The sequence below is a fragment of the Miscanthus floridulus genome, chromosome 1 (assembly GCF_019320115.1).
Source record: "Miscanthus floridulus cultivar M001 chromosome 1, ASM1932011v1, whole genome shotgun sequence".
Classification (NCBI taxonomy): Eukaryota; Viridiplantae; Streptophyta; class Magnoliopsida; order Poales; family Poaceae; genus Miscanthus; species Miscanthus floridulus.
Genome location: NC_089580.1, coordinates 15,684,163 through 15,740,653, shown reverse-complemented (window position 1 = coordinate 15,740,653; position 56,491 = coordinate 15,684,163). Strand labels below are relative to the sequence as shown.

The window sequence follows — 56,491 nt, the reverse complement described above, 5'->3', positions numbered from 1 at the left end:
TTGTTTTAGCCGTCGGCATACACCAGTCCAATCTGCCCGTGCACTAGTTTAAATTTTAGCAAAAAAAAATGGAGCAGATTTTGCGTAAACAAAGATAATAAAGAAAACAAAATGCAAACACAGCTAGTAGAAGAAGCACCGCCAATAGGGACGGAGAGATCCACTGCATTTGAAATTTGAAAGAAAAACAAAACAAAGGAAGCAATGAAAACTGAACAGCACTTGCTTTTATTTTCTTTTGTCAATAAAATTTATTTATAGTAAAACTTTGTTGTCCTTTCGAAAAAAATAAAGAAAGCAGTATGGTAACGGAGAAACAGTTTTGGCAGAAAAGAAAACAACACGAAAAAAGAAGCAACCGCACCTGACAAGCCTTACCACATGTTACCACCGTGTGCTAACGGAGAAGCAACTTTGGCAAAAGAAAAAATAATAAGAAAAAAAATAAAGCAATCACACCTAACGTCGATGCTGTGGAATGCCACAAGGTTAAAGATGGTTAGTAGGTGTTTGGTTAGAGACATCAAGTGCGATGTGATGATCCTATTTTAGCCTGTGTTTGATTCAGGGGCAGATGTGTTGGATCCATCTCTAGAGCAACGGGAGATGCATGGATCTAGCCCAAAAAATTGAAGGGGCAGAGGCATCCATCTTTGTTCGTGTCACATTGCCACTCGTTTCCGTTGCGAGACGACGCACACATGGCCGTGGGTGCGGGGTAACATTGCATGGCTCTTGTAGGATGGGGCGGCCAGGGTGGGGCGGCTCTAGCGAGGTGGTGCGACAGGGATGGCTCTGTTAGGGCAGCACAGCGTAGCTAGGTCGGGGCGGGCCCAGTAGCAGTCGAATCAAGCAAGATGAGCGTTGTCCGCGTGTGGATCCATATGAGGATGATGAAGATATTGATGTGTGGATGACGCGTGGGGCCCACCACTCACGGCGATTAACGGTGCTGACCTTAGCATCCATCCACCGTCCTAATCCATTTACCAAACAAGAAATTAGGAGGGCTCTATCTCCTCGACCAAACATGAGATGTGATAATCCCATTCTAAAAATTTGGGATATATATAGAACCATCTCATTCCATGATGTCCCCAAGCCAAACACATGCTTAGGGTTACAGTGAATTTTCTCTACCATGAACCTCGATGCTTAGGGTTGCAGTGAATTTTCTCTACCATTAACCTCGATTTGAACCCTAAGCAGCATTTGTTTGGAGAGGAAGGGGCGCCGGAGGTGGATGGTTGTGAATGAAGGTGCAGGTGGTTGTTAGCATTCATGCATATGGTGAGGATTGGGAACAATGGTGGAACGACAACCACGACCAGAAAATTGAAGATGACCCAAGTGAGCAGTGCGTGAATACATAATTTGCCATCTTATGATGTGACACGATTTTCTATTTCGGTTTTGCATTTAGTGATTTTGATGATCCCACTGTCAGTGATATAGGTAACTGACACTACTCCAATAATTGCTTGATATTTCATCTAAATTTGAAAAAAAGAACCATACATGTTCGTTTCAAAAAGAATCCTCATGTGAGCATTATCTGTTCACTGCTGGTATCTAAATTTGAAAAAAGAAATCCATATATATTCCTCATTTCTGGCTCTTGCTGATGACCTTTTGAGACGCACAGCTGTTACTATGTTTTAGTTGTATTTCCTGGTCGAGCCACAAAAAAAATACCGTTATCTACGGAGATTATTCCTCCGAAATTCAGATTAAATACAACCATACGTTCCCAAGTGGTTCTGCCAATGCGTAGACGCGTAGTCTATCAGTACATGATTAAATACGCTTGCTATTGAGGTCAAACATCTACGGGCATTTATCCAGTAGGTAGGTGCTTGGGCCTTGGGGGCAGTCATCAGACACCAAATTCCTCTTGCTTTTCCCCGGTGACAAACTTTATCCTGATTACTTTTTAGATTACATTTGGCCGAAGCCGCTGCTCTCTGGTCCCATGGGGGTCTGCATTGGTTTGGCCTGATAAGCCGGGACTGTCTGTTCGGTAGCTGCCCTGACGAGGCTTTTAGGTAGGAAAAACAAGAGAGGCAGCGAGCGGCCGGATTTCATCAGCTTCCCTGTGGCTAGCATCATGCATGCATGATACCCCTTTCTTTTTGTTTTGTTAGATGCGGTTGGCGAGCTAGCTCCATTGGAGCGCATGGGGTTGACACTGGACGTGTCTGGAACGGCGGTGGCCGGTGGGGTCGCGTTTATGCCAGAAACCAAAATAACCTTAGCCGATCGAGGCCGTTTACGCGAGACGCCCGTCCGTCGCCCGGGAATCGGCACATCCTCATTTTCCAGTTACGCACCGGACCTAGTGTGCCACACGCTTTTGGAACCAAAACCTTGTGCCCTTTTTGGCCAGTCGGCAGTCGCGCAGCTTCATTTCATTTTGCCTCAGGATGGTTATTAGGAATGGTAGCTCTGAAGTTGTAGCGACCGGGGAATGTGGTTTCGAAGCTGATAGAGACATGGACGCCACTTTATTGATGCTGACAGTTTAACTTTGTTTGATGCGTGCGTTCAGGATTAGGAAGATCCGGCCACGGCAACGCCCTCCATCTAACCTGTTTGGTTTCTGAAAACGGTGTTTCTACCCTGGCACCTGAAAGTGAACCTATATAGGCTGTTGTAGCTACTAGCTAGCGAGTGATAATGTGCCACGTAACTAACCTTGGATGAAATTCTATCGGGTAGTGGGAGTGGAATTATGGATCAACTATATTTATATTCATATAAGAAGCTCGAACTGGCATGTATACTTTAAAGTGAGTATCCGTCTGCAAACAGTTTGAATCTCATGTAGATTTTTCTTATAAAGAATTAACATAGCATAGGGCTTGCACTTTCTTCTTCACTTTTTAACAATTCTTTTAAGAAAAAAATTGGATGCACAATGGCCTTGTGTCACATAGAACGACAATGACTTTGTCAGTTGGGGAGTTGGCCTCTATCTTCGACTCTCGGCCTGTTGGGTTACATACATCCCTGGCCGATGCGAAGAAAGTTGGACTCTATGTGACACGAGGCCCAGCCCGCTCGGTCTTTTATCAACTCTATGAAGGATACCCTGCAGATTGACACTTTGACAGCGAAAAATTTTATGACACAGATACACAACAGTTGACCAAAGTAGGTGCCACATTGTGAACATAAACCGATGGAAAGACCAACCTTTCAGTGCCAATATCAGGAACTAAGCATATAAGAGTTAACATTATATGAAATACAAAAAAATAATGTTTTGGTATCATAAATATTGCTACACTTTTCTATATATTTGGTCAAACTTAAAATAATTTGACTTGGGGACAGCTCTAGAAGTTGATCTGAATTTGAGGCGAAGGGATTAACTAATTACTCCAAATAAAATCTGCCATAAGTATCATGTGTTCTAGAATATAAGGTATCCTAAGAATTCTATGACATATATTCGTAAACCAAATAACACACATAACCCTTCCGAGTTACTATATATTTGGGTTATTAACAGAAACTAATGATAAGTATGTAGGTGAGTGTTGCCTTTTTAAATTACGTTTTGAGGGTTAGGTCATCTGAATCCTTTATCATTTGGGCAAATTTTGAACGCTTAGATACATGTAATTCAGGACGGAGTAGCTTTTACAAAAATGCGCCTCTATTTTCAATATTTTAGTTTGTTTTAAAATTGTCTTATAAATAATCTTTGAAGAGATAAATTTCTTCTTGGCTACTTGTTTGAATTTTCTCCATGATCGAACAAAACAAACCATCTTTATCTGACCTAAAGGGAGGGACGCTAATACAAGTTAGGTAATAAACAAATAAAATAGGATTATATCTATCCGCTGTGCTTGCCTGCCTGTCGCCCTGACCTGACCTATCAACAAAATCAAAGCCGCCGCCAACAAATCTTGAAGCGAACCTGAAGATGTGAATTATTGGACACAAGAATTCGCACCATTCACAATATTAAGGCCCGTGTGTTACCCGTGTGTTACAGGCGCCTACAAATCTTGAATTATTAGACACAACAATACGTCACGTCAAATTTCCAACACAAAGATCTTAATCGAGTTACACCTAATTCGCACCATTCACAATCGTCATATTCGTTTGCTTATAAGCCGTACTTTTTCAGCCAGCGAAAAATATTTTTCTCTCATAATAAATCAGCTAATAGTACTTTCAGCCATGACTTATCAGCCAAACGAACATGACAAATATTATAGACCCGCGTGTTACGGACGGCATATGCATGCGCATCGTTATCCATGATATACAGATATGGGATTAACCCAACATTATTTTAATTAAAAAATTAATTCTAAGACTCATAATAAATTCTAGGTATAGTAAAAAAGTAATCTTACACTACTATAAAATTGACATTAACTGTCGGCCTATTACTGTTGGTTTCTAATGGATTGTCAGTGATAATCTATCACTGCTGGTACGTGGTTTGAACCAACAGTGATGGAGTACCACTGCCGGTCGAAACATGAATCGATAGTGATAGGTTGCACGAAAAACTTCTTAACTTTCTCATATCATATTTAATGAAGACGAACTTTATACTAAAACTATAGTACTCGACTAGATCTACAACTTTATAGTTCATACGTTTCTAATTTGAGATCGTTTGGATGTCCAAATATGTATCACAAGATTTTATAGAGTTAATACTAAAGAATCCATATGGTGTATAGTAACAAATGAGTTATGCAATTTTGTAGTGTAGTGGTAGGGAAGGATCTAGAATGGAGAAATGACCAGAACAAAAATGTAGATCTCAGAAAGTTACGTAACTTTGTAGTTAAGAACCTTTTCATTTGAAATCATCTATCAAATGAAAATTATATTTGTATTTCTCACATTTGAAATTTGATTTTTTTCAAATAATCTCGGGAGAAATAATCAAAATCAAAGTTGCAGATCTTGAAAAGTTGTACAACTTTATAGACGACAACATTTTCATTTGAAATCATCTATCCAAGGAAAACCACGTTTGAATTTTCTCACATTTGAAATTTAAATTCTTCAAACAATCTTGGACAGAGAAATGACCAAAACCAAAGTTGTAGATCTTGAAAAGTTATAAAATTTTATAGTTGACAATTTTTCCATTTGAATTCGTTTAGGGTTCGAAATACTTATTTCAAAACTAGATAAACATAAAATGGGAAATAACCAATATCCCCGTGGACACAACTGTCTTATGGGTGGAATGTTAGGGGATGAACGCGCGAGCAAGTTGGTGGAGGGCTTCTTGGGATTAAAACAAAAAAAATTTACAATTTTTTAGCCCTTTTTGGTTTTATGCAAAACCTTATCGCCACTTTTCCATTACCGATTCCAGAAACTAGCAGTAATAGGCGTTTAGACCAAGCAGTAAAGGCCTAATCTGGGTAGTGTTATATAGAAAATTGACTAAGATTGGGGCAGTAAAGACCCCTGCTCTACTATGCTTCGCCGTCCACGATCACCCCACGCCGCTCCTGCTCCTGCTCCGCTGCTCCTGTCGCTTGCTCCACTGCCCACCCCACCTGACGGCGCGGGCACCGCCATGCCCACATTGTGGCCACTAGCTGGCAACTGAGGCTGTTGCGCGCGTGCTCGTGCCCGACGACAGGCTCCACCAGCGCAAGGAGAAGCACCGGGCCCGGGAGTGGAAGCCCTCCGGCCTCGCTTCCTGCTAGGCTATGGCGCCCCGATGCAAACGGCGGAGGAGGCCACACCGGGATATGATGCATATTTCAAGCGTATATTTCAAATGTTTCAGATGTTTTAGAGGTATGTTGCAAGTGTTTTATATGGATGTTGCAAAAGCAGATCGGGTTGTTGCAATGGTTGTACACGTATGTTGCAAACGTCTGTCCCCAATGTTTCATATATTTTCTAGACGTGTGTTGCAAGTGTGTTTATCTAGATGTTACATATGTTTCACACATATGTTGCAATTATTTTATCTGGATGTTGCGTATGTTTGCAATGTTTTTCAAGTGTTTTTTCAGGTTTTTCAGACGTATGTTTCAAAGTGTTTTATTTGTCTTTTTTTATGTTGCAAATGTTGCATCTGACTGTTTCAAAAATAGATCAGGTGTTGCACATGAGATGCGCGTGGGAAGCGGGAGGGGCGCGAGAAGTCCCTGTGCGCGTGACGTGGGCCCTGCATGGGTGCATGTGACGCAGGTGCGGTCGAGCGACGTCCGAGCAACATGGGTCCATGCGTGGATGCGTGGAAACGGATTGCAGCCGCGAGCGTCCGTCTATCCAAACTTTCAGGCACTAGCAGTGCCCTAAGAAATTTACTTCTTTTAACATTTGATATAAATATAGAGATAGATCAGGTTACTTTCAAAGTTTTAGTAAATTCTATGTGAATATGGAGCGTGATATATATTGAAACGTGAAACTAGCCCGCGAGAATCAAGACGTGGAACAAGAACACAAAGGTGCGTAGCCAACTGAAGTGCTCCATGTGGCCCACTGAAAGAGTGTTTCCTAGCTCCGATCCTCGGTGTCTGTACGCACAGAAATATTCCGGTTCCTTAGCAGCCGGTACGGCTTGACTATGCACGGTGCAACTAATTATGTATATTATAAATTTCTAGTTATCATGCGTCGTAGAAAAAAAAAGTCAGTGTCCAAATAAATAAATTATTTAGTCCGTCAGCCGCAATTGAACAGTGTTTAGCTGCCATATTATTTGTTCAGGGTCTATATATACCATGATGTTGCCTTTCACTCCGACCTTATCTGTTATATATATAATTATATGCATCTCTCGGCTCTAAACATGGCTTAGAAGATGTCATTACAAAGGAGAATTCATTGTAGCATATTGGCTTAAAAAAATCATTGTAGCATTTACGTGTGGCTACAGAAATTGAAAAGAACCATTGTCTTGTCCAGGAAGAATCGTTTTCTGTCCTTGCTAGGCTAAGAAAAAAGCGAAATATTTCTGAAAAGAAATAAATGGTGAAATGACATCATCTTACACGGCTGGCAACTGGCGAGTCCCGAGCCCATACATATGCACCACCTCGACCTCTGAAGGCAGTTTTTTTTTTCCCTTAACGGCACATGCTCTATTGCTGTGCACAGCAGGAGAGAGATAAATTGTCTTTCTCCTGCTGTGCACGAATCTCATAGTGAATGACGGTGCACAGTTGCAGAGCACATGCCCTTAGGGGCAAATTTTACTTTCTCCTTGATCTCTATATGAAGGGCTCCATGGATCCTCAACAATCAATCCATCCCTCGCTGCTTCATACATAGCCAACTAGGATCTCTCAACAGCACATTAGCTGATTGTACTTGTTGGCCTTGCCCCCCCGGCCAGTTCATTAGCAATGGAGTACTCCAAAGCCCTAGCGTCACTGTTCACCATGCTGGTGCTGGCACCTCTCCCCCTCCTCGTCAAGGCCACAGACCCAGACCCTCTGCAGGACTTCTGCGTCGCCGACCTCAGCGGCAAACTATCAGTGAACGGCTTCCCCTGCCAGCCGTCCTCGTCGGCCGGCGACGAGTTCCTCTTCTCGGACAAGATCGCCACGGGAGGCGACCCGCTGGCCAACCCGAACGGCTCCAACGTGACGGAGCTGGACGTGTCCGAGTGGCCCGGCGTGAACACGCTGGGCGTGTCCATGAACCGCGTCGACTTCGCGCCCGGCGGCACCAACCCGCCGCACGTCCACCCGCGCGCCACCGAGGTAGGGCTGGTCACCCGCGGCGAGCTCCTCGTGGGCATCGTCGGCAGCCTCGACTCCGGGAACAGGTACTACTCCAAGGCTTCCTTTGGGAGCAAGGGAAGGCATGCCCAGGGTAGGGCTGCCCCCGGCAGGGATTTTGGTGGACCAACCAATCCCTGCTATTTCCCTCCCCTGTCCCATGTTGCTCTTTGGTTTCCCTCCCCCGTCCCGATCCTTCCTACTGCGGATGTGCTGAGAGAAAAGAGCGATAGCAGCGGAGGTGCTCGCTCGGCCACGCGACGCGAGATGCTGAGTCGCGAGCGCAGCGCTTGCTCGCACGGCGAGGCAGGGGAGCGACGCCCGGACATCCAAGGTCGGGGAGCAGCGCCCAGGGAAACATCTGGGGTTGGGGCAGCGCCGGCCCCTCGCGTGCGCTTCCAAACGTTGGGGCTGAATCTCCCGTGCTTGAATTCCGCGTGGGGGGTACGCCCAGGAAAAAGGCCGGGTTGTCCCCGTGGTTTGGGATTCCCAAACGAGGCCCAAGGTGGTCCGCGCCGGGGAGACGTTCGTCATCCCGCGCGGGCTCATGCACTTCCAGTTCAACGTCGGCAAGGAGTACGCCACCATGGTCGTGTCGTTCAACAGCCAGAACCCGGGCATCATCTTCGTGCCCCTCACGCTGTTCGGGTCCTCTCCGCCAATCCCGACGCCCGTGCTCGCCAAGGCGCTCCGGGTGGACGCCAGTGTCGTGGATCTCATCAAGTCCAAGTTCGCCGGTGGGTACTGAGAGCCATCTGTCCAGTGCACTGCTGTGCACCGACAATAGCTTTGCGTTGGCGGATTGATCTCTCCATACGAAATGCATGCATAGGTGACGTCGTGACGATCAGCAACAATTTGATACGCCAGGGAAATAATATAATGTCGATGTGTTAGAGCACATATAATAAAGCTATGGTTAAGGTTCAGTCGTAATAAGAAAGATTATTGCCTTGATGTTCACTGCCTAGTCGAGGTTAAAATGTATTTGCTCATTTTCCATGTAATAATAACAATGAAACTATATTGTGTTCTTTTTCAGTGTGTTTCATTAAAAATTAGAAACGATGAGGAATCATATTGTGCTCATTTTTCAGTTGCTTACGGTGGAATTTGGCCTCCAATTCTGAGTTTAGAAAGTAAACTCAGCATAAGCGCAGTTATTATCTAGTCTAGTAATAAGATTTGTTCCATAAAGGAATATTACACACGTGGGTATGCTCAACGGTCAACCTCATTAGGTTTATGCTAAGGCCCTGTTTGACTACAAGAAATTTGACTATCTTTAATTGATGATGAGGAATCATCACAAAATACATATAATTTTGTCATATAAGCATAATAGCAATATTTTCCTGCGTCCTGATGATCATCCTGGAACCATTGTCATAAATGGTATTATGACGTTATATACAAAATTGTCATATAGAAAGTAACACGGTCATAACATTGCCAGGCTTCTTGAGAGGTTTCAACTTTGGCTTCTATGACTCCTTAGCCGAAATCCTGCCAAATACTAACTCAAGAAACAACTCCACGAGAGAAGCTCCATAGTGGAGAAATTGTTTTTTGTACTACGAGGATATAGGAATGTGGCTTCTTCGACTTCTCCGTCTCATTGAGCAAAGTTGGTTGCAAAGAAACCCGATCGAACGTAACCTAGAGTTTACACCATTTTATCAACTATATAGATGTCTAGATGAGCAAATAAAACTAAATAAACTCCTACAAGATCCATATTTTTGGCTTGGCCCTAAACGTGCTACGTCATGGCATGTTCCTATAGCGTCAGGGTAGGCACAACCGAGGTGTAGTGCGATGCCTAACCCTAATTAGAACCTCTGGGCGGCACAAAGCATGACCCGTTTAGGGAATCGACCCAACATGCCCTCAATCACCCCAACCCCCATAGAAATCACCCCGCACACTCCAAACTTAAGGAGTGACCAAACCATTCACATTTTAGTTAGTATTATTTGTTCGTCCTAGCAGTAATAAAAAGGTGAGGAAAGTCACCAATTATGCAGGTGTTTATAAGCATGCAGATTCTACCATTTATTTACATTTAGGAGTAGACCTTCTTTGTTTAGAATTGGGTTTTGAGTTGTTTTCTTACAAGAACTTTGTTTATCCAGAGTTGTTAAGTGGTTGTAATAAGTTGGTCTGATTCCTCTTCAATGAGGATGAAGTCGGATACTCTTTCCTTTATCTAAAAAAAGGAGTAGTAGACCAGAACTTCAAATTAGTGAAGTCATCATCGACGTCTTTTGCTATCAACAAACTTAACACATTAAAGAAATAGCCAACGTCAAACACTTTAATGTCTTTTAAATTCATTCGAGGTAAGTTCAAATCGTTTTTGTTTTACAACCACCAACACGTGTCACTCGTTTCTTTGGAAATTAACTAGCTGCTAAACAAATAATAAGTGCAGTTAAGCCTTTTAGAGCATACCACTTTATCTCTTTTTTTTTTTAACTTTGCAGGAGCTCTGCATACCATTTTCTACTCCGAAACTAGTAGCCTCGAGAAAATCCTTTCTCCTCTCCTCATCCTCCGTATTTTCGTTCGTTCCAAAATTGTCTCTTGCCAATATTCTATAGGTAGAAACGAAATTCTTCTTGGCTACCTGTTCGATCACATGTAGATTTTTCTTATAAAGAATTAACCTAGCATAGAGCTTGCACTTTCTTCTTCGCTTTGTCACATATTCGGCTTACCCCATATTCGACTTATTTGGCTTGTTTTTTCAGTCGGAACAGTGTTTTTCTCTCACAACAATTCAGCCAGAACAGTGTTTTTCAGCCAGTTTCAGACCAGCGAATGGGGCCGAACGATAGTGACTTTGTCAGTTGGGCTCTATCTTGGAACCTCGGCCTGTTGGATTACATACATGATACACCCCTGGCCGATGCGAAGAAAGTTGGACTCTACGTGACACAAGGCCCAGCCCACTCGGTCTTTTATCAAGGATACCTACCCTGGAGATTGACACTTTGACAACGAAAATTTTATGACACAGACACACAACAGTTGACCGAAGTAGGTGCCAGATTGTGAACATAAACCAATGGAAAGCCCAACCTTGAGGGCCAATATCAGAAACTAAGCACTAAGAGTTAACATTATATGAAGTACAAAATATAATGTTTTGTTATCATAAATACCGGTACCCTTTTCTATAAATTTAGTCAAACTTAAAATAATTTGATTTGGGATACCTCTAGAAGTTGATCTTAATTTGGGACTGAGGGATTAACTAATTACTCCAAATAAAGTCTACCTTAAGTATTACTTCCTATTTTCTAGAATATAAGATATCCTAAGAATTCTATGTCATATATTCATAAACCAAAGGATTAAGTCCACTTTTGACCCCTCAACTATTGGGTTTGTCTAATTTTGACCATCAACTATAAAATCGTCTAATGCTGGTACCCCAACTGTTAAAACCGTTCATTTTTAGCACCTGGGAGCAGGCAGGGCTATTTTGACCAACGTGGAGCGGGTTTGACTACGCCACGCTAACGTTGACAGTGCCACGCTGGCCCCTCTCTTTCCTCCCCCCGTTCCTGCGCGCGTGAAGGAGGCAACGGCAGCGGCGCACGAGCAGGGCAGCGATGAGCAGGCTATGGTGGCGGCGCGCGAGCAGGGCAGCTAAGCGAGCAGGCTACGATAGCGATGCACGAGCCGGGCGGTGGCGCTTGAGCAAGTTGCGGCAGCGGCGCCCGAGTAGCACGACAGCGCGTGAGTAGGGCAGCGACGCACAAGCATGGCAGCGGCGCACGAGCAGGCTATGACGGCGGCGCGCGAGCATGGCAGCGGCGCGCGAGCACGGCAGTGGCGCATGAGCACGGCAGTGGCGCACGAGCAGGCTACGACGATAGTGCGCGAGCAGGCTACGGCGGACGCCGCCTCCCTGTGCCCCGACCAAGCTCACCATGGCCATTGCCATGGCCGGTCGGTGCTCATAGGCCGCCACCAAGCCAAACGAGCGTGAAAGTGCATCTAGCCCTTTAGTGGGTTTTGGATGATTGAATGACAACGTGATTAAAGGTCTAACCCGTTTGCTAAGTGTGGATAGGTAATAGGTTATCTCACAGGTACGTAATGAAAGCCAAAATGATGTGTTGTTGTATAAACAATCTAGTTCAAGCACAAGACAACAATGTAAATGGAGTTCATACAAAAGCTTATTTATTGTGGGATTTCCATGTACTATGTAAAAGCAAGCCCGGTAAAAATTAGTTGATGAGACATGAGGGATTGCATATGGAATGGTCTCATATTTGAAGCTTGCTAAATTGAAATGAAAAAGATAACAATACAAATGAATAGATGATTCAACATAAGATGTGACTTGATGGCTTGAGATGATGAAGATAGCAAAGAAATGCTTTGAGGTACTAAGCAAGGGTGAAGGGCAAGCGACGGCTTGACGTCCGAAGAACCTAGCTAGGGTGAAGAAGAAAGTACTTGCATTTAGTTGAGGTACTAATCAAGCTATGATGGTCATATTGATGTGGAGGATCAAATCTATATTGGACAAAGTGTTGAAAGTGACTTGATGCATTTGGAGTTATTCATATTTAATGAATGGAATCAAGTCACGTGCTCAAGATGGCTATGCTCAAGTGAAAAAGATTAAAGTTGACATATTGGCACCCTCACTTGATGAAGATTAGAATACACGGCTTCGGTTGAAAGAGATCAACTCAAAAGGTTTAAATTCGTTATACTTTTAAATTTAAGTTAATAGGAATGCCGTACTATTAAGAGAGATACATCATGTTTATAGATAATGTTTCATAAGTGCTCAAGCCAACTCATGTGAGTTTTGAGTGTTTGAGAGACAAGAGCTAACCTGGTTTTTGCTAGTCCGGACGTGTCCGGTATTTGCCCAACAATGGTAATATTGTTGATCTCGGGTTGGTTCGTCAGGAGTTTCGACGTGAGTCGGGAGTTCCACCGGTCGGGAGTTCCGACAATGGTCGGGAGTTCCGACGTCTCACGCTTAACTGACTTGGAGAGTTCACTGTGGTGGTCATACCGGACGTGTCCGGTATTCATACCGGACGTGTCTGGTATGGACGGCCAGAGACCAACGGCTAGTTTTCATATGCCTTGAGGGTCGGGAGTTCCGATGGTCGGAAGTTCTAGCATGAGTTGGGAGTTTCGACACCTCACATACTTTAACTCAGTTACCGTAGTTTTCAAATGTGCAGAGGGTCGGGAGTTCCGACATGAGTCGGGAGTTCCGACGGTCGGAAGTTCTAGCATTTATCGGGAGTTCCGACGCCTCACAACGTCACTGTAACTCTGTTACCGTTGGCGTAGTGTAAGTCATACTGGACGTGTATGACAATGGTTATAAAATGACTAGTTTTTTCAAGGGGGCTATAAATACCCCCAAGCCTGCACCTTTAGAGGCTGCTGATTCTGCCGATACACATACACGTTTTTGAGCCTTGCCAACTCTCCCAAGCCCTCTCTTAGTGGGTGTGTGATCCAAATCACAAAATCCATTTATGGGTTAAGAGAGAATTTGAAAAAGAGAAAAACCACCACTTGAGCACTTGTGCATATTGTCTATTTCATGATTTGCATTTGTTACTCTTGGACTCTTCGGTCCTAGACGGTTAGGCATCGCTGGAGAGCACTCGAGAGATTGTGGTGTGCCTCAAAAAGTTTGTAACGGTCGATTCCGCTGCCTCGGAATCAACTAGTGGAAGGAGGAAAATGAGTTGGAAAAGACTCTGGCTAGAGTGACATTCGTGGTACCCTCTAGGGCTGACCTTCGCTGGGTCACCCGTAGCCCCCTCAACGGAGAGTAGGACTCGAACAAGTCCGAACTTCGGTAAAACAAATATCGTATCTCAATTTGCATTTCATTTGATATTTGTGTTGCTCCAGCTCTTGTGTAGGTTCTCTGTGTATATTATCATCTTTAGTAGGTACCTGCAGTTTGGCTTGAAGATAGAAATCGAAAGGAGCAAGTTTGGGGCTGCTCTGTAGAAATCGTGTATACCAGACACGTCCGGTATTTCCTACTTATGCTAAAAATATTTATTCTCTGTTCTAACTTTGTGTTGCAGGGTTGTAGCTTCTAGATATATTCTTTACACCTTGTTTACTCTGTGGCTAACTTGTGAGGGGTGGTATTACTCTTAATTTAGAGTTTCTATTTTGAAAACTCTCTTTTCTAATTGTTTCCGTATTTAAAGGTGTTAATTTTTAGAAACACCTATTCACCCCCTCTAGGTGGCATCCTAGGTCCTTTCAATTGGTATCAGAGCGAGGTTCTCACCTAAAGCTTCACCGCCGTGAGAAAAGGATATCGACGCCTATCGTGTTGGAGTCGATGCTTCTCCAAAATGATGGTTCAAACTTTCTACCTTGGTCAATTCATGTACTCAATGCTTTTAGGGATATTAGTCCTCTTGTTGAGCATATTGTGGATGCAAACATATCTCTTCCTATAGTTGATTGGAGCAACTACAGAAATTTGTCAAAAGAGGAAGAGATATGCGTGCAACTCAATGCTCAAGCTATTAATGTCATGTTGAGTACATTAAGTGCAGAGGTTCAAGATGAGGCAATCTTTAATGGACAACCACCTCCAGAGAGTGCTCATATCATTTGGACTAGACTTTTTGATTTATATGAAAAATCCAAATGTGATGATGCACTTGAGATCGAGTTAATGGAAAGTATGTCCATTGTGTCTTCATACAGCGAAGAAGCCTCACAAGACCTCAAGAGCACCGAGTCGGAGCAAGAAGTGCAAGCAGCACATGACCTGCACAACCGGATGCCTACCGGACGTGTTCGGTATGGCCGAGGCAGCAGAGCAGCAAGCAGCTGTTTGCAACGATGCTCAAGCCCGATGGCGACCAAGTGATGAGTCAACGTTAGTATCTCATGATACTCATTACTTGTGTCTCATGGCCAAGAAAAGCAAGAAGAAGAGTAACAAGAAAGATCAAAAAAAGGAGAAAGCACAAGTAGACGATCAAGATGAGAGTGATGTTGAAGTTGAAGACAACTACAACCTTGATCATCTCAACCGCAAAGACAAGTTCATCATCATGAAGATAGTTGAAAAGAATGATGAGCTTGAAAAAGAGATTGAGAAGCAAGAGCAATCACTTCAAAAACAAGAATTGTTTCTCATCTCCAAGATGGAAGAACTAAAGGCTTTAAGTGAAAGGTATGAAAAATTGTCAATTGAGCATGCTTTAGTTACTCCAATCGACAGGGTGGTGTTTGGAGGTAGAGCCTTCTTTAACTGTGAAACATACAAAATAGGATGAATTTGACTAGTAGCAGGTAACTGAAGCTTGTAGGCTAGTTTACCCACAGTTTGGAGCACCAGATATGGTCCGAAATACTTGTAACTCAGCTTCTGGTTGGTACGACAGGCAACAAATTGTTGGATGTAGGGTTGTAGTTTGACATACACCCAATCACCAACAGCGAAGGTTCTTTCTTGACGATTCTTGTCAGCTTGATGTTTCATGCGCTATTGGGCTCAAGCCAGATTGTGTTGGATATGCTGCAACATTGTATTACGGGACTAGAGCCAATCCTCCAAATCAGGAGTTGAATAAGCATCTGTGAGTGTAATGCCAAAGTGCTTGGGCGGGTACCCATATAAAGCCTTAAAGGGAGTGTGACCATGGGTAGAGTGGTATGTGGTATTATACCAGAACTCAGCTAAAGGAACCCACTAAGCCCATTTGTGAGGATAGGAGTGCACCATGCAACGAAGATAGGTTTCTAGGCACTAGTTCAAGCGTTCTGTTTGACCGTCGGTCTATGGATGATAGGCCAAGCTCATGTTGAGTGTAGTGTCAGTAAGTTTGAAGAGCTCTTACCATAGGGCACTAGTGAAGATGCGATCTCTATCTGAGATGATCATAGAGGGCATGCTGTGTAATTTGTAGACATTGGAAATGAAGGTTTGAGCAACAGAGAGGGCAGTGTATGGATGGCTGAGACATATAAAGTGGGCATATTTGGTTAGTTTGTCGACAACCACCAAGATAGTATCAAAGTGCTTGGACTTGGGTAGACCTTCTATAAAATCAAGGCTAATAGTGTGTCAAGTGTGTTGGGGGACAGACAATGGTTGCAATAAACCCGGTAAACGACAATGTTCAAGTTTAGCTTGGGCACATATCTCGCAAGTGTTGATGTAGTCAGTGACAGACTGCTTCAAATTGGGCTAGGCAAACAGGGCCCAAACCTTGTGATAAGTGGTAGTAATACCACTATGTCCTCCCAGACCACTAGAATGGAGTGCCAATAACACTGCCCGGTGTGCTTCTGTGTGATTGCCTAGCCAAATTCTATTTTTATACTTGATGAGACCATCAGATAGTGAGAAGCCTTTATCATTTGACCCAGTAATGCTGAGTTCTATGAGAAGTTGCTTGGTTTGATCGTCCTTGGTATAACCTTCCACTATGATCTCTAGCCATCTGGGTGTACTAGTAGATATGGCTGCAACTGTGCTAGGTTTAGCTTGCCGGGATAAGGCATCAGCAGCCTTGTTTTCTAACCTTTTCTTGTACAATATCTTGTGTTGCAGACCAAGAAGCTTGAGGAAGGCTTTGTGCTACATCCCTTCTTGTAGCTTTTGTTCTCCCAAGTGGATAAGACTTTTATGATCAGTGGCTATAGTAAACTCTTGGTGTTGCAGATAAGATTTCCATTTGGTAACTACCAAGATTACTGCCATGCATTCTTTTTCGTATGTAGATAGTCCTTGAGCTTTGGGTCTAAGTGCCTTGCTAATATAAGCCATAGGGTGGTTGTCCTAGAAAAGCACAGCACCAATGCCTGTGGAGGAAGCATCTGTCTCTATTGTAAATGGCTTGTTGAAATTTGGTAACACCAGGACAGGGACAGAGATCAAGGCATGCTTGAGAGCATCAAAACTCGCTTGCAGTTGGGGGGTCTAGTGAAAGAGAACATCCTTCTTGAGAAGATCAGTTAATGCTCTACTGATCAAGCCATAATTCTTGATAAATTTGTGGTAGTAACTTGATAACCCGAGGAAACCCCATAACTGCTTGAAATCTGTTAGAGTGGGCTAGTTGGCCACTCCTTCAATTTTCTTGGGGTCTATGGCCACTCCTTAGGCACTAATGATGTGTCCCAGATACTCCAAATTCTATTGGGCAAATGAGCACTTGGATCTCTTGAGTAAGAACTGGTGCTGCTGGAGGATATTGAAAACCTCTTGCAAATGTTCCAAGTGGGCTTTGAGAATTGGACTATAGATCAAGATGTCATCAACAAATACTAGTACACACTTGTGGAGCAGAGGCTTGAAAATGGTGTTCATTAGAGCTTGAAATGTTGCAGGAGCATTGGTGAGCCCAAAGGGCATAACCTAAAATTCCCAATGCCCACTATGGGTTTTAAATGATGTTTTTTCTTCATCAGCTAGTTGTAGTCTGATTTGGTGATAGCCAGAGCGTATATCCAACTTTGTGAACCAGGCTGCTCCATTGAGTTCATCCAAGAGTTCGTCAACAACTAGGAGGGAATACTTGTCCTTCATAGTGATGTTGTTCAGCTGCGTGTAATCCACACAGAAACGCCAGCTGCCATCTTTCTTCTTCACCAAAATAACTAGGGAGGCAAAGGGGCTATGACTAGGTTTAATAATTCCATTGGTTAGCATTTCCTAGATTTGGTGCTCAATTTCATCTTTCTGGGAAGGTGAATATCTATAAGGCTTTATGTTTACAGGTTTGACACCTGGAAGTAATGGGATGTGGTGATCAAATGCTCGTGGTGGTGGAAGGGAATTAGGTTCTTTGAAAAGGTGGGCATGGCTGTCAACTAGAGTCTAGATTGGTGCATGAATGGATTTAGTGGGTGGGTTGGGTTGGGTTTGACATAGATGAATCATTTGAGCTACTCCCCCTTTCCTGAGCAGACCCTTAAGTTTCCTTGCTTTCAGCTTGTGATAGCTAGACAATTTGTCCTTAACTCCCTTCAGACTGATTCTCTGCCCAGCATAAGTGAACCGCAACAATTTTCTCTTCTAGTGGATCCACATGGGACTAAATTTCACCAGCCAATCCATACCTAACACCATGTCATAGTAAGGTAATGGAAGAATTTTGACATTGGTGGAGAAAGTATGACCCTGTGTCCACCAAGTGAAGTTGAGGACCTGCTGCTAACTTAGAAGCTTTTCACCATTGGCCACTGTGACATGTATAGGAGGAGCTGATGTAAGAGCACACTGTAAGGTGTTAGCGGTCTTCTCACTGAGGAAAGAGCTAGAACTGCCTGAGTCAATCAGAATAAGAATTTCTTGACTATTAACCAGCCTAGTGATTTTGATTGTTTTCCTACCCTGCACACCCACCATTGCAGCTTGAGACAAGGAAAATACCTCGTCATCGCTGGATTCATCAGAGGTAGGCTCAGATTTGATGTCTTATGGGAAAATTTCCATGACTTCCTCTAAGACATGTAATGACACTTTCTCGGGCATGTATGATTCCTGCCCCATTTCTCTCCACACTTCATGCATAAGCCTTGGGCACGGCGCTAAGCTCTGAGCGTGGTCCATTTGTCTTCACATTTGGCTTTAGCTTCATCTGCTGCTGAATTGCCCAAAATGCTCGGCTGAGATATGATGGCTTGTTTGTTGAATTTGTTGTAGTCTTTGTGTGGGCATCGCGTGTAAGATTTGTCCTGACTATCCAACACCGTCGCCTGCATAAGTGCCAAAGAGAGTGCCAGATCAATAGTTCTAGGTTTGTGTAAAACTATAGCAGCTCTAATATATGGATTCAACCCTTGCAAAAATTTGCTAACAAAGAAGACATCATCTAGATGATTGTTGTACACTAACACCCTATGCATGGCTATATTAAATCTATCATAATATTCTTGCACATCAGCAGTTTGTTTGATGCTAAGCATTTCCTGCATGGAGTTATGGTACAAATCCTTGCCAAATTTAGTATCTACAGCAATACAGAGTTCCACCCAGTTATCAACATGATGTTTGGCTTCATAAGTTTGTAGCCACAACTGAGCAATGCCTTTGAAATGAAGGGTTGCAAAGGGAGCCCAACGATGAGCGGGAACATTGAACATATCAAAATACTTCTCAGCATTTTCCTTCCACACTTTAGGATGTGAACCATCAAACTTGGGAAACTCAGCCTTAGGTAAACAAAATTCACGCTGGGTATGGATAGGATAATAAGGAACCATGTCGAGTGATACAACGACATTAGAAGTGGAAGCGATAAACTGACCACTGGCCAAGGGTTGTGGAAGGACAGTGGCCTTTCCATCAAACCCCTGTGGTGGTGGATGAACGTCGTGGCCAACAACAGCCCACCCCTCTTCCTCGCGCTTCTGGGCCTGAGGCAGAGCATTGTTGGGAGTTGCTTCCAATGCCTCGACGCGCAACGTCAGCTCCTTGAGGTACTTGCTAAGGGCAGCGGTGACGTTGTTGATGTCTGGGTGCCAATGATTGAAGGTCTCCATGAGCTAGAGCATGGACTTCATCTGCGTGGCCAGCGTGTCCAACTTCTCCTCAGCGGTGGTCATGCGGGTAGTAAGGGTAGGTCCTCTCGCCAGCGGAATAGGTGGAGGTTGGGGAGGTGGTGGTGGAAGCTGACGAACTTGGTCGAGGATGGATTGAGGTGGTGGAATCGAATTCAATCAAACACCGGCTAGATCCAATCGCGATGAAACTGCACGGGATTTTATGAATCGAACAAGGATGAATCGGACTAGCTCTCTGATACCAAATGTCATGATCCGGTGGTAACTAAAAGGTTTTGCCGGTGTACTCGCATGGCGAGGAGCACGGCACCGCCGCCTCTGAAGCAGGACAACACGAGGAGGAAGAAGAGTTGGGGAATTTTAGGTTTATCGTTCGCTGTCCACCCATCCTCCTACATAGCGAGTTTAAGTTCAGAGCAACGAAAGAAATGGGCCAAGCCTAGTAGATACACCCTTGCGGCTCGCAGACCGACTTACAGGCCGGTACAGTTAGTGTAGCCAATATCTAAGCATAGCCGGAGGCCTGTTCGTGACACAGCGACCTTGCTGCGAACAACGGCGACCATGTGTGAGGAACACAGAGCGAGACAGAGAGGAAGAAAAGCGCCTGCAGATTCATCACATTGATGCGGGACTCGGCAATAGGTCGTGAATGGCGTCGAGGCTTCAGACGGCGACAACAGCGGCGGCGGGCGTCCCTCGTTCTCGGCGAGATCCGAAAGCAAGCGGCAGAGCACACTAGGGCAGAGCGGCGGCATGTATAGACGGAAAAACGGGCATGGCAGGAGATCCTCGGGCTTTATAGGGTGCCTTGGCGTGATCCCCACGCTAGAAATCCCGAGAAACCCGGGATTGGGCGGCGTCGGCATCGCCTCAGTGTCCTGCTCGAACACGACGTGATGTAGGAGAGGCCTGTCAGGTGGGTCCCGTTTGGCAGTGAGAGAGGGAGTGGGTACAGGCGGTCAGAGAGACAGAGAGGGAGGGGAGTCACCCACGCGGGCTTAGTCTTGGCTTGCTGCTGGGCCGCTGGTGGCGCGCTGGGCCTGCGGGGTGGAGGGGAAGGAAAGGCCGAGATGGGCCTGCGGCTGAAAAAAACTGAGAGAGGGAGGTGGGCTTCTCGGGCTGAAAACAAAGATAGAGGTTTTTTTCTTATTTCCTTTTTCTTTTATTTCAAAACCTTTTCAAAAGCAATTTGAATCTTTTTGAGTTTTGGGTCAAACCACTCATTACAACAAACCGTATGCACCAGCATATATGCACAAGATTATTGCTACATCCTATATTGATTTTTAATTTAATGGAAAATATTATTTTCCTATGTTCTCATGAGCACAAAAAATTATAATTAAATCATTTTTACGCTATTTTCAAAGAAGAAAATTTTAGGGTGTTACATGTGGTAGCATTTTTTATTAGCTGTGCATCCAAACATCCTCTAGATAATTGGTAGCTAATAGTTAGCTAGCTAATATTAGATATCAGCTATTCGCCAGCTAACTGTTAGCAGATAATGAATCCGAGTACCATGAAGCCCAAATGAGAGGAAAAATAGAAGAAACGGCATAGTAACCAGGGAGTCTGTAACGTCCAGTCCCGACATACATGGCCTAGGCTCACTCTTGCTATGAGTGGTCCCACCCGCGTAGCAACCCGCTTGAACTTTCATCCTCGCTTCGTTCAAAATAGTTAACCGAAGATTACTACGCATTCCTGGCCCTGGTATTTAAGTCGATCCGGCGAATTCAGAGTTTTCAGTATGGTACTAACTGGTTGTGCAGTGTTTTTCCGCGGCGTTACAGTAACCCGTGTGAACAGTACCCCGAATCTGGCCGAACCATTTTCGGGTGAACAGCGCTCGGTCTAAGTACCCGGAATCCGGATGCTACAGTACCGTCCGTTTTGCTACAGTAGCACCGGCCCATAACTGGCTTGGATTGGGCCCGCTTTGGCCCATTAGGATGTTACAGAGTCTCATGACCCCATCTCCATTCTCCAGTGATGATTTGACTCATGGGTAAAAGCATTTGTTATGGTCAAGTCCCGACCTCATAAAACTGTCCCATGAAACAATGTCATTAATCTGAAATTTAACATAGACCTAAATATTTTCTCTCTTTTGTGAACAACAATGTCATGTCAATGCTTCGTCACCGTACCACAATGCATTGTCGCCTCTTAAACCTACTCATTTATTGCCTTCCTCACCAACCTTCAGCCTGTTTGTTTGGCTGTGGTTTGTCGTAAACGATCTTAAATTTTTAGCCGGAATAATATTTTTCTCTCACACAAACCAGCCAGCAGTACTTCTTCACGAACCAGCAACATATGAACCAGCCAACCGAACAGGCTGCTTATCTCCCGCTCATCCACAACTAATTGATAACATTGCCGTGTAACATTACTATCCATTGCTACGGTGCTTGTCTTGCTCGTTTCTTGGGTATTGATGATCAAAATGCACCGTCGCATCTAGAATCTAATTTATCATTTATATCTTTCAATAGTTTAAATTTAAAGCTATCATCAAGAATGCCCATGTATAGCCATAAGGGAACCTTCTTCATGTATGATTTGCTTGCCACGATAAATATTTTGTTCTTTTTATTGCTTCATCCATTCTATAAGTCGTTTAAGCTTTTCTAGATTTCCAATCCTTATTATATATTTAGACATAGTATGTATCTAGATACATAGCAAAAATTATGTATATCGAAAAGCCAAAATAAACTATAATTTGAAACAGAGGAAGTATTTTAGATAGTCAGAGAGGTGAAGTGTGGTGGGCCGTGGGGGGTGGGTTTTTTTTTTGGCCGCCAGCACATGATCAAGGCATAGGCGCGTCATATGCACAATGCACTAGAGTTATGACATAGTAGGGGGAGCGAGAGCGGATGACACTAGCAACATCGCACCCAAATCAAGGGGATAGAGTGACCTCGAAAGATTGTACAATCGGAGTACATGATAGCTTCCGGAGACTATATGACTGATAACTGGCGGCCTCTCGGTTCTTGCACTCATGGAATACCTCTCGCTCTGTGAAGCTTTAGAGCAAACTCAGTTGCAAGAGGGAATTGAGGACCGCATGGTTCGGCATTGGATGTCGAACGATGACACTTATTCAGCGAGCTCCTCCTACAAGGCACTGCATTTGGGTGCAACTCAATCCAATGATCATAAACTGATCTAGAAGACTAGAATTCATGGAGTCCATTGCGGGTGAAGTTATTCCTATATGGCTGGCATTCAAACGCCACCATTGGACCGTCAATAGGAGATTGCGCCATGGTCTGGAAAACACGTCATAATTGCCTTCCATGCGACAAAGAATTGGAAACTAGTGAGTGCATATTCAATTTGTTCATTGCCTGTTTCTTCTCAGCCCAAGTTTGGTTCTCAATGTTATCTGTTCTCGACCAACAAACGAACCAAGGTAACTCCCTCCAGGACTGGTGGCGAACTCTGAGGAGCAATTGGACAGGCCCTTTCAGGAAAGGATTTGACTAAGCGCTTGTTTGGCACGGCTCCTCCCGAGGGGCTCCTCCGGAGGAGCCGGAGCCGTTTTGGAGGAGCCACAAATTGTGGCTCCTCCAAAACGGCTCCGGCTCCTCTGTTTTTTACTGAAAAACGGCTCCTCCAAGAAAATGTTTGGCAGGGCTCCTCTGGAGGAGCCGGAGCCGGAGCCGGAGAGGAGCCCTGCCAAACAAGCCCTAACTGTTTGCCTTGATCACTTGTTTTTTTTTTTTTTGGAAAGAACAGAACACGAGATTGTTCAATCTTGAGGTCACCTCTGTCACAGATCTGCTGGCTAGAATCAACTCCAAAGATCAGCTTTGGATCCAAGCGAGAGAGACAAAGCTAGAGTCCCTAGTCCATACGGCTAGGAGTTAGGTTGTGTAGTGTTGGTCTTTTTTTAAAAAACTAATAGGAGCTCTGCCTTTTAATTAAGAGATAAAAGAGAGTTCAAAATACACAATACATGCTAATTCTAAAGCTCAAAGGGATCTAGCAACACATTTCCCCAGAACTGATATGAGGGTATGAAAAAATTGAGCCTAAAGAACCAAGAGAAGAAAAACAGGGGCCACAACAACGAAAATCAAATGCTCGAATGAAACAGCCTCTTTCGTTGGTTGATGTCATCTTTGGCTCTCGGGGCCACCCGTAGAGCTGATTGAAAACTATTTTAAAACATCCTTGGGTTCCGTTCTTTCCATAGGTTCCATATTATCTAGATTGCCAATTTGCCATGCCACTGAAATGTCGTCACTGCTTTTTGAGACAAACTGGGCTGCTGTTTCAAAATAAAAATAAAGTAATCTTTGTCTTCGAAACAAACGGGCAAATGTGTAATTCATGGGAAAATTGGCTACGTACCATTGAAAGATGTCAAGTTTAGCAAAGTACCATTAAAAGATTGCTTCTTTGCTATGTAGTACTGAAAGGTGCAAAGTTATTGGTTTCTACCACTTCCGTTAACTTCAATAACATTGCCGTTGTATCTCCACTTCTCGAGTCATCTTCTTCGAAGCCTTTTCACGAAGAACACAGGCACACAGCCGGCGAGGATGGCGTCGAACTTGGGGCATACACGCGTGCATGGGGAGGGCCGCAGGCATGCCCGACACTCGCCGTTGCCAGCCCGCGCGGCGAAGGCTGCCAAGGCAGCGGGGCCCGTCTCGGGTGCGGCGAGCGGCGGCGCTCGGGGAAAAGCCCCAATGCTAAGCAGGTGGACGCGATTGAGAGGTCAGGAGGGTGCGCGGGTGTGTGTGCTCATTGGAGAGTCGAATCGGGCAGGGGAGTGGCGCAGTACGTTGAGCCGGACCTCGGCGGCGTTGGTGGCGTTCCCTGCGGGCGGGCCCAAGTTTCCGATCCTCACCATGGCGGCGGCGAAGCGGTAGCGAAGACCGTCATGTTGGCAGCGTACTCGCGAACGAGCGCAGCAGCCGTGGTGCCTGGTCCGAGCAGCCGTTGCCGTACAACGCCTGGTCCAAGCGCAGCAGCACGCGGCAGGCGAGCAGGTCCCGGAAGCAGCACGCGGCACCATCCACCTCAGCCTGCCGAGCTGCACGCCAACGTGGCACCGGGTCACGCTCGGCTTGCGCTGCGTGACGCGTGCGGCCTTGAGCGGAGACCAAGGCCGGTCGGTCAAGGTCTGAGTGGCCACCATGGATGGCGGTGCTGCTCCAGGTGGGGAAAAGCAGGAGAGATGGAGAGGAAGAGAGAGAGGGATCAGAGGTCGTGGGGCTCCGTGCCCGGCGTGGGTGGCAGTGGTGCAGGTGGGGCTGGGTCGTCGGCGAGGCAGCCTCGCTCCACGTCCAGGGTCCGAGGGAGAGGGAGATGATTTGGAGAGGGAAATGCTTCGAAGAAGATGACTTACGGAGAGACAACGGGAACGTTAGCGAAGTTAACGGAAGTGGTAAAACCAATAACTTTGTAATCTTTCGGTGTTATATAGCAAAGAAGAATTTTTTAATGGTACATAGCTAAACTTGACATCTTTTAATGGTACATAGCCAATTTTCCCGTAATTCATCTACTGGTACATTACTAAGTTAAATTCAAAATTTCCATGACATATGCACATATGAATCCAGATCAGTTACAAATGGGACCCTCCTCATGCATTTCCCGTAGCCGAAGGCGAGCTTTGGCCATGCACATAGCGTGGCTAATATGGACAAGACTTCCATGGTGTATACCAGCACTGAAAAAGGTGTCGCTAGATCAAGCTTGTACGTATAACTGGGAAACGCATCCAGCGAGTTTGCCGGCCGTCACATGTTCTGCAAGGTATCTCTGATCTGACATATAACCCCAGGTAACATTGCAACCTGCAACATTGCTCTTGGAACTCCACCTCTCCATTGTTGCAAGAGAGCAATAAGAAACAACCATGGCGGCGCATGTCCTCATCGTGCCCTTCCCCGGCCCAGGGACACATGAACCCCATGGTACAGTTCGCCAAGAGGCTGGCGTCCAAGGGCGTGGCCACCACGCTCGTCACCACCCGCTTCATCCAGAGGACTGCCGGCGTGGACGAGCACCCGGCGATGGTCGAGGCCATCTCCGACGGCCACGACGAGGGAGGGTTCGCGTCGGCCGCGGACGTCGGCGAGTACCTGGAGAAGCAGGGGGCCGCCGCGTCGGCGTCGCTGGCATCGCTCATCGAGGCGCGCGCGTCGGCGGCGGACCCCTTCACGTGCGTCGTGTACGACTCGTACGAGGACTGGGTGCCGCCCGTGGCGCGGCGGATGGGCCTGCCCGCCGTCCCTTTCTCCACGCAGTCGTGCGCGGTTAGCGCCGTGTACTACCACTTCAGCCAGGGGAGGCTCGCCGTGCCGCCGCCGGTGGCCGTGGACGGCGACGGTGGTGCCGCCCGGAGCGAGGCGTTCCTGGGCCTGCCGGAGATGGAGAGGTCAGAGTTCCTGTCGTTCGTGTTCGACCATGGGCCGTATCCGACGATCGCCAAGCAAGCGCTGAAACAGTTCGCTCATGAGGGAAAGGATGATTGGGTGCTGTTCAACTCGTTCGAAGATCTGGAAAGCGAGGTTAGTGTTAATCACGAATTGGAAGATTTCGTTTACTCAGTTCAGTTCTTTGAAATGGACTAAGGATCTCGAATTCTTGACCGCTTGTTCATGTGCCAAGGTTTTGGCTGGACTGACAAACTACCTCAAGGCCCGAGCCATCGGTCCGTGCGTGCCGCTGCCCGCCGCTGAAACGACCGGCGCCACTGGCCGCCGGATCACCTACGGCGCCAACCTGGTGAACCCGGAGGACTCGTGCATCAAGTGGCTAGACACCAAGCCCCACTGCTCAGTGGCCTACGTCTCCTTCGGCAGCTTCGCGTCCCTCGACGCTGCCCAGACGGAGGAGCTCTCTCGCGGCCTCCTCGCCGCCAGCAAGCCTTTCCTGTGGGTGGTGAGGGCCACCGACGAGCAACAGGTTCCGCGCCACCTCCTGGACGACGCGACGGTGTCGGGCGCCGCGATGGTCGTGCCCTGGTGCCCGCAGCTGGACATGCTGGCGGACCCGGCCGTGGGCTGCTTCGTAACCCACTGCGGCTGGAACTCCACGCTGGAGGCGCTCAGCTACGGCGTGCCCATGGTGGCGATGGCGCTGTAGACGGACCAGCCTGTTAGGTTAGTGTTCTTAGGTATGTTTATCGGACCGGGATACTTAGCATAGTAATAGAGTATTCGGATTTCAGAGAGAGAGAGGGGTGATAGGTGGCAAACCATCGAATGCCGTAGTTGTTGAAGCTCCGGCCGAGGTTTCGTTGACGGACGCCATCTGCGCGCCGGCAGCGACGGTCGGTGGAGAGGGAGTCGGCGCTGTGGCGTCCTCGGCGGCGGCGTGTGCGTCGGGTGGCGTTGCCGGCGTCGGTGGTGCTTCCCGTCGCTGGCAGCGCCCCTACTTTCGATCGGGTCTAGGGTTTAGGATGTCGGTGGGGTGACTGGCGGCGCGATGAACCTCGTACTGCGAGCCCCGGCCCCCACCTTTTCTTTATAGCGCTATGCGCCGGGGGCCCATCAACCATGTAGGGTTGGGCGCTCCCGATCAGGACGCGAGGACAAGGCCTAGTTAGGCCGTTGGGCCTAACTGGTGGGAGATCAATCCTAACATTCTCCCCCTTGATCTCTCATCTATTCTTCGTTCTTTAATTTCATACTCAAAACTTTTAATTCATATTTTTCTTGTTTCCATCATATTTCATCACAGATTAGTGCATAGAACTGTCCCATCGTCACAGCAATTAGTGCCGTTAGACTAACAGCCACAATAAACTTTTCCGTTTTGAAATGTAAACTTTCTTTGGGCCCTTCGTATGTTCGGGTATCATAGGCTTTCCCTTAAACCCATGTCGGCTACGTGTTCTCTGAACACGTTGGGTGGTAAGCCCTTTATGAGCGGATCCGCGAGCATTTTCTCTGTACTTATATGCTCAAGATTTATTATATGATCCCGAACTTTATCTTTCACAACATAGTACTTTATGTCAATGTGTTTGGTAGCACCACTTGACCTATTATTGTGAGCGTATTGTACCGCTGGATTGTTATCACAATACAATCTCAGTGGTTCATTTACATTATCAATCACTTTCAATCCGGGTATGAATTTCTTCAGCCAATTCACCTGTCCCGTTGCCTCATAGCATGCTATAAACTGGGCATACATTGTCGAGGATGTAGTTACGGTTTGTTTGGAGCTTTTCCACGATATAGCCCCTCCTGCGAGAGTAAATACATATCCTGACGTGGATTTTCTTTCATCTCCCGCATAATCAGAATCTAAATACCCCTCTATCTATAGGGTATCAGATCTTCTATACGTAAGCATGATGTCTTTCGTACCCTGCAAATAACGCAAGACTTTCTTCACTAATTTCCAATGTTCAATTCCTGGATTCTTTTAATATCTGCCAAGTAACCCGGTAACAAAAGCAAAGTCAGGGCGTGTACACACTTGAGCATATTGTAAACTTCCAACAGCTGAAGCATACGGTACCGCTTTCATTCGGTCAATTTCATATTGGTTCTTGGGACACTGATGTTCCCCAAATCTATCGCCCTTGACTATAGGAGCAGATGAAGGACTGCGCGCATGCATACTAAATTTCTTTAGGATCTTTTCTATGTATGCCTTTTGCGATAATCTTAGAACCCCTTTTCTCCTGTCTCGGTGAATCTCTATTCCCAAAACGAACGTGGCCTCACCGAGATCTTTCATATCAAAGTTTAAGGACAAGAATTTCTTCGTTTCCATTAGTAGATTGATATCACTACTAGCAAGCAAGATATCATCCACATACAAAATTAGGAATATGTACTTTCCATTCCTAAACTTTGCATAAACGTAATTGTTCTCAACATTTTCTTCAACCCCAAAACCTTTTATCGTTCTATCAAACTTCAAATACCACTGTCTTGAAGCTTGCTTCAATCCATAGATTGATTTCTTCAGGCGGCATCCCATATTTTCCTTTCCTTTTACGACAAAACCTTTCGGTTGTGCCATATAAACATTTTCTTCCAAATCGCCATTTAGGAAAGCCGTCTTTACATCCATTTGATGTAACTCTAAATCATAGTGGGCTATAAGTGCCATTATAATTCTGAAGAAATCTTTACATGAGACTAGAGAAAACGTCTCATTGTAATTAATCCCTTCTCTTTGCGTGAAGCCTTTCGCCACGAGTCGCGCTTTAAATCTTTCTATATTCCCTTGGGAGTCATATTTCGTTTTGTAGACCCATTTACAGCCTACTGTTTTAGCTCCTTTAGGAATATTTTCTAAGTCCTAAACTTTATTGGTACTCATTGATTTCAATTCATCTTCTATAGCCTTAAGCCACTTTGATGAGTGGTCGCTTCTCATGGCTTCTTCAAATAAGGTAGGATCATCCCTCATCTGACATTCTTCTATTTCATAAACTTCATAGTCATCAGTAATAGCTGATCTTCTTATTCTTTGAGACCTTCTAGGTGCCTCCGGCACTTGTTCCACATTTGGCTGTTGTTGTTCTTCCTCATGTGCAACATTTGGTTCTATAGGTTCCTAAAGGATAGGCTCCTTAAGAATAGGTTCCTCATGTTCATTCATTATCGCCACGGGAGAACTTGCAATAGGTGTTGGCACTACAGTGTCCTGCACTATCGGTGCAACAACAGTAGGTAGCGTGAAGAATGGTTCAACCATCGGAGTGGGTACATGTACCCGCTTCTCCTGTAGGTTGATTTCTCGTGCTACCATGCTCTCCTTGATCATGTTGTCCTCCAAGAACACAGCGTGTCTTGTTTCTACAATCTTCATATGTCTATCAAAACAATAGAAGCGATATCCCTTCGATCTTTCTAGATAGCCAATAAAATGGCAGCTGACTGTCTTCGAGTCTAACTTTCCTATGTTTGGGTTAAACACTTTTGCCTCAGCTGGACAGCCCCACACACGCAAATGGTTAAGTGAGGGTTCTCTTCCTGTCCATAATTCATACGGTGTTTTAGGCACCAATTTACTTGGTACTCGATTAAGTATGTGAATGGCGGTTTTCAGTGCCTCCATCCATAAACTAATCGGTAATGTGGAGTAACTCATCATGCTTCTTACCATATCCATTAAGGTACGGTTACGTCTTTCAGCCACTCTATTCTGCTGAGGCTCCCCCGGTGTGGAGTACTGAGCAACTATACCATTTTCCTGTAGGAACCTTGCGAATGGTCTAGGAATTTGGCCATATGGGGTATGTCGCCTATAGTACTCTCCACCTCGGTCTGATCGTACTATTTTAATTTTCTTATTGTGCTGATTTTCAACTTCAGCTTTAAATATTTTGAATTTATCCAATGCTTCCGATCTTTCTTTAATTGGATAAATATTGCCATAACGAGAGTAGTCGTCTATGAATGTTATAAACGAGTCATAACCATCTACACTTTTCACAGGAAAAGGACCACATATATCTGTGTGGATTATTTCTAAAATTCCTGTACTTCGTTTGGCATCTTTCTTAATTTTCTTGACATACTTTCCTTTGATGCAATCAATACATTGCTCTAAATCTGAAAATTCTAAGTGCGGGAGAATTGATTCCTTAACCAATCGTTCCATTCTCCCCCTCGAAATATGGCCCAAGCGACAATGCCATAATTTCGAAGAGACAGTATCAATTCTCTTTCGCTTCTTAGTTACATCCGCAGATGGGGAATCATTCACATTCTCATCACATACATTGTTCGCATTCTCAGTAAGAGATAATAAATAAAGCTTGTCTTGTCGGAAGGCAAGACCAACACATTTATTATTAACCAGTATCTTACACTTGCCATCACCAAAATGGCAATCAATTCCATCATCATCAAGTTTCGAAACACTTATCAAATTTCTACGCAAAGAGGGAACATAAAGTACTTCTTTAAGTCTAAGTACAAAATCATTATTCAATTCTAAAGAAAAATCTCCAATGGCTTCAACATTGGCTTGCAGTCCATTTGCAACTTTAATCGTTCTTTCTCCTCTTTGTAAGGTTCTCGTCCCACTTAACCTCTGTAAAGAATTTGCAACATGAGTAGTTGCTCCTGAATCAACCCACCAAGTGGATTTATCATAACATAAATACAGAGATTCATCTACAAATATAATAAATTCATCACCTTTCTTTAGTAGAGATTTCAGGAAGTCTGGACAATCCCTCTTGTAGTGTCCCTTCTTGAAGCAGTGCTTGCACTGATCTTTTTCTGCTCCATCATACTGCTGATTCTCAGAATCCTGGGGTTTCTTTCCCTGTGAACTGGAGGAAGAGGTCTTATCCCACTTAGGTTTCCCTTGTGGTTTAGAATTCTTGCCATTAAAGTTCTTTCTTTTGTTGTCCTTCACAAAATGAGCAGATTCACCTTGTGAGGACTTTATCCTCTCCTCTTCTTGAGCACACATTGAGATGAGTCTTTCTATGCCCCATCTTTCAGGCTGCATATTATAGTTCACAATAAAGGTGTCATATTCTTTCGGCAAAGAAGCAAAAATCAAATGAATCAGGAAATCCTCCTCCTTCAAATTCATTTCTTTTAGCTTGGATGCCGTAGTGTTCATCTTCAAAATATGCTCTCTTATGCTACCACCAGTGAATTTCTCATTCACAAGCTTCTTAATCAGTGAATTTGCTGTGGTCTTGGTAGACCCAGTAAACTGACTCTTGATTTTCTCAAGATATTCTTTGGCAGTAGCACATTCAGGGATTAAGCCCCATATTTGTTCTTATATGGTGGCTTTGGCTACCAACAGGCACTTACGGTTGGAGAGAGTCCATTGCCTATGTTCAATGTCATATTTTATTCTTATTTCAGTATGAGCACGCTTCCGAGAAGCGAAATCAGCGTCAGATTCATTGTCACCTCTCACCGGGTCCTCTGACTCAGTAGGACACGGTGAGGTGATGGCAAAATCGACCTCTCCCAACGTAAGTTCCAATTCATACTTCTCCTGCCACACATGGTGATTGGTTCCGTTGAGTGTCGGGATGTTGGCAATGTTCACAATGCATTTGCCTCCTAAAATCGTACCAGAGTAAGTAAGAAACATTTATACATAAAAATCCATGCTTTAACTCAACGTTGGTCAAATTAAAACTTATAATTCATCCATGCAAAACATTTTATATCACCGTTGGGCAGAAGTAAAATTAATACACGATTTCTCATGGATCAAAAGTTATAATATTGTTATTAACAACGTTGGTCAGAAAATAACAATATCATAATCGCATCAAAATTATCAGAAATTCATTTCTCTTAAAATTAAATTATCCCGTTGGTTCAAATTTAATCAAAGAGAACAATAATTATCATGCACAGCGAAAACATTAATAATCTTTTCATGTTATTATTTTCCAGAAGCACTAAAAAATTCATTGTTTTCTAGGCAAAATATCGTTGGATAAAATTTGCACAGAAAATTGTGTCAAAATCATTCAAATTCATCAAAATATGCATTTAAAATTGTTTATGGAAAATAATAAGAAAAATTTTCTTGTTCTTCTTTTCATTTTCAGCCCAGCGCGGCCCAAGACGCGCTGAACCGGCTCGGCCCGGCTTGCCTCGCGCGCACAGGCCGCACCCAGGCCGCAACCTGGGCCTGGGCAGGCAAAGCGCCACGCACGCTCGCTCCCGCCTGGGCCGGCGAGTTGGCCCAGTGAATCGCGGCCGTTCGTCTCGATCCGACGGCCGAGCGGCCGTTTCACACGGATCAAAACGTCGCCGCGGCCGACGCCCTGGAAACCCTAGCACATTCTTCTCCTCCCCTTTCTCACTCTTCGCTCTTTCTCAGCCGCAGCGATGACCGCAGCCATCGAGCAGCCACGAGCGAGGAAGGCAGAGCGGGCAGCCATGGCGAGCCTTGGCGCCGTCGTCGGCCCCCTCGCCGGCGCACGTGCTCCCCAACGGGTGAGCACGCTGCCGTCGAGCGGCCTGGCCGCGGCGCTTCCATGGCCGAGCCCGGCGAGCCTTGGCCCCCGGCTCGGCTTCTTCTCCAGCGCCGGCAAAAAAGCCGGTTCGGCTCTTCTTCTTCTTCCGCGCCGGTGGAGGTTCATCCGACGAACCCTAACTCTAATTTTTCCCTTTCTGATTTTGAGTTTGTTCTTTTCGGTTTTATCCGAATGGGGAAAACTAGGGTTAGGGTTAGGGTTGGTTCTAGCCGATTCGATTTCTTTGCTGTTTATTTCTTTCTTTCGTTCATCCGAATGGAAAAAAATTGGGATTAGGGTTAGGGTTCGACCCTTCTTCTTTCTTCTTCCCCTTTTCCCCTCTTTCGGATTTGCGTCTAGGGTTCTTGGAATCCGACCCTCCCTTTTCCCCTTCTTCAATCCCTTATTCAGTTTTGATTTAGGGAATTAGGGTTAGGTCTTAGGGTTCGGTTTTCTACTTTCTTTCCCGATCCGCATCTAATTTCTTGACGAACCGTGGCTCTGATACCATTGTTAGGTTAGTGTTCTTAGGTATGTTCATCGGATCGGGATACTTAGCATAGTAATAGAGTGTTCGGATTTCACAGAGAGAGAGAGAGAGGGGTGATAGGTTGCAAACCATCGAATGCCGTAGTTGTTGAAGCTCCGGTCGGGGTTTCATTGACGGACGTCATCTGCGCGCCGGCAGCGACGGTCGGTGGAGAGGGAGTCGGCGCTGTGGCGTCCTCGACGGCGGTGTGTGCGTCGGGTGGCGTTGCCGGCGTCGGTGGTGCTTCCCGTCGCTGGCAGCGCCTCTACTTTCGATCGGGTCTAGGGTTTAGGATGTCGGTGGGGTGACTGGCGGCATGGTGAACCTCGTACTGCGAGCCCTGGCCCCCACCTTTCCTTTATAGCGCTGTGCGACGGGGGCCCACCAACCATGTAGGGTTGGGCGCCCCCGATCAGGACGCGAGGACAAGGCCCAGTTAGGCCGTTGGGCCTAACTGGTGGGAGATCAATCCTAACACAGCTGACTAACGCTCGGAACGTCGAGCTCGCCTGGGGCGCCAGCGTGCGCGTGCGCCACGACGCCGGCGCGTGAATGTTCCTGCGCGGGGAAGTGGAGCGGTGCGTGCGCACCGTTATGGACGACGGCGAGGCGGTGAGGAAATGGAGGGGCATAGCTCGCGCGGCGGTGGCACCAGGCGGCAGCTCTGACCGGAACCTGGACGAGTTCGTGCAGTTTGCGCGCGCCGGCGCCACGGAGAAGTGCAAGGCGCTGGTTTTGAAGGGAGGTGAGGTTGCAGGGTCCAAGATGTGAGTCATGTGACGAGGCGATGCGAGGGAGAAATATGTGCAAACTGGGAAAAAACCCTCAAAAGTTGGTGCTTGGTTTTATGGTTTGGTTTATATGCTTTGGGTCCACCGGCCATATATAACAAAATGTATTTTGCCTGAGGCTTCTACCATAACAATAAGAATTTTGCTATTTGTCAGTCGACTGATTTTTGGTGTGGAAATCTGTCAAATTATAGGCCATTGATTGTGCTTTCAGATTTGTGCGACTTATTGGGTTCGTACTACTCTAACAGGTCCGTACATGCACATGTGAAACCGGTATCCATTTTGTTTTGAGTCGAGCTGCTCTTCTTCCTCGCTTGTTGGCTCTTCCCCTCCTCTTCTGGTTGCGGGGTTGCATGCATGGGGATGCACATGCACAGGCACTGCTCGCCTGCTCGGGGGATTGGAACAGGTGTCCGTCGTCGGACCAAAGGGGCTGGAACCTGTGGCCTATGGGTGGTTTTCCTTTGTGCAACTGTGCTTTCCTGTTGCTTATCAGCTGTACTTTTTTAACAAAGTAACAATATTTTTCTCTTGTAACAAATCAGCCAACAATATTTTTCAGCCTGGCTTTTCAGCCGAGTGAACATGACCGAGGATCTTTGTTCGTCTTTTCGGTTACCGGTGCAACTCTGCGGACCTAAAACATGATGGGGGCATAATTGTGTCTTATATATACTAGTTTATTATTGAATTGACAGCTTTGGGTCCCTGTTTGTTTTCATCCTTAATATCCTTAATTTGCGGTTTGGGTGTGAATTTGCACCGTCAGCAACAATTAGGCCATTTCACCATATTGTTGGAGACATGGATGAACCTAGAAAAAATTTTAGGAGGGACTGAACAAAAGAATAGAGACTTTTTATTTTCTTTTAACATTAGCTCCTCCTACCTTATATATATATATATATATATATATATATATATATATATATATATATATATATATATATAATTTTAAGAGAGAGCTTAGGGGGGCTCCACGTGCCCAGAATCGGTAGGGGGCTAGCCCCCCCCTAGCCCCACCGCTGGCCGTCACTGGTTGGAGATAGTTTCGAAGAGGTCATGGGGTAAAGATGGCACCGGGACCCGACACCCGATATCCGATGGGTATTTGATCCATTAGGGGACGGGGATATGATCATATCTTTACCCGCGGGCATCTAAATGGGAAAGAATCCATACCCGACGGGTATAGCGGGTACGGGAACGTTCCCTGTTTACCCGTCCCCGTTACCCGTTGGGGAACCCGACTATTTGAGCTGTCATGCGAGTATTAGGCCTAAAGAAACTCAACATAGGTATTTTGGTCCAAATCTGAACAGTCATATATATAGTTTGTGTGTTCTAGGAATCCTCGTTCAATTTTTCCTCACCATCTCTGCCAGCAGCACAAGCACGCCTATCTCACGAGCGCTCGTGCCCTTCGCTTCCTCAGTTTGGTCTCTCTGCCACCTTTGCTCGTCCTCCTCGCAACCTCGCTCCTTCTCCTCGGCATCTCCGAGACTCCGACACTTATACCCAGGTGAAGAAGAAACGTCTCCGATTGCAAAGCTGCGACCCCAAGTGTCCTTGTTTATCGGGTATGCAGTACCCGTCGGGTATCTGTTACCCGACCGATACCCGACGGGTATGGGGATGGGCAAGAATCTATACCCGAGACAGTTAATGGGGATGGGGACGGGATGAATTCTTCGTAGCGAGGAAGAGAACGTTCCGGCGATACCCGACAGGTATATCCCGTTGCCATCCTTACCATGGGGCACAGCCGCCACGGGTTCTCACGCAAGGACTGCATCAACACACCACCTTGCTCATCCGGTTCCTCTCCTCCCTTTGGTTGCTGATTGGTTCCCTGCATGCATACGCACGATGTTTGATCGATTGATATTATATCCAATAGCTTTTCTCAAACTCACTCAGACTAAATCGTTAATTAGAGATCCATTTAAATAAATATCGTCCTCTATATTTTTTTTCACCATTCAACATATTCTCATGCTCACTTTAGAAAGCCAGCTTCGTTCTTAGCAATCCTTCGCTAGTGAGGCTACGCTTAAATGTAAAATTTAGAAAGTCAGCTTCGTTCTTAGCAATCCCTCGCTAGGGAGGGTACACTTAAATATAAAATTTTTGTCCTCCTTAGCGCGCCTTAAGGGGCGTTGTGTAAAACATTCTCCTACTTAATACAAAGAAGCACAAATCTTTTGCGTATTTAAGAAAAAAAAAATAGCTTCGTCCTTCAACTTTGGTTAGTGAGAAATTCAAAATATAGGATGCCAATATTTAAAGATCTAATTAAAAAGTTGTTGTAAGATTTTTTTTCACCCAAATATATATTTCTATAAACACATAAAGGTATAAAGAGTCTCTTAAAGTTGTTCTCGGCAATCAGGCCAGGCCTACAATGGCGCATAAGATACCTCTCAGGCTGCTGAATGAATACATAAAATTTGTTTCGGTCTGTTCGCTGGTTGGTTTCTGAGCTGGTTTGGGCTGGCTGGTGCTGGTTTATTGTGAGAGAAAAATACTGTTGGCTGACTGGTTTGGGCTGGCTGAAATCAACAAGCGAACAGGCCGTTGTGATGCATGCATGAGTACCTGGTAGGAGAAATTTCTATTGCTGCATGCCCAAACAACGTCAATACGTAGACATATTAGTCAGAGAGACAAGAAACCAAACAAGACACGTAGGCTCCTTTATATGAGCCAGGTCAGGAAAACACATAATAATAATTTTAGCCTCTTTGGTTGCCTGTATAAGGCCACGGGATGTAACTTTCAGTTATTTGATTGCCTAGACAAAGATTCTTATCTTGAAGGATACAAGAGTTCTTTTAGCCTGGCTTATAAGAAACGAGTACAGTTCCGTTTTCCACAGGCCTGACTCGCTGGATGCGCACGATTGCACATGAGGTACTCTCTCAACCTAGCTAACCGGGTACAGAAATTTTCTTTGTTTCCTTGGATCCTGGTCGCTGTGATGCACGTACTAGTACATCATGCGCGCCATCGCGCGCGCCGGACAATTAAGCGGGAAATCAAATGGTATAGGTAAGCATAGCAAGTATTGGTAAACGCATATGTGCATTGACCTGATGGTTTCATGCCGTGCTATCGATGATTCGCACGACGATCTTACACTACCAAGTTCAGTAGCTTACTAATGTCCCAACGGTAAGGAAAATCTGTAGTAATCTAATTTTTAGTGACTTACTCGGTGTAATAGGAAGATAGCAAGAACATTCTGTTTTCATATATTCTAAGTGCGCTAATTTTGACAGCATAGCGTAAAACAGGTAACTCATGGGAAAAAACAGTACACAGTTAGATATTTCTGATAATGGAAGTGGTAAAGTAATCAGTAATTGAGTTAGGAAATGGCAAGTCATGACCATTGTGACAGTAAGGATGACACAAGAAAGAATTCTAGATGTCTTGGTTGAATTTCACAAAACTTTTAAAGGTATGAACACTAATTCCCAGATATACCATATGTGAAGCATCGTTCAGAAGGTCGGATCAAACCATCTCGTGGACTATATAAACCATCTATCATTCAAGCTATCTTGTGCAGCCATCGTTAAATAGTGGGCAAGTTTAGAAACGGATCCAAAAGCGCAGCAAAGCAGGAAAGGAGATACTTACATTCTAAACAGTAGCCTTTGTTAAACAACCATCACTCGCGTCGGCAAGGTAGAAAAGGAGATATCTACATTGTAAAGACCACACGGGTCTCACAGAGAAATGTTAAATTTCACAGCGCCTAATCCTGCTGGGAAAACCTATAGCACTTCATAAATTTTGTGCAGCGATATTAATTCTCGTAGAAATTTTACTCACACATATGCATGTCATAGGGACTTTAATGATTTCAGCATATATATATTAGTGTTAGCCACCTTGTGAGCTGATAATAGATTAAAAAAATGAGGCTTCACAGCTTGATAAGCCGATGGTAATTGAGTCAGTGAGCAAATTGCAATCCAAAGCTATGATATTCACAAAATATATCATGACATTGCGCCGAAATGGCAAGCGACATGATGAGCATTAATTGTGACCAATTTTAGCCTCCTTACAACAATAGAAGCTAAGCAAACAAAACAGCTAGCAGCACCAACAAAATCCAAACACATAACGCCATTAATAAGGCAATCACTTGACACCTCTAAAAAAAGCTGTCAACTTAACTGGAAGAGAAAATGGACTTGTCCCTAATTTCAAAAGGTAGAGAAAACTACTAGACCTCTTCTTTTCATGTTCTTTTTAAAGTTGAAAGTGATCCATAGAGGCTTACTTGCACCCAATCAAAGAATTCATTTGGAGTTTTTTTTTAAATGGCAAACCTGTTGCTAAAAATTGCAGTGGAAGACTCTTCAATATGAACACCTGGGGAAGCAAAGAAAACAATCAGTTTATTCCAGTAGTCCAGTCACCCAGCCAATGTATACACACAGCACAAGATTTCTTTGATCCAATTAGAGACATTCCACCTAAGTAACACATCCATCATTATAAAATAAAAAGCACAGCCATAACCAATAAGCTAAGTATCGAATGGAAAATACAGACCTAACGACATAAAAAATAAAACATGTAAAATGAAATGGAAAACTAAATAAGCTTACCATGGAAGTCAGAATGACTCACCCTGGCATATGAAACAAATTTAGGGATTTTAGTCACATTTTTCGGGCCCTCATAGTATACACCTGCACCAATGAAGATCAATTTCGAGATTTGTGAAACCAAGCTTAGATTAGCTAATTGGAATATAAAACTCTCAAACTTGTAAGATCTGTCTTGTATGAATTAGCTAATTGGAATATAAAACCCTCATAGTATACACCTGCATCACGAGGCTGGCCTTCCACTGCTCATATGTCAGGTTCTTGGGGTTGTACCTGAAAACACACAGAAGGTAAGGGCAGAGCAAACGATACAATTATGATGACCATATAGTGTATAGATATAAAAAATAAGGAGGGTAGCTACTATACCTGTTGTGCTCCTTTGGTGGCTGCTTGGTTGACCTGACCATGGAAGGAGCAGCACCAATCGCAGCATGGACCTTCTTGTACAGAGCTTCCATGTCGTCAGCCTCAATTCCCTTCTGAATGAACTCACTGAACTAAGGCTGGCACCTCTCTTGCTCCTCTTCAGTAAGTTTGTGGGACATAATAAAGAGCAGAAGAAATTAGTAAGCCTCTAGTGTACTAATTTCGTGATGTAGGACGGTCAACAATTTCTGAAATAAAGTTACAAGGGAACAAAGGAAAAGGAAATGTGGTGTGATAAGCAGCAAGCACAACTCACCTTCATGTAGTCAGTAACATGGGCACCATAGATGTACTTGCGGTGGATATCAGCATCCAGCTGCTTGTCATCCTTCTTGAAAGCAGCAAATCGCTTCTCACTATGAGGAATATTCAGTCCACCGTCCAAAGCTCCCTGCAGCAACAAAATACAGCAAACGTTAAAAAGCTCGGTCACTATAAGAGAGGAGGTATACATGAAGCTCATGAAAAAAAATGACCATTCTTGATGAGCTAACTACAAACAATCAGGCCAATATAGCATCATGATATCAGAAGGAAGATATACATAGAGTGAGGAGAGGGAGCTGAGGGAAGAGGAGGGGGAGAAGGGAGAGAGTGCATCTCCGCCATGCACAAGGGGCCAGACGCGCCGGTGTGGGGCTACTCCAGCGATTAAGGCCGGCGAGCCAGATCCACACACGCGCCTGGGCTCGGCACTTGCAAGGAGAGCACGCACCAGAGACAAAAAGGGGGAAAAAGCGAGGATAGGGATAGCTGAGACGATGGACGTCTGGGCGCTGCAGCTGGGGCCGTTGTGCTCGAAGCCAATGCCAGAGCGACAATGACCAGAGGTGGCTAATGGTAGATGGAGAACCAGAACAGTGCAGAGCAAGCAGTGGAGCTGTAGATAAATTCAACACCTGTTCAAAATTAAATAGCACTCAAAAGGGATCTATCAAGAGTAAATGCTCAATTTGACCCAATAGTAGAAGTAATCATACGGACACAAAAGGTGGTACCTGTCAGCATGATCATGGTTGTTAGCATACTTCAGAAGCTTGATCTCATCAAGGCTCTAATCGGAAAAATCTTTGCTATTTTTTATAATTTTAACACATACACCCATCCATGTGTGCAAATAATGTGCCTGGATGGCGATAAGGAACACAACTGAAAGCAAATATTGTGATACACGATAATGGCCAGCGATGACAGAACTGGGAACATGGAAATTGATGTCTTTTTCAACCTTTATGTAATAATCAACTTCTGTTCCACAGTTTCTTATGGTTATTTCAGGGCACCACGAACGGTATATATATCACAATGAAGAAAGTTGAAGGGCCTACAGTGACATACAACGCAGGCACAGAAATAGAAGCTTGGTGGATAAAAGAACCATTTGCAAAAGAAATCAATATGTTTATGAAATGAACAGTTACATGCATGATGGGCTCATGTCTCAAATGCGAGGAGGGTAAATCAATACCTAGGTTTATGCAAAGAAACAGCAAAGCCATGTCTACATAGCTTAAGATGAAGACAGTAGTATCGACGTCAAGTCTTGAATTGTCAAAAAATTTCTGGAATAGCAAAGCATGAACTGAAGCCCAAGTTGGGTTGCATATACAACCAAGAACAAATGGCACACATGGAGGCAAACATGCCATCGGTTAGAAATAGGATCACTCATGTCATCGAAAAGTAAGCGTCTTCCGTGATTCCTAAGGATGCGATCTAAAATTCAATATATGTTTATTCTGTCAAACGACAAAAGCAGAGCCATGCCTACTTAGTTGGCACTTCCACCAGACTTAGCTCATGTTAGTACAGCTAATGTTGATATTTTTGTATTTGCAAATAGGTATACTGCGATTATGAGGAAAAAAGAGACGAAAAGTGAGCGGTGGCAGTGTTGTACCTTCACTTAAGGAGCATAGGAGGCACCATGATGCCAATTTTAACGCACCATTGCTGCAAAGTATGGAGGCAAGTTTAATAGAACTGATATAAACACCATAGGAATTGCCAAGAACCAAGATCCAAGAAGATGCAACCGCAACAAAGGAGAGCGCAACGAACCAACGGAGGCAGCCGAGACGAAGGCCAAAGAGCCGACGCGCAGCGGTCGGCATCGCGCTGGTGGCCACTGTGTGCAGCAGCGGCGCAGTAGGCGAACGCGACGACATGGCAGCTAGGGTTTCCTGTAGCATAGGTACGCAGTTCATGTGCATACAGGTCGGCGTCCACAGTGAAATGGAGGGAGCCTCCGCGAGCGCTGGAGAGGGAGATCCGGCAGGAAGAGGTAAAAAGCGAGAGGGGTACCAAACCGACGAGGAGACGGCGCGAGGACCGCCAGGACATGGCCGTGCCGGGTGCAGACGCGCGCCGCGGCCAGCGGCGGGGATCTCCCGCTTCGCGCCGTGCCACGAGGCAGCCACCGCCGGGGCTCGTCGTTGCGGCTGCACGCACACGGGCGGCACCGCCGCCCAGGCCGCGCGCAGTGCGTGGAGGTGGCGGCGGCCGGGCCTGGCCGGTGCGCCACCACGCTGAGAAAGAGGTAGAGAGGGAGAGGAAGGGGAAGGGGAAGCGCGGGCGGGGGCGGGGACGGGGACGGGAGCACGAGCGGCGGAGGCGGGCGTCTCTTTGGTTGCTATCCCCGCGCCGTCGCCTCAGTGGCGTCGCGAGTCGGGAGCGAGGTGAGGGAGCATCCAGGAGAGAGAGAGAGAGAGAGAGAGGAGGGGACGAGAACTTTGCTGAAGGAAGCAAATGGCGGAGTCAATACCGAGCGTTGATCGGCGAATCGAACGGCTGAAGTAATATGGGCGACGTGGACACGCTGAGCGATGGCCGAACCTCCCTGCTTTGATAGTAAGAAATGAGCGCTTGGCAGGAGAATTTCTATTGCTACATGCTCTCTGCGGGTAACCAAACATCGTGAACACCCAAACATATAAAATAATATCAACATTATGTGATTATGTCTTAAATATGATTACTATAAAAATACATTTTATAATTAATGTATCGATGCTTATAAATTATTATAAATGTTAATATTATTTGTGTGAATTTGATTGAGCTTGAAATTATTTAACTTCTGTGAAGCGAAAATTGTGTTTTTAAAGGACCAAGGGAGTACTATTCTAGCAATAAATTATGTACAAGAACACGGGTTAATGAGCCGGTTATTTTGTTTTAAATATAATCATTGCCCTGTGAAAGTAGTGCTACTGTTCAAGAAATTTATCTAGGGACCGCGCCAGGCTGGGAACGATTGAAGGAATCTCTACAACTAAAAAGACCCAGATGTTATCGTCAGATTAGCAACTAATCGCTTCGCTCCGCTCGTAATCGCCCCGCTGTAGTCCTAATCGCCCCGCCCGGGTCAGTTCCTCTTCCTCGCCTCGGTCAATTCCGCGCCCCCAGCCGCACGTTTCCTTCCAGCAACCGACGCACAAACCTTGGCTCCACGACCTCGCCCCGCGACGCCGACCCTGGCACACGGCCTCCTCCTCCCAGCTGCCCCCGCCAACCCCGGCACCCGGCCTCCTCTAGTCCTCCTCCCCGCTGCGAAGCGGCCCCCGACGCCGACGACGTCGGCCGCGACGCTGACAACCCCGGAACCCCGGCACCCAGACTCCTCGTCGCCCCCGCCGACCCGGCACCCGGCCTCCTCCTCCCCGCTGCGACCGCCCCCCCCCCCCCCCCCCCCCCCCCACCCCCCCACCCCCCACCCCCGTGGACGGTGAAGACGTCGGCCACGACGCTGACCCCGACACCCGCCCTAGCCCGTCGCACAGCAGTAAGTCCTCCGCATTGTTTGAGCACCTATTTTCTGAAATTGCTACTCTGGTTCATCAGTCCTCCGCTTAGAAATAGTTTTGCTTGTGAGCTTAGCTTTGTCATCACATTCAGGGGTTCTCCAAAGCAAAGCACGATGAAAAAGCGGACATCAATGACCTGCACTTTGACATGACATGCTGCTGATACTGACGGTGTTAAAAAGGGGTGTACCCAGTGGCAGGGTCTGGGAAAGGGTGTCAGTGGCAAGCCTTACCCTCACCTGTGCAATGCGAGGAGACCACGACTTGAACCCGAGAACTTCCGGTCACAGGCGGTAAGACTCTACCGCTTTCACCAAGCCCGCCCTTCACTGCTGATACTGAAGGTTTATATTCGGAATTCCCATTCTCATTTGTGTAGTAGTAGGCAGTAAGATCTGTGGTACCACAATGTGATTTGTCTCCTTTCCAGCCTCAATTGTGAATTCATCCTCAATTGTGTAGTAGTAGGCACTAAGATCTGACGTTAATGTTAAGAGTTGAAATTTGTGGGGAAGCAGACAGCTCGATTTCACCTCAATTTGGGCGTTGGTCTGATTGACACACTACTACTTCAAGCCCTCCAAATCTAATACTTCTCGTGCTGCTTGTGTGTATCCATTCCAGTTGATAAACTTAATATGCTATACGACAGTTATGTGTATCTGCACCTATGCTATAATTAAACAATCCTGTGATTTATTCCAACTTATGCCTCGTGCTTCAACTGAACACAAAGCACCTGATGAGGGTAGAAGTTGCTTCCTGAAGCTTTGGTCAAAGTGCTTCAAGAGGACTTTTAGGTTTTGCTATCCTAGAGAAACAGCAACTAATTCCCATCGTCTGAATTTTTTTTCAGTTCCATGACAGAAGATTCTGAGCTGTAAACATGGATGTTTGGTACTAATTCCCATCGTCTGAAAAAACAGAATGGCATTTGCTTGGTAGTTGTCAATGTTTTGATCAGCTACCCTGATGCCATAATGAAATGATTCTAAAAAATATTAATGGTTATAAAACAAAATTGTAATCATGTTCATATTATTTATGCTTTCTATGTGTCGCAGGTTTCTGTTAAGAGTACATTTTTGTACTCACACTCCACCTGCGAGCCTCAAGTAAGCCCTTGATTGACCAGCTATTTCTACTGTTTATTGCCTTTTCCATACAGTCATGGTACTATGGTTCACTAATGATGTACAGTCACAGTGTCGGATAAATGAATAAAATTTTTAAATTTCATGATCCAGCTATTTCAGTGTGGCTTACTTGAACTAGGCTTCATAAGTAGAACAAAGTGATATTGAAATATATATATGTATTTGGTGTAAAAAGTTTTTGTCATCTCTGAGCCTCATGATACTTTGCCTGTGAATTAGCAGATGTACCCTGCATGTGAACTAGGCTTCAATTGTGAAATGTTCTGAATTTTCTGTCTTGCTTTTCCCAATTAACCATCCAGTCCAAGGCCAAGTACCCTGTCCATTCATTATGTCAAGTTATCCCCAGATTCATTGATTGAGGATGGGTTGATTAGTAAGTAGTCCTGACAAAAAGATTGTTTCTGATCATATTTTTCTGAAAATTGATTATCACTGGACAAGGTGACTTCTCTGAAAATGTCACTGTGCAAGCTATGACTTGAACTTATTATTGTTATCTGATACAAAGATACTCCAATATTACTGCACCTGTATATAGAAAAGCTTTTGCATGTAAATTTGGTCATGGTAACCATATACAAAGATAATATGATGTGATTAAGTAACAAGGTGACTAAATAAATAGCACTTTGCAATACTTCATCATGTTCACATTGGACAGGTTAGTGAATTGGCTTGTAGTTGCCGAAGAAAATTCCCTTCAGGGTCCCCTCAAGGAGCTTCATTGGTTCAGCACAGCAACAATCTAGCTCTGTCACGCCGGACACCACGACGCCACACAGCAGGCTGTACCAGACCGCCCCATGCTCCGTCACGCCAGGTGCTGAGGTCTGCGCTGCCGCCGCCGCCACCGCCGCAGCGGCGCTTGTGTCTTCCTCAGTCCCTTCGTCAGATCATTGTCAGGCACCCAACAGGTATGCCCACCCCTTCTATGTGAATTTGTATTCGGATCTGATCCAATTACATTGCGCCTGCGGTTCTTTGTGCTTTGATCTGAATGGTATATTATTTAGTACTATTACATGCTGAAGTACATGTAGGAGGAAGTTCTTAGCAATTCTGCCAATTTATAGTACATGTAGTAGGACCAGCAACCATGACAAATTGACTTTGTTAGAACTAAATGGATATAAAAACTCCTGTTACGAGCTGGTCGATGACTGCTAGGCACTTTTCTTTCGAAACATGATTTCTATGCTGTTGAAGAACATTCAGAACTCCCATTTTAAGAATCGAATCATGAAACTGAAAAATTTCAGTACACTAAAAATTTTGTCTTACGCAGATCTTTTGTTCCTCATTTTGAAGTTTTTGCATGCTCAATAATGTAGCCACCTTTGTTTAAATTTTGTCAGCAACTTTATTTTCCTCTGTGACCATAAAAATTTAAAACTTTGTTTTACACCTACTGTTGATGGCCTTCTCTCCCTTGCATTTCATAGCATGCTGTTTTGTCCAGGATTGCACGTTACTGCTTTCATTTTTGGTACAGCTACACAGCACATTCAAATTTCATCAAATTTCAAATATCGTGGTCTTTTCTTTTTGTTCCTGTTGCATCGCATGGTCAATTGCTCATTCAACAGCTAACACGCATCTGGTTCTATAGCATATCTTTTTCCTGCATTTTTGTAATTGGTACCGATCTTTGGGCTGCTACCTCTCTGAACTTTAGGCTGCCGTCAACTAACTTTCAATTGATAAATTCGATTTGTGTTTGGTTCCCTGAGCATTTCCCACAAGCGAGGACAAATGAAAACTAAAATATATTCTCAAATGAAACGGCTGGAGTGAGGATGGGTTGTTTAGTATCTGAGACTCTCAATTCTGAATGCATCTACTACATCTGAGCAAACCACCATTGTTAAACTCCTTTAGGTCCACAAGCTGCAGTTTGCAACACCAATAGCGACTGCATTTCACTGTTTGCAAACTCACAGGCATCTAAACTAATTCAGTTATCGCTAACCTGTCTTTATTTATACTTTCTAATTCAATTATTGACTAATTTATTTATTGTTCCAGTGTCTTCACTTTTTAAATTTCCATGCAGCATACCTTAGAATCTGAATATATTACTTGTACATATATGGTTGTTGCCCCGTTGCTTGATTGCACAGTCTTGCTGCAGCTGTGCACCATATCAATGAAAATATGCACCTCGGAAAGTGAATATTGCTAAAAATATAGTGGTCATTGTAATAAACTATAATTACAATACTCTTTTTTTTTTTCCATGTTACCAATATAGAACTCATTGCCCTTGTCATCCTGAAAATGGTTGATCTAACAATTCTAGAGCTTTCTGACATAGCATGTTGATCTTTGGTTGAACTTCCATGTGCTTCCAAGTCGCTTATTGATGCCAATTTTTTATAGGACAATTTAGGAAGTGAGCAGCCGTTAGTATAAGCTACATATTTCGCAGGTTTGTTCAGCTACTCCGCATATTAATTTTCTGGAACCTGTAGTTAATTACTTTGGTTTAAGACTTCATCAGATATATATATGCATAGCTATCTTTCATATTCTTCAACTAATGGTTACCGTATTAGACGAGTGGTTAAATTGTGGGTACACTCAATGGAAAATAGTGCCTCTCCCGCACCATTGAGTGACAAGACTAACACTACTAATGAAGTGAGGAAGCACATCGTGCTACACCTACTCACATACACGGGGAACAAAAACGCAGCCAACATACCTGAAGGTGTATGACATTATCTTCAATGCTATATTAGTCTAACAAACAAAAAACAATGAATTATTGCCTATTTTTCCTCTATCTGAGTGAAGTTAATAACATCGTACTGGTTTCTTTATTTCAAATAAATTAATTTGAATTATGTGTTTTAATGTTAATTATTTGTGATGACATGGGATTCTATGTATATTTTACTTTTGTGGTTGTATGTCATGAGATGTTTTACTATGGGCACTCAACTAGTATAAGAAAAAGTATAAAGTCTTCCTTCTGGGCTTCTGCCGGGCCCATAAGACTTACTGAAGATGCTTATTCCGGGCCGATACTGTGTTCAGACTGCAGAATCTGATATTAGTCTTGGGCTGCAGAATCTGATATATTTTACTTTTGTGGTTGTATGTCTTTTGTGGTTGTATGTCATGAGATGTTTTACTATGGGCACTCAACTAGTATAAGAAAAAGTATAAAGTCTTCCTTCTGGGCTTCTGCCGGGCCCATAAGACTTACTGAAGGTGCTTATTCCGGGCCGATACTGTGTTCAGACTGCAGAATCTGATATTAGTCTTGGGCTGCAGAATCTGATAACTGGGGCCGCCGAGGGCAAATAGCGTTGTCTATGCTCCTACAGAGTGTTTTCTGTCATGAGTTTCTCCTGCGTCAAAATCCCAACAGGTTCAAGTGATCAAGTTTGTGGGTGCATAGAGCGGGTTCAGCCCCAGTAGCAGGCCTAGCTTACTTCAACCCGAAGATTCATATGCGATCGTTGATTCACTGAGTTAACTCTTGGTAAAGTTAGCCCTGACTGGACGATGCTACGCTAGGGCGGTTCTGTTCGCTTTTATAAGCCATATTTTTTTAGCGAATAAACAGTATTTTTTTCTCATAACAAATCAGTCAACTGTACTTTTAGCCATGATTTATCAGCCAAGTGAATAGTTGTAATTTAACGTCAAAACTAGCAGGGCCATCCATGCATCGAGATGAGCTTAAGCAGTGAGTTTTTGAGTGACGGCATCCATTGAATTCGCCGAGGCACAACCAACACGGCGATAGAGAATATGGCGCGAGCGGCGTTGTGGAACACGAGTAGCTCCCGTAGTCGCGTCTCCCACGACGCGACAGTGACGGGCGCGACCTGACGTCGCTGCAGCAAATTTGCCCCAGCAGTCGACCACGTCACGATGAAGCTGCAATTCCTTGGTCCGTATGAACAGCGCGCTTGAATGAACTTGAAGTTGAAGCAGAAAAGCAGACTTGGCCGCCCGGAGAAAGTCTTTGGGGTCGCCGGCAACAGACCAGCCACACAGCTTTTCTCATTGCCTCGCAGCATCAAGCATGCTGTAAGCTCGCTCGAGACTAGCTGGAGCTACGACGAGCCTGAAGGCTATATATATACATATATTAAAAATATGCATACCTCATCGATGCACCCAGCAGCAACTTAACCACCACCACTACTACTTACTCAATCCACTTATCACCAAAAGAATGTGCCTCAAGTTTGCGTGCTTCGGCTGCTGCCCCCAAGACAACGACGACGCCTGCAGCCCGGTGGCCAACACTACTGTGCCGCGGAGCCGGCAGCAGCCGTGGCCGCAGCAGCACCAGCACCAGCACCAGCACCAGGGCCCGGGCTTCGCCGTGGTGCCGCAACGAGGGATAATGGCTCCGGCTCCACCGCCGGCGGCGTCGTACGCGCCGCAACACACGGCGTACACGTATTCGGTACCACCCGACGGAACATTTGAAGCGCCCGTAAGGCCGCGCACAGGCGCAGGCACAGCACGCTACTGAGCCGACCGGAAGGCGTTAGAAGGAGCAATGAGCATGCACAAATTCACGATGCATGCTTGCGTTTCACCGGTTATTGCTACTTCACCTATTGTTTTGCGACACGGGTTTATATGTAAACAAAAGGTGTAACGTTGAATTGCTTTGTAATGTAGTATTTAGGAAAATTCGTTGTTATATATCCAGCTTGTGCAGCATGTGCTCTAAACGGGATATATATCGGCTTGGTTTGAGGGATTCAAGTAAGTACTTGAGTTTTGCTAGATATTGCTTCCCTTTCTTGGGATTTGTGAAGTTCCATTTCTTTCTTTCATCCCTCTAATAGCTGCTCCAACTTCAGACCCTTAAATTTGAGCGCCTACTTTTGTAGGACCTGCTTGTCTAGACCTTAGATCAAGAGATGCAATGGTGGACCTGACACTAGAGCCGCTAGGGCTCTGGCCCTAGTCTTAGCCCTTAATTACAGTGGACACATTTCTATTTTTTCTATAGCCAAGCACAATTAGCACGCCCTAGTCTTTGACCAATCCTGGGTCCGCCCCTGAGCAGATGTGTTGTCCAGGAGGTGAGGGAGGGCCAGAGCTCATGCTGACGGCAGACGACCAATCAAGCTTCCTTAGTGATAAAAGCTTCCTCTTTTCGTATTCTCCATCTCCCGAATCACCATGCTGGACCAAGATATGGCACAAGGCGGCCTCATCTCTGACTCCCACGCTGCATGAGCAATGGATGGCTTTGTGGGGAGGAGAGCTCTCGATTTGAGCCACGCTCTAGGAGGGCTTGCTTGAGGATCGGTCAACCGGATGGGAGGGGAGGTGGCTAAGCAGAGGCGGACAGGTGGTGAGGACGAGCATGTCAGGTGATGTTGCATTTTGGGTGGTCAGTGGCAGAGGAAAGCTCGAGGTTGGGGTAGAGCTCCAAGAAGGCCAGCTTGAGTCCATCCTTAGGGTGATTGGTGGTGTAGGGGACACTAGTACAGAAACGGGCTTTACTCCCGGTTGGGAAACCCCTTCAGTCCCGGTTTCCCAACTGGGAGCACGGATCCGAGACTAAATGGTCCCTCCTTTAGTCCCGGTTGGTCTACCAATCGGGACTAAAGAGGCCTCCCGGCCTGGCCACGTGCGGCGGCCCTTTAGTCTCGGTTGGTGTTATCAACCGGGACTAAAGGTTTCATTTTTTCCCTTTTTTGTTTCTATTTTCAATTGATGATTCGTTTTGGTTTTCGAATAGGTTTTCGAATACGCATTCTACGCTGCTAGTAATATACGTATTCTACACGTTTATAATGTTCGAACATTTTGTACAAACTAAAGTATGAAACTAACGTATATATTACATGCATATACATATATTGTATGTTATTTTATGTACATATAATATGTGTGTGTGTGTGTATATATATTACAAATAAAGCTTGCATTGTATATTCTATCATATCATTGGGATAACAAATTCACTCCATCTGGTTTGGCTTCCATGTTTCGTTGACGTCATTGTAGAACTCGCCGGCGGGGTTGAGGACCTGGTCATTAAGAAATCCTGCTATGGTCTCTTGAATTACTTTCAGTTGGTCACGTCGTATGACTTTTTTCCTTCAACCATAGAGTCTTCAATAAAAGTTAAAGGAAAAGTATTAATATATATATATATATATATATATATATATATATATGTTGGTCACGTGATTACTTATATATATGAGCAACAAAAGAAATTGTGAATATATGAATATATTTATATAACGTATTTTGAGGATCTCTTCAGGAGTTCTTTTTACGTACGCCATGATGAACTCGCAAACATAGTATCCGCAGTAGTTGTTCCCCTGTTCTTGCCTCAGAACCCACTTTTACGAAAAAAAAAGATCCGATGAATTGAAAGCATGCATGGTGTTAATTGAATTATATATATATAAATGTAGCTAGTACTTACTTTGTGTGCGATTACATCCAGTGGCGCTTTGCAATGTTTCATGTGGTGTTCCTCAATGAAACTTTTCCAAACACTGCGCCCAATAAAATAAAAAATTAATTTGGCCTTTAATAATTGTTGCAGTTAAGAGATCCGGGTATATATAGTTGCTAGAGAGACCAAATTATCCTTGGATAATATCTATCATGTCTTGATACTCTGTTTGCTCTTTTCTTAACGAGTCTAAGATGCTCAATCGACTATTGGCCATATCGATGACCATCAATATCCAGTGATTGCTGCATATGTTTTTATACACAAATATGATCGACATTAACTAGAGTCAACATATATATATATAGGAGATAGCTTAGCTAGTAAGCAAATAATTGAACAAATGTTCATATGATCGACATTAATTATTTAACACTCACTTGAAGTTGTAGGGGAAGAGTATGTCCTTATTTTGTTGGTTCACTAAGAACCTCATGAGATTTTTCTCAAGTTCAGCTTTCCATTGAGGCGGAGGGTTAGGGTGTTTGAATACGACATTTGGATCAACAAAACCAACATCATTATCCTTTCTCTTTCTGAGTTATGTCATCTCATATCTGCATATATAAAAATATAGTGTGAGGATATATAATTTATATATATACATGTAGCTTTATATATATACACTTTAATAGTAGAAAATAATCACACTTACAGACAATAGCAGATAATGAGACTTTTGTCGAGAGAGTCCAGGTGGCATAGTTGGTGTAATTCTATAAACTCGACATATATAACGCTATCGCCACGGAAGTAATGTTGGTTTCTAACTCTGACAGGAACAAAGGTCTCTCCCTGTTCACACGCTGCCATGTACCACTTGTTTAGCAGGTACATTTATGTACCCAGTTCACCTAAGACCTCAGGGTTGTATAGACTATTTTCATATTCAAATTTCTTCCAAGGATCCACTTTCGGAGCAGATGGTCCTTCAGCGAGCACTTGGGCAAGGTCCAAACCAGTTTCCTCGTAAAACTGAGCCAGCTCCTCAAAATCGACGTCTAAGTCTAAGTTCGAATCATATTAATTACGAACGACAAGAGGGGGGACTGATTATTGCGATTGTTGTCCGAGTTGTGCAACACATTTCCCTGGTCTAGTCTTTTTCTGCGCCGCCTCAAATGACTTGGTGAGAGAGCGGTCGTAGTCCGATTTTGGCAGGGTCTTTTGAGATTTCCGCTTTTTCTGGTCCACCTTCTTTCTTAGAAGATCTGGAGATAGGTAGAAGTACGGTTTCTTCAGGTTCTCCCTCGCTTCTCGTTGCTTTTTCACTTTTTTGAAGAAACTGTCCACATCTTTTTGTACTGTAGCATTTAATTTCTTTTCACTTTTCTTGTAAAACAGTTTTTGGGGAATAACTGGATTAGATGAGGCTTTCTTCTTTGCTGGCTGATAGGCCAACTGCTTCGTTTGCGGGGCGAACCTCTTAGGAGCTGGCTTCTTCTTAGTCATCAAGGGAGGCAGGGAAGCCGTTGGAGACCTCCTTGGAGGTGGAGGCGGTGGCGGTGGCGGTGTTGCCACCTGATTGCCCGGAGCACTATGATGATCTGGAGATTGAATAATTGGATTTAGGTTGGCAGAGACCCTGCTGTGTGAGTACAAAAAAGAATAATTAGGTATAAGAAATTATTATTTTTAATCATGCATGTCAATAGGAAATTAGTGAAAAAATTTTTGTTCACTTTTGTCCGCACCTATTGTCTGGCAATTGAGGAAGCGGCGGTGGACTAGAGACCCCGGGAATAATGATGTAGCGCTTGAGCCATAGTATGAATGTCTTCTCTGCTTCTCCTAGAGTCTTCTCTCCATCACCTCCTGGAATGTCAAGAGCCAGATCACTAAAACCTTTGTTAACTCTATCCACTGAGACGCTAACATATCCAGGTGGTATTATTGTCCTATGGATTCTTGGTGTCTTGGTAGGATCTAGAGGAGAAAAAACACCGAGAGCCACCATGATTGTGGCATTCTCTTTTGGAATATGTATCTCACATGATGTAAATGGTGCAGTGATGTCATCCACAAAGAAACGTAGCATTGCGTCATCTTGATTTGGCAACTCCGTGGAAGCGCAGCTGCTTTTCAGCTGATCAGGGGGGCTAATATTAATGTTGATTCCTGGATCTGATGTCTGCCTTTGGGCACTCATTGCTATTTGCACTTGCTTTATGATTTTGTCCTGCATTCTAGCTTGCATATTTTTTTTCGCGCTCCTGTGCTTGAAGCAACGTCTCCCATGACTCACGAACATATTCCTCCAACCTGCTGATCTGCGCTGCTTCCTCATCCTTCCTTCTCTGCCGGCTTTTGTAGGTATCTCTATCGTTAGAGAAATCATGCTCCTAAGAAATGTTCCGTCCTAAACCTCTCGTTCGACCACTGTGTTCAGCAGTCCCGATGGCATACGTCAGTTCATCCTTCTCTCTATTGGGTCTGAACGCACCAATAGCTTTAGCTTGTAGAGTATAAGAAAATCTTTATGTTGCTCTTTTGAGTTTTGGGCCATAAACCAGCTTCCCGATCTCTAGGTCCAGTCTTCTCCCATGAGCGAAAAACTAATTCTTCGCGCGTTTGGGCCAATTGAGTGATTCTAGTGTGATACCCTTGGCAAGAATGCCCGCTTCTATTTTTTCCCATTTGGGAATGGCAGTCGCGTAGCCACCAGATCCCATGCCATGGTGGTATACCTTCTATCGGGCATTCTCTTGGTTCCTTCTCACCCATTCTTCACCCTCTTCCGATGTCTTATACTGTACAAAATCATTCCAGTAGAGCCTCAACTTCGCGAGCATGCCCCTAGTATTGAAATTGGGCGTTAGGTTCTTCTTGATGTATTTCGTGTATAGGGATTTCTTCCAAGTCTGGAATTATGTGGCCATCTTCTTCATAGCCCACTTTCGAACTAGCTCCTTCAATTCATCATCATTGATATCATCATAATCATCCGCTTGCAACGTGAAATGTTGAAGGATATTATCCCAAATTAAATTCTTATCAAGATCAGAGACAAAACTAACATGAGGCTTGTTGATCTTTTACTTCCATTCACGGGCACTGATCGGAAGTCTGTCCCTTACAAGGTACCCACAGTGTTGCACAAATTTCCTTGCATGTGGACCAAGTGGTTCGCCTGTCTCGATATTGGATTCTGATATTATGTAGCGCCCCTCCAATGGCTTTTTCGGGCCTCGAATATTTTTGCTTTTTGCTGTTATAAAAAAGAATAAATAAATATCATGTGTACACATAATAGATGATAGATATTCGAATATATATATACAATATTCAAATATATATATATAAATATATATACCTCGCCAGTATTTTCTTGCACAATATTTTCTTGTTTATCTTCAAGAGCCAGGTATTGACTCCCGTCATCTACATCCTGCTGGTCACCATCGGCAAATTGAGTGCCGGTGTTGATAATATTAATCATTTCTTCATCCATGTTGTCTCTCGGGGCAGCCATCTAGCTTTTACTCCACTAGATATATCTATAAAAAATAAAACATGTTTCAATAAATAATCATCTGTACTAGTTGACCTTACTTACGTGATCATCTCGGTGAGCATTTCTCTACCGGACGACACCGTACTTGATCAAGGAAGAGCTCCGATTCTACGAGGAAGGGAACACGGTCTTCCACGACCATTGCCGCTCTCCCTCGTAGAATCAAAGCTCCTCCTTGATGTTCGTTACTGCTCGACAGAGAACATGCTAGCCGAGATGAACACGGTCCGCAAGTTCAACTAGTATGGATTTTCTATAATTTTCTAACTATTTTCTAAGTTTTTCATTTCATAGAAAAATCAATTCTAAGATCACGTAAGCCACCGCTTTATTGATCCGATCCGACGGGGTTTCACCAGCGCTGAGTATCGTTTAGGTTGCCTTGTTTGACGGTTCATTCATGATCGATTCACGCTACTGACAGGCACATACAAGATATCAAAAAATAGCATAATCATGTCCATTATTTTGGTTGACGTAACATGACACAAATGCTACTGACAGGCACATACAAGAGAAAATAGCATAATATTTCCTTGGTTTCCAAAACATGCCAGCAGCCAAAACTTGTGAACAGACAACATCTTTCCTTGGTTTCCATTTGTACCTAGCTGCAGTGAGGCAGCGCGGGGAAGGCTCGGGCGCGCTCCGGTTGTCCAGCGAAGAAAAAAAGATTGACACTTTGTAAACAGACATTTTCTAATGAGTTCGGTATCAAAAAAAGAATGAGTTCGGTATATAGCATGTTGAGAAAAGCCTGGATTTACCATCCTAATCTTGACTTTGATATTTTCTCCATATCTGGGACAATATAAAAATAATAACTATAGCTTCCCATGTCATCTTTTTAACAACCAGAATTCATCTCACCGGTGAGGCAGCGAGCGCGGGGAAGGCTCGGGCGAGCTCCGGTGAGGCAGCGCGGGGAAGGCTCGGCGAGCTCTGGTGAGCACGAGCGAGGTGGGGGCCGGGGACAAGGACGGCGCATGCTCCAGTGAGGACGAGCGAGGCGTGCTGGTCGGCCGGAGAAGAAGAGCATGTGCGCGTGGGGCCAGTGATAGCATGCGCGCGTGACGAGGTGAGGCTAGGGTGGTTGCCTGGGGGCGGCGACGCTGCTGAATCGATCTGGTGGAGAAGATGAGGCGACGACGTGGCGGAGACAGAGAGAAAGAGAACTAGGGCGTGGTTTATAAAGGGAGACCTTTAGTCCCGGTTGGAGCTATCAACCGGGACTAAAGATTCTTTAGTCCTAGGCGATGGTTAGAATCGGGACTAAAGGTGGAGCTTTAGTCCCGGGTGTAGCCACGACCCAGGAATAAAGGGCATTTTGACGGGCCGTGAAAACTGCAGCTCCCCCTTTACTCCTGGGTGCCACCCGGGAGTAAAGGGGGAGCTGCAGTTTTCGCGGCCCGTCAAAATGCCCTTTATTCCCGGGTCGTGGCTACACCCGGGACTAAAGCTCCACCTTTAGTCCCGGGTGGTTGATCCACCCGGGAGAAAAGGGGGAGCTGCAGTTGGCTTTCTCCAGTTTCCATAAGTTTTTTCCTTTTTTTATATATTTCTTTTATATAAATATACAGAGAGTTATTAATTGCCTAATAAATAAAATGTTATCCAAAAAAATTATAAAAATTTTTCTTGGACTTGGTTTTGCATTATTATACACAACAAAAATTTGTAAACTAAACTCTTTTGTTTTACTATATAAATATTTGACATAGTGTAAATAATAATTACAATTTGCACCATGCAAAAATATACTACTTAATTAAAATCTTTAAAACTATTGTTTTTCGACAGGAAATTAATTTTCACATCTTATTAACGTTCATCATTTGGGTTTTCATCACACATTCTCTACGGGAAATCCACCGTCTAGCAGAAAATTCATTTAAACCGTAGAAAATATGAAAACACGACAAAAAAATCTGAAGTCACAATTATTACATAATAGGTCTAATACATCACTATATATATATCAAGCGGGCACAGTAGTGAACTTCTTAACATATATCCCTTGGTTATGATCGCGCCGTAACCATGGAGTGTCCTTATTATTTAGCTGGATGCTTGGGTCTTTGTTCACTGTTAAGGGTGGAATTCGGTCATCCTTTTTATAATCTTCTGATATGTCTGACTTGTCTTCAATTCCGACGATGTTTCTTCTCCCTGAAAGAACTATGTGGCGCTTTGGCTCATTGATTGGGTCGTTGTTGTTTTTCCCTCTCTTCGGTTTTGTAGACATGTCCTTGACATAGAACACCTGATTCACATCCTTGGCAAGGACGAACGGTTCGTCTTTGTACCCAATATTGTTGAGGTCCACGGTTGTCATTCCATACTGGTTGTCGACTGCTACCCCGCCTCCAGTCGCTTTTACCCATTGGCACTTGAACAAAGGTACCTTAAAAGTAGGTGCATAGTTTAGTTCCCATATCTCCTCTATGCGGCCATAATATGTTTGCTTATTTCCATTAGGGTCGGTGGCATCTATGCGGACACCACTGTTTTGGTTGGTGTTCCTTTTATCTTGGGCTAGTGTGTAAAATGTATTCCCATTTATCTCGTACCCTTTGTATGTGAGGATATGCCACGATGGCTGCCTAGCCAACAAATAAAGTTGCTCATCAATACTCTCATCACCCTGACATTCTTTTCGTAACCAGTCGCTGAAAGTTTCTATGTGCTGACATGTAATCCAAGCTTCAGACTTCCCTGGAAACTCGGATCGGAGCAACTCTTTATGTTTCTCGATATACGGATCCACCAAAGAGAAGTTTTGCAAAACTATGTAGTGTGCTTTATTAAAATAATTGTCCTGCATACCAATATATGGTTTCTTCCCTTGTGTCCCCTTTCCACTTAGTCTCCTCTCGTGTCGCGATTCAGGAACACCAATCAGGTCAAGGTCGGGAATAAAG

The 56,491-nt window shown here is 44.7% G+C and overlaps 1 protein-coding gene, 1 long non-coding RNA gene and 2 pseudogenes across 3 annotated transcripts; 3 read left to right on the top strand and 1 right to left on the bottom strand.

Annotated features, from left to right (window-relative positions):
• The first annotated feature begins 7,271 nt into the window (after positions 1 to 7,271).
• On the top strand, positions 7,272 to 8,606 carry LOC136474108 (germin-like protein 3-5). The gene is made up of 2 exons (XM_066471718.1): positions 7,272 to 7,898; positions 8,191 to 8,606. The coding sequence occupies exons 1-2, from the start codon at positions 7,359 to 7,361 to the stop codon at positions 8,482 to 8,484; spliced, it is 834 nt and encodes a 277-aa protein (XP_066327815.1). The 5' UTR covers positions 7,272 to 7,358; the 3' UTR covers positions 8,485 to 8,606.
• A 16,576-nt stretch (positions 8,607 to 25,182) lies between these two features.
• LOC136474098 (indole-3-acetate beta-glucosyltransferase-like) lies at positions 25,183 to 33,547 on the top strand (annotated as a pseudogene).
• Positions 33,548 to 37,808: 4,261 nt separating this feature from the next.
• Positions 37,809 to 39,349, bottom strand: LOC136474087 (large ribosomal subunit protein uL18-like; annotated as a pseudogene).
• Positions 39,350 to 42,303: 2,954 nt separating this feature from the next.
• LOC136549137 (uncharacterized) lies at positions 42,304 to 47,132 on the top strand. Of its 2 annotated transcripts, XR_010781852.1 has the most exons (5): positions 42,304 to 42,414; positions 42,528 to 42,729; positions 43,501 to 43,551; positions 44,258 to 44,510; positions 45,976 to 47,132. It is a non-coding gene; the product is annotated as an uncharacterized lncRNA (long non-coding RNA). The 2 variants fall into 2 exon arrangements; XR_010781853.1 differs by having other exon boundaries at positions 44,258 to 47,132.
• The last annotated feature ends 9,359 nt before the right edge of the window (positions 47,133 to 56,491 follow it).

Excerpts from the sequence above, each read along its gene's own strand:
- LOC136474108 (XM_066471718.1), top strand. The coding sequence starts at position 7,359 with ATGGAGTACTCCAAAGCCCTAGCGTCACTGTTCACCATGCTGGTGCTG. Across the intron at positions 7,899-8,190 it reads ATTTCCCTCCCCTGTCCCAT|GAAAAAGGCCGGGTTGTCCC; the intron begins GTTGCTCTTTGG and ends GGGTACGCCCAG.